General features: G+C 43.6%; 1 protein-coding gene across 2 annotated transcripts; it reads right to left on the reverse strand.

The window, feature by feature from the left end:
* Positions 1 to 8,253: 8,253 nt before the first annotated feature.
* Positions 8,254 to 25,275, reverse strand: ATP1B4 (ATPase Na+/K+ transporting family member beta 4). Of its 2 annotated transcripts, none has more exons than XM_068962981.1 (8): positions 25,213 to 25,275; positions 21,058 to 21,304; positions 16,959 to 17,087; positions 16,585 to 16,689; positions 13,307 to 13,503; positions 12,612 to 12,668; positions 9,145 to 9,240; positions 8,254 to 8,415 (listed from the first exon to the last, which is right to left on the reverse strand). In XM_068962981.1, the coding sequence occupies exons 1-8, from the start codon at positions 25,273 to 25,275 to the stop codon at positions 8,254 to 8,256; spliced, it is 1,056 nt and encodes a 351-aa protein (XP_068819082.1). The 2 variants fall into 2 exon arrangements, with proteins under 2 accessions (XP_068819082.1, XP_068819081.1); XM_068962980.1 differs by having other exon boundaries at positions 21,046 to 21,304.
* Between the last annotated feature and the right edge of the window lie 44,470 nt (positions 25,276 to 69,745).

A 69,745-nucleotide genomic window follows, 5' to 3' on the forward strand; every position in this document is an offset into this window, starting at 1 on the left:
AATGTGTTGAGCAGCTTATGATATATGAATCAGTAAAATGTATGATAACAATAGCAGAAAAACCCACAGGGGAGAAGTTAAACATATGATTCTATGGTAAGGTTTATATACAATATGTAAAGTGGTATGATATAACTTAAAGGTAGATTATGATTTTAAAGATATATACTCTAAACCAGTGGTTCTCAATCAGGGGTGATTTTGACCCCTGGAAGACATTTTGGAATGTCTGCAGACATTTTTGGTTTCTGCAACTGAAGAGGGTACTACTGATGTATACTGGGTAGAGGCCAGGGATGCTGCCAAACATTCCAAATGCACAGGATGGTCCCTTATATGAAGAATCACCTGGACCAAAAAGTCAACAATTTTGAGATTGAGAAAACCTGCTATAAACTCTAAAGCAACCATTGAAATAGAATCTTTCTTGCAGAAATTGACAGGCAGGTCAAAAAATTTACATGGAAATTAAAGGTATGCAGAAAAGCTAAAAAAATTTTTTTTAAAAAAAAGAAGAACGAAGTTGGAAGACTCACACTTTCTGAGTTCACAACTTGCTCCAAAGATTTTGGCAAATCTTGTATTTGATAAAGGTATATAACCCTAACAAATGGAGAGTAGAAAGACAACCAAACTAAAAATGAGCACAGGATCTAAATAGACATCTCTCCAAAGAAAATATACAAATGGCTGATGAGCAGAAGAAAAAAAAATGCTCTCTGTCCTTAGTCATCAGGGAAATGCAAAATACAAATCAAAACCATGATAAGGGGACTTCTCTGGTGGTTCAGTGGCTAAGACTTCGAGCTCCCAATGCAGGGGACCCGGGTTCGATTCCTGGTAAGGGAACTAGATCCCACATTCTGCAGCTAAGACCCAGAGCAGCTAAATAAATATATATTCTAAAAAAACATGATAAGATGCCACTGCACTCCCAGTGGGATGGCTATAATAAGAAAAAAATAATAAAAGTGTTGGAAAGGATATAAAGAAGTTGGAGCCCTCATACTTTGCTGGTGGGACTGTAAAATGGTGCAACTGCTTTGGAAAACAGTTGGACAGTTCCTCAAAAAGTTAAACATAAAATTACCATAGGACCCAGAAATTTCTCTTCCTCTATATACAGATGAATATATAGATAGATAAGTGATACGTCGATAGATATTCTCATCCCTATTAAAAGGCACTCTCCATTCCCCTTCCTTCCAGCCCTTGGCAACCACAGATGTATTGTGTCTTTATGGATTTGCCTATTCTGAATACATCGTATAAATGGAATCAAACGTGATCTTTTGCGTTTGGCTTTTTTAGCATAATGTTTTGAGATTCATCCATGCTGTGGCATGGATCAGTATTTCATTCCTTTTATGCCTGAATAATATTCCACTGTATAGATATGTTATATTTTGTTTATCCATTCATTAGTTGGTGGACATTGGCGTTATTTCCATTATATATTATTCCAACAATATTATGTAGTTTTCAGTGTGTAAGTCTTACACTTGTTTTGTTAATCTTTTCCTAAATATTTTATTCTTTTTTATTCTATTATAAATGGAATTGTTTTTTAATTTCATTTTTTAATTGTTCACCACTAGTACAGAGAAAGACCATCATTTTTTTTTGTGCTGATATTTTATCTTGCAATCTTAGTGAACTTATTCTCTAGCTGTCATAGTCTTTTAATAGATTCCTTGGATTTTCTATATACAAGATGATGTCATCAGTCAGAGGGTTGGAGGGGAGGGAAAGGATGTTACCCTCATCCTGTGTCTTACTTGTGAACAAATTTGTTCTGATGCAAGTCAAATACTTTTATGATTTAAGTTATTAATAACTATTTTATGAAGATTGTATCATTCTATTCTGAGAAGAAAATGTTTTATGGAAGCCAGGCTTTGAATGCAGATTTAAATTATGGAATTCTCTTTGGTAAAGACAAAGTAGAATAAATCAAGATGGTTTCTTTCTCTCTCTTTCCACCTTGCTTTTTTTCCAAGCCAAAGGTGTTGACAAAATGCCAGAGTAGAGTGAAAGGACTGTCTTTGGAGACCTTAATGTTAAAATTTTGAAAAGATTTTAGTCTAAAAGTACAAGAACAACCATAAGTAGATGTAGGATTTGACAGGACACTGACAAAATGCAGTGGACAGCTATTCCATCTTCCACTCGTTCACCTTTCTTTGGTAAAATCACTTCCGTTTTCCTCAGGAGGATCACCTCGCCCTGACTTTCATTCCAGGCAAGCTGAGTGGTATTGATATCATCTCAAGCTCCAGGGCTGGGCATGTGACTCAAGCCTGGCCAATTAGAAAAGTTTCTCCTTGTGGCCACAGAGGTAGGTTCAGGGATGGACACAGAATCCAATTCAAGCCAATGAGAGACTCAGAATTTTTATTTGAACTATCAGGGAAGAGAAGCTACCTTTTCAAAGGGAAAGCGAAAGTGATAAGTTGCTCAGTTGTGCCAGACTCTTTGCGACCCCATAGACTGTATAGCCCGCCAAGCTCCTCTGTCCATGGGATTCCCCAGGCAAGAATACTGGAGTGGGTAGCCATGCCCTTCTCCAGGAGATCTTCCCTACCCAGGGATCGAACCCAGGTCTCCCAAATTGTGGGCAGATTCTTCACCGTTTGAGCCAGCAGGGAAGCCTTTTGAAGGAAAATTAGCCTTTGAGGACATAGGCCTGATAGTGCTGGCAGCCATTGTACATATCTTGATTGTGGACCCTGAGAATGAAGCCAACGTGATGGAAAGCAGTATAGAAAGATGGAGAAAGACTGGTTCCTAATGACATAGAGTTCCAAGACTTGGCTATGCCTGAAACCAAAGTGACCAGGACCTGGACTTTTTAGTTATATGATTCAGTATATTTTTTTTTATCCTCAAGTCTATTTGAGATTGTTTTTATTCATTTGTTTTGTGACTTACAAGCAAAAGAGTTTTAAATGACATACCAAAGGATACCAGATTAGGAAAGTATGAAGGAGGAAGTTGGAAAAGGGAATGAATATTAAAGAACAGAGAAAAGAGTTTCTATCATGGGAAAGCCTGCTGCCTCTGACCCCAAAGCTGTGGAGCAGAGTATGCATGAAGACAAAATGCCCTGGTCACTGGAGTCAGTTCAGTAGATGGTTCTAGCACTCTACCAGGCTCCCAGGAGTCTGTGCTCAGAATCTCAAAATCTTGGTGGCTGTGCTAGATGTTTTGTGTTTGACGCTCCAAAAGTAGTCCCCCCTCCCCTTTCCACCCTGCTTTCTTCCTTGGGAGACTGACCTGTATGGACCACACCAGAGGGCTTACTTGCCCTCTAACTTTTGGTTGGGTTTGGGCAATGAGAATTACCAGCAGGAGATCAGAAGGAGGGAGGAAGATTAAGTCAAGGTATTTATTCTCCTGTTTCCCTACCTACTAGGTCACCTTGAGAGAGCTTAGTTCTCCAGCAAGGTCACCGCTTCTCTCGAGGTGGTCAGCTATACCCTACTCAGTCCTTCTGGGTTTTGGGAACCACTTCCTAACCCTGTCCCTTAGGGCCTAGGGAAGGTTAAGAGTTTGGCACCCCACTCCAGTACTCTTGCCTGGAAAATCCCATGGACGGAGGAGCCTGGTAGGCTGCAGTCCATGGGGTCGCGAAGAGTCGGACACGACTGAGCGACTTCACTTTGACTTTTCACTTTCATGCATTGGAGAAGGAAATGGCAACCCACTCCAGTATTCTTGCCTAGAGAATCCCAGGGATGGGGGAGCCTGGTGGGCTGCCGTCTATGGGGTCGCACAGAGTCGGACACGACTGAAGCGACGTAGCGGCAGCAGCAGCAGGCTGGTTTATTGTGCTATTCTTTGTTGTTCCCTACATTGACACATTTATAATAATCTCTTTGTAAATAAATCCTCTACCAATTATTCTATTTTGTCAACATGCTGTCTATTTCTTATTGGAATCCTAACTGATGCTATGGCTAATCAGGGGCCTGCAGAGAAGTATATCTTGAATACAGGGCTGTCAGACTGAGAGCCTACCACATCCTTCTTAAACCTTTTCGACCCCTCTATCAGCTTTTCTTCTTTCCTAGCCTACAACTAAAGAACTGTGTGAAGTAGGCAGGGCTGTTCTGCATTTCAACTCCATTTTCCTTGCCCTTTGCCTCCATCTATCCTAGCCCCCCTCACACCCCTCAGTACCTACACAGACACCCAAAATTATTTTCTGCCTGGATAAAATCACACTGTAAATCACACTTCTGCATGATTTGGTTAAACTGCTTTATCATGTTTGAAATTAGTAAGGAAAAAGGACTCTAACACAGAACCTAGATGGGGGAAATACACTGGGATCATAGATCTCCCCTCAGTCAAACCATATCTGCCTAGTAGACCTTAGCCCAGGGCAGCTTGCAAAGAAAGAAGGGGTTCCTACTGCAGCCTAGCCTCGGAGTCAAACAAGGGAATGGAAATATTTCTGTCTTTAGCTGTAATCACCACTAGAGATTTGCTCTGGGAGACAGTCTGTGGTCAGCTGTGCCCTGAAGTCACTTAACTTGCAGTTTCTCTTTGAATTTCTGTTCCTTTTCCCTGCCTCAAAGTTTCTCGTTGTGTTCTTCTCCTATGCAAACAAACAGAATAGTTAATACCAGAAACTCAACCTTGATGAAGAAAGGCAGTTTACTCTGACAAAATAGTCTTCCAAGAAACTGGAGCATGAGTGTTGCAAAAGGAAAAACGCTTAGAAATGGAACAACTTTTAGTTTCATTCTCCTGTGGCCGAATCACAAGAGTCGGGAAAAAAAGATGGGAGGGAGAAGAAAAAAAAGTCTTAAACTAATAGGCTGTCAGTTGTCAAGTTTTCCACCCACATGTGTGCCCAATATTCCTGTGGGGAAATCAGTGGTACAGTTTAGAAAGAGGAAATCGTACACTCCTTTTTTTATTTTAATTTATTGCTGTCAACATCTCCCCAAGACAATATTAATGTTTTCTACATGAAGATTCCCAGCAAACAGATGCCTAAGAAAGGTAACGTTAGAATAATAATTTCAAGGGCTAAGAAGTAAAAAAAATCCTAAGTCTAGCATGGACAAAAATCATGAAGGCATTTGGAAGTAGTATTTCTCATTGACAATCAAGTAAAACCGAGTACAGTGCAACAGATGGTATACAAGTCAAATCCTGATACAGCACCATTTAGGGGACTATTTAAATTAATCCACTGGAAGTTTCTTCAATTGTTAGAATCCAGTTTTAATAAATATAATATCCAGTTCTGTATAATAAAGCTATTTTTAAATGTCCTTGCTGACATCCCCAAGTATCCTACTTCTATTCAATATTGCCTTGAAACTGTGGAAATGATGGATTCCGTTGAATGAGAAATACTGTATGACAAAAGATTCATAATTCCTTGTCTGTTTAATAGTCAACATATTTAACAGGATCATGTATTATGTATAATATATAGCACCAGTTGAATTCCTGTGAAATGTTAACTATTCTAACTCAAATTTGACATATGTTTTAAAATGTTTGGGACATCTATCATTCATTGATTTTTTAAAAGATGGTACTTCCTGGTAAGCAGCAGCTCAGAGTAGAAAGAGCACTGGACCTGGAGTCAGATGCAATGCGGGTTGTTTTCACTAAACGCTCTCTAAGTTCCTTTCCAGATCTACTGTTCTATTATCTGTTACTACTAAATCTTGAGACTTTGATCATTTGAGCTGATTGTTAGGAGGTTTTCAAGTTGTTATCTTCAAGTTGGTTTCTTTTTAAAGGTTAGTTTTGAAAGTCGAATTTGGTAAGGAAAGGAGTTGAGGGGAGACAGTTTCGTTGTTTTTTGTATTTTCCACAAATCTGCTGTCGCATGTCTTTGAATCACTTGTTAATAGCAGTCAGCCCCCCCTTTACTGTCACTAAGAGTTGGAAAGGTGTGTGGGAAGGAGATTCCAAAGAGCAGCAGCAGTCCTTTCTGCCATAAAGCCGAGAGAGAGGCGCTACCTGAGAGACCAGATTGCTGTGATATGTTTACGTAAGTGGCTCAAATTCCCATGATTAAATACCGTGGACTTTCTTAAGAGAGTTCACTTAAACAAATGTTGTTTTTGTCCTCAGATTTCCTTCTTCCCCAACCCACTTATATTTACAGCGCCACATCAGTGTCTGACAAGTAGAAATCACAAGCCTAAAACGTCCAGAATTGATCTCAACATCTTCCTCTCCAATCCTGCTTCACTCATGTATTCCCAGTCTTAATCGACAGTATCACCATCCCAGTGGTTCTTGCCAAGCTCAGAACCTTAGTGTCATTCTTGATTCCTTCTCCCTCACTGCCCATTCCCCAGTCTTGTCCCTCTGCAATGCACCCTTCACAATGTGGCTGCCAAAGTGCTCTTTCTGCAAAGGAAGTATGATCACAAAGCTTCCCTGCATAAAATGCTTTTGTTTGTTGTTGTTTAGCCACTAAGTCGTGTCCGACTCTGTGACCCCATGGACTGTAGCCCGCCAGGCTCCTCTGTCCATGGAATTTTTCAGGCAAGAATACTGGAGTGAGTTGCCATTTCCTTCTCCAGGGGATCTTCACCACCCAGGGACTGAACCCATGTCCCCTACGTGTCTTCTGCTTAGCAGGTGGATTCTTTACCACTGAGCCACCTGGGAAGCCCCTAAAATGCTTTAATGACTCCTTTTCTCCTACTGGATAAAACCCGAAGGCCTCTTTCAGTACCTGTATGCCTTTCTAGCCCAGTCCACTGCCCCTCCCTGCCATTGCTCTGAGCCCTTTACATTCGAGTTACATGAGCTGCTCACAGTTACCCAAACATACCATGGTCTTTCATGATTGTGACTTTGCATGTGAAATTTCCTCTGCTACCTTCTCAGCTTGAGTTATTTTTCCTCATGTTCCCATAGCATTCCCACATAATAATCTTAAAACTCTTGTCACACTGTATTGTAGTTACTTCTTTGCTTGTTTGTCTTCACTACCAAACTGTCAGTTCCCTGTTTTGGGAGAAGGTAAACACTGTAGAGGAGCTTCTGACTCTGGATATTTCCAGGTGGCCTTTAAGCTTGCTTTGGACCCTGAGACACTATACTCTTCTCTGACACTCTCTTTTTCTCCTGGTCCCAGCCCTCCTCCTAGTAGAGACAAGCAGCGGAATGGTCATATGGCCAAAGATAAGACAAAGCAGCCTGGCTGATCCACAACCTGGATAAACATCTGCCTCATACCATTTTTTTAAGAAAAGGAAAAGCTGGCTAATGGGACTTGAATATAGGGTGGCCTGGCAGGAGATTTCTGTCTTACCGTGTATCAGTTGGGAGACCCTGACTTCACTCCCCAAAGGTGTAGCAGAGGGTGTGAGAGGGTGGTCAACACACACATCCCTGAGGTCTCAAAAGAGCATCACACTGCTGGCAAACAAATAGCCCAAGAAGAATTAGGTGGTGGAGATCATCCTTGTCTTTTCCTTTGCCTGAAGCAGAGACAACCTTTCTATGGGAACATTTGCCTTTGGATGACTACACCATAAAGCAAGGAATCCAGTAACAGTCACATCCACGTGGTAGGTGTTCTCCCCAGTAGCACTGGGCCTCACCTCCCCAAAGCAGTCATAGGGAAAGTCTATGTTCTGGTTTATCCCAGAACAACATCCAGTTATCAGTGACTTCTGTTCCAGTTGGAGATAACCTAGTTGGTGAAGCAGTATTTAGTTGCCCAGGAAAGCCTATTTCACAAGCACCCTTGGATACAGAGTTCCCTGGGCATGGTGGCCCCAGGTGTATTCTGGATTGGTCTGCTTGGTGATTCTCAGGGCAGGACCTTGCCAGGCAAGTTAACAAAAAGGGTTAGTTATCAGCCTGGTTGGGAGGAATCTCACCTCTAAAAACAACACATTTTTAGAAAACATGATGAATTTATAATCATTACAGAAATTGTCCTTCATGGCTACTATGAATTTTATCAGATACTATGTTTACACTACAATAAGACTTCTAGCAGCAAGTATGGATTTTAGTTTTAACTGGGGGAAAAGGAAACGAATATCATCTATTTGTTATCAGGAGAGACTACCTTTAAAAATCAAATAGTTCCCACAATGCCATTTTGTACATATGTCAAAGGCAAGGAAAAATGGTCTACTGTCTCAGGTGTCCATCTGGCTGTGTCCTGATTGAAGAAAAGAATTCAGGTGCTACCAGGGTAACATGAAATAAAACAGAAACAGAATTGGTGGGAGTGGCCCCCCCCCGAAGTTCTTAGGTTTCTATGTTTAGAGTAAAGATTACCCTACCCACAAAACGATCATTGATGACGTCATTTATGATGCCTTTGCCCTTCAGCTGGCACTGCACAGGCACCGCTTGGTTCTTCACTACATCTGTAAAGTGCATTGCCACCAGCGGGGAGGTGTAGTTAACCTGTAGGTGGAAGAACAATGAATTCCAAGTGGGGGGGAGGGGAGGGGGCGTGGGGAAGGACAGCAGGATGGATGTGATTGGCTGGTCAGTGCAGGATGGAATAACCTCCACAAAGGAGACTGTGCAAATTCCATGATGCCAAGTCACAGGTGGCTGAAGCAACTGAGATGCTCTCTCTGCCCTGGGACTGGGGGGAAATGACACGTTTCTCTTGTAAGTCAGTGTCAGTTGTCTGACTGTCCTCTGGGGAGAAGAAGTTCTAACTCAGCATGATATGGTTTTCTGGGTATCAGACCATGAATCAAACCAGAACTAGTATTTATTAAGTCTCCAAGCTGGCGTTGAAGCCTTCACTGCCCCAAGACTCCAAGCAGGAGAAAAAGGAACCCGATTATTTGGGCATCATTGAGTGCAATGCTAAGTGATTAGTCTGCTCCTGGCTCTGCCACTAATTAGCTGTGTGACCTTGGGCAAGTCACTTCCTCTCTCTGAACCCTCATTTTTCTATCTGTAAACTGAAGGAGTGAGGCCACACCATGTTTGAGATTCCTTCAGATTTGGCAAGGAGCGGTTGGGACAGGAATTGGTGGAGGGAACTCCTGGTCTGGGCCAGCAGCTGTTCACCCCGTTGCTATTACTACCTGCTGCTCCCTGATTCTCACTGATCCCAATCAGCCCTGCCTCTGAGCCCTTTTCTACAGCAAAGACTAAAGGGAAGTTCAGACTTACATGAGTCAGTTTGCCATAGTAGGGGTAGTAGCGGAGGTCAAAAGAAGCCGACTCTGGGTAGTAATTGATGGATCGGATGTCATTTTCGTCACCTCTCTGTAAGTAGAAGCAAGTATGTATCAGGTGCTGGGTCCCTGAGTTGGAGCCTGAGCTAAAGGGGCCTGAGGCCCAGATAGAAACACTGTGTGTGCATCTCAGGAAGATCAGGAAAGCAGAGTGAGGCATAGCTCAGGCCAGACTTATTGCCAGAGGAGTGTTTCCAGGTAAAGACTGGGCTTTGGCTTTGCAGTTCAAAGAATTCTGAATAGAAGGCCCAGACATGGGAGGCTGAAGGTTCTCAGTGTAGCTCTGTGCTGGCTCCTAGGAGACTCAGGCAGAAGGGCTCCAAGGGGCTCCAAAGGGCTTGCGGTACCTGGTGTTGCTCTGGCAAGAGGGCCTACCATGCCAGCCCCTCTGCAAAGAATCATACTGGACCTGGCACCCAGTCTTGGACTCTGGAGCCGAGGCAGGCGTAAATTAGAACATGCTCTGTAAATCCCACTCTGCAACACCATGCATGTGGTGTGTTCAATTCTGGTGGAGGTCAAACCAGGTGCACAGGGACACAGCCTGGACATGGCTCACCTAAACGTGTGTCTCTGACCACATTCTCTGAGGGGCTTCATTAGAGGGGGTGGGGTCAGGAGGATAAGCAAAGGGGGAATGACTAAATAAACAAGTTTACCCTCATTTAACTTCTATGTAGAGTACATCATGTGAAATGCTGCGCTGGATAAAGCACAAGCTGGAATCAAGATTGCCGGGAGAAATATCAATAACCTCAGATATTCAGATGACACCACCCTTATGGCAGAAAACGAACAAGAACTAAAGAGCCTCTTGATGAAAGTGAAAGAGGAGAGTGAACAAATTGTCTTGAAACTCAACATTCAGAAAACCAAGATCATGGCATCTGGTCTCATCACTTCATGGTAAATAGATGGGGAAACGATGGAAATAGTGAGAGATTTTATTTTCTTGGGCTCCAAAATCACTGCATATGGTGACTGCAGCCATGAAATTAAAAGATGCTTGCTCCTTGGAAGAAAAGCTATGACTGACCTAGACAGCATATTAAAAAGCAGAGACATTACTTTACTAACAAAGGTCAGTCTAGTCAAAGCTATGGTTTTTCTAGTAGTCATGTACAGATGTTGAGAGTTGGACCATAAAGAAACCTGAGCACTGAAGAACTGATGCTTTTGAATTGTGGTGTTAGAGGAGACTCTTAAGAGTCCCTTGGACTGCAAGGAGATCCAACCAGTCCATCCTAAAGGAACTCAGTCCTGAACATTCATTGGAAGGACTGATGCTGAAGCTGAAACTCCAATACTTTGGCCACCTGATGGGAAGAACTTACTCATTTGAAAAGACCCTGATGCTGGGAAAGATTGAGGGTAGGAGGAGAAGGGGATGACAGAGGATGAGATGGTTGGATGGCATCATCAACTCAATGGACATGAGTTTGAGTAAGCTCTGGGAGTTGGTGATGGACAGGGAGGCCTGGCGTGCTACACATGGGGTCACAAAGAATCAGACACGACTGAGCAAGTGAACTGAACTGACCCTCATCATAGTATGTCAGGCAGGGCTTTCTGCCCACGCGTTAGGTTTGCCCTAGGTAGCCGAGGTCTGGAGGTTAGTAAGAGACAAATAGTGAATCACTACTAGCAAATCACTCACTCGGGTCATGTGATTACTTCTATCAATATACTATAATGGCTTAGTATAAACTGAACTCTCCTTCATTTATTCTAGTAATTACTTCATCCTGCTTGACTTCCACAAGTGGGTGTGGATTTGACCGGTATTGATTATTATAGAATGTATAATGACTCAATTTTTCAAAAAAGACAGTTCTCGGCAAGGTTCGATGTAAGCTGAAAAATGAATGACTTCCACTAGGGAACTCTCAGTTCATTTCAGTCGCTCAGTCATGTCTGATTCTTTGTGACCCCATGGACTGCAGCACACCGGGCTTCCCTGTCAATCACCAACTCCCAGAGCTTGCTCAAACTCACAGCCATCAAATTGGTGATGCCATCTAACCATCTCATCCTCTGTTGTCCCCTTCTCCTCCCACCTTCAATCTTTCCCAGCATCAGGGTCTTTTCCAGTGAGTCAATTCTTCCCATCAGGTGGCCAAAGTATTGGAGTTTCAGCTTCAGCATCATTCCTTCCAATGAATATTCAGGACTGATTTCCTTTAGGATTGATTGGTTTGATCTCCTTAGGGAACTCTAAGCAGGACTCAATCCAGTTACTATGCTAGTTTAAGACTGAGTTCATCTTCATGGTTTATTTTTATATTCTATAAAGTAATGAAATTTATTTTTGGTGAATGATGTGTGGAATCAATTCCACCATTTGTAGTCACACCTCTCATGTGTGTATGTTTATACATGTTCACGTATATGTGAACAGAATGAATGTCTTTCCTACCTTGGTCACTGGGCAAGCATGGCCTGACCTTTCAAAGCGCATCTTCAGTGTCATCACCTCCCATGTGGAACTAACATTTCCTTCCTTTATGTCCCTACTGCATCTGTATTACTTGACTGCCTTGATTTCAGAGACAGATTCATATTTATCTTGGCACTCCCAACACCAAGCAGAGTACCTGGTACTTAATAAGTGATTCATAAATTCTTGTTGAATGTGAACTACTGCTGAATAAATGCCACCTTTTGTTGCTTTCTGATCTGCCACCATCAAGACTGGAGTTTTGAGCGGCATTTCTGGTGCTGAGAATGGGATTCCCTGGCTTCACTTATTTGTAAGACATCTGCCCAGGACTGGGGGTACAGTGGCTGTTAGCAAACAGGAGGCAGCTACTGCCAGTTTAAGAAGCAAACCCAAGATCTAGGGCTTTTTCCTACAAGGGAGCTAATTGGCACAGATGAGATAGGAGTTAATGGTCCCTTGAAGGACAGTTAATTAGCATATTAATGGAGTTCTGTTTATACTTCCTTTGTAGTCATTTGCTATTGCAGCACCCTGTGCCACTGGTCATTGCTGCAAAAAGTGAAATTCAGTTTTAAAACCAGGGACTAATGACTCTAATGAAAGCCGCTTGTTTAGTTCAAAGAAACAAGTAATTAGAGCTAAAAGCAAAAGTGTAAACAGAATCCCAATTAATGACTTGGCACATTGTTGTTCCCTGCTGTGGCCCTCAGCTGAGGTTCAGTCCTTGGCTTTCACAGGTATAAATCAGCACACACACACACACTACACACACAAATATGCATGAATGGAATGCTTTCTGGAAACAGGGAGGACTGAAGGTATAAATGGAGGCGTAGTTATGAAAAGATTAACCCTTTCCCTGACCCTTAGCCCACCGTCCAGGTTAAGCCCTTGGAAGAGATGACCCACCTTTTTGCACGAAACAGGTATGCTAACAGTACTTATTCAAAAGGGCACTTTACCTGAACTTTGCAGGAAACCTTCACAGGGTCTCCACGCTCAGGACGAAAGCCAACAATCTAGCAAAAGAAAAAAAATTAACAGATTTGACAGTAAAAAAGTAGGGCTTTTCTAAATCCCCCTAGAGTCATCACTTCTTTAGGCACAAACTTGATCTATTTGTCCTCTCAGAAGTGTTACAGAAAGCAGAAGATGCAAAATATCTTCAAAGCTACACAGCTCAGCTTACTCCTTGTTTTATTTGTGGCTGATATTCATACAATGGCAATTGCAGCAAGATTATCCTGAAGGTGTAAAGAATGTAATGGTGTCAAGAGGACAGCATGCCTGATAAGGTTCTGCCACCCCAAGGCATGGCGGGAGAGGAGGAAAATGCGTTTCTTGTGATATAAGAATTGCCCCCCACACCACCTTCCTGTCAGTCCCCTGTGCCAAACAGTTCAAGATCTCATTCCTGATACAGGCATCCAAGGGCAGGTTCAGGGGTGCTGGAGAAGAATCCAAATAGAAAATGTTCAGGGAGAAAAGGAATTATTACTTGGTAGGTTTATCCAGGTGTTTGTATTACTGATGCTCTTGGTAAAAATGGCCAAGCTTAACAGTGTATAAAGATAGAACCCAAGAGACATGGAGTGGCCAGGGCCTTCCTACCCAACTCATCCACTTTTCATCACCAGCGTATCATGGGCCAATATACCCGGTTCATCTTTAGAAGGATGCAAGGCTGTCCAGTAGAGTAGCCAAAAGTTGGGTCTTCCAGGCCAGAGCAGTTTTTCAGGAAGGAGCGCTTAAATTGGCAGGCCTTCTTGTCTTCATCCTCATCACCGTCTTGGATGAAGTATTGGCCCGGGGGACAGTCTACATTCATTTCCTCTTGAAGACTGTCATTGTAACCTAAAGCACGTAGGGGTGGCAAAGGGTCACGTTAGGTGCTGCAGAGAGGGCCAGGTTTTCAGTAGTTCTCCTCCCTGGCTTCCTTTCCCCAGCTTACTTGTGCTCCTCTGAAAGCCCACTCATTCTGTCTTAGACCCTGTGACCTGGCGTCAGGGGCCCCGGGCCCTTCTACAATATCTCTCCAAGAAGCCTTCTGGGCTAGTCCCCTAGCCCGCTTGGATTGCCTGTCCCCTTGCTTCTCATTCTCTTGGAACTTCTTCCATATCCATCTCTGGATTGTATTATGTTTGTTGCTTTATAACTCTTCTCTATTTTCCATTATTTCTTTTCTGACATGGTAAATTGTAAACGTGGAGGGCTGCCTCTTCTATTAATACTTCTGGGAGAGGAAGAGGTGCATAGTAGGTGGATTTGGGAAGGATTGAGTCATATCAAGGCATGGGGTATACATAGAAGCAAAACACGGGGGTTATGTCTCTTTAAGTTCAGTCTAGGAAACCTCTCTTTGAGGTTGATCAGAGGCAGCCAATGCAAGAAGGTGAAAACTGTGTTGTGGAACAGGAGGAAGCGGGAGGAAGAAGAGGAGGAAATAAACCAGCTCATTCTTTATAGAGGGAAGTTAGAGCTGAAAAATAGAAACTTAGGTTGAAAGACAGGAAACAATGACAAACGTAGGGTCTCCACTGAGAGGTTGAGGGGGTGAGGTCTTGTCTGCTGAGAACCGAGGCACTCAGAGTCAGTGTCCCTTTCCTTGCGTGGAATTTAGCATGTGCACAAGGTACACGTGGCTTCCCTGGTAGCTCAGCTGGTAAAGAATCCGCCTGCAATGCAGGAGACCTGGGTTCGATCCCTGGGTTGGGAAGATCCCCTGGAGGAGGGAAAGGCTACCCGTTCCAGTATTCTGGCCTGGAGAATTCCACAAACTGGGGTCCATGGGGTCACAAAGAGTCTGACACGACTGAGCGACTTTCCCTTTCAAGGTACAGGTATCAGGGAGAGGGCTGAAAAAGTCTGCCTGTGAGCTGACTGGGCTACTAGATGCCATAGAACTGGGCTTTAGAAATGACTACATTATTCCCAGTTTGGTTCTCAATGATGAAGTCCAGTTAGTCCTATTAGATCCAGCCTCCATGCATTTATGTTCCAAGTAGCTCAGTTTTTCAGAGGAGATTGTGCCACCAGAGGTAAAACTCCAGAAGTACTGCTGGACCCTTATCTAGACAGACTGTGACTTGGGCTTGATATTAGAAGCAACTAGGAATTTTAAATTTATTCTATTAAATTTTAAATCTTAGTTATGGCTAAGCTTTTATTTTTCCTTTGACAAATCTACATTCAATTCAAGGTTTTGTTTTAATCTCTCTCTTTTTAAAATCTTTTTTTGAAGAACAAGAACTATGTTCAAATAACTTTCTAAATAGAAACTCTAATCACGTGTTCTTTGTTTCTCTTGAGGGTGCTCCTTTAAAAATAATGTGACATGGGCATGACCCTTATTGCAAAATCTCTGTCCTCACAGGAATGAAATTGATACTCTGGGATGTCTATTTCAGAGATGTGTTCCTTTTAAACAGGGCATATTATCTACACTTAGTAACTAAAAAATCCAATGCTTTTCTAATGTTCCCCACCTCTGTCATCAGGTCAGAATTGATATTTCTGCATCTGCTGTCTTAGAGGAATTTCCTCAGCAGAGATTCTGATAGTACATTTGCAATAGCTCACAAGCATTTTGAAAGAAGAGACGATATTGTGCTGGCTATGATGCCCAAAATATTTTGGGGAGCCAAAAATGGGACTCCATGGATTCAAAAAGAACCATGCCCCTCTCATTTTACAGGTGAGGATTCTGAATCTCAGATTTAATCAAAATGACACTGATACAAAGCTGAGTTTCTAATTTCTGGTCATATGGCAGCAGCAAAGAATTGTAAAAAGCAGCACTTCTCAAGCTTTAAAGGGTGTAAACACCACCTGCAGATCCTCATTCAGCAGGTTTGGGTAGAGCCTGAGATTCTCCCTTTCCAGCAAACTCCCAAGTGATACTGATGTTGCTGGTCCCTGGCTCACACTTTGAGTAGCAAGGGTGTCGAGAACAGAAGCAAGGGTTTAAATTGAAACACTGGTTCAGCTACTGGAAAACTTTGATCAGATTTCTTCCCCTTTCTAAGCCTCAGTTCCCCCATTTGTAAAATGGGGACAATAGACTCTGCAATGCAGGGTTAAAGTTCAGTGACAACATTTATGCATTTAAACAAGGCTTCCTGTCACATAAGAAAATCCTCTTAGTTCAGTGCATGTTCTGTAGGCCACCCCTATCACTTGGCTTCAGCCAGGCCAGGACAACCAAACCAGTCTAACTGGCTTTTCCCCCACAAATAATAGGTGCAGTTGACCCATGGATTTACTTTGATAGCTGGAGAAATACAGGCTCTATGTTTAACCTTAACCAAGCTGCTACCTCAGTTTTCACCCTGTGTAAGGGCTTCTCAGAAAGCCATTCATTTGCCCCTGAGAACGTTATCTCATGATACTATAGAGACAGGCATCTTGAAAACACTGGCTATCAAAATCTTGGAGTGAGTGCCACCCAGAGGTTTGTCCTCCAACTCCCTTTTGGACTGCTATTTAAATAAAGAGCCTTAAATAAAGGCTCTTTAAGAGCCTTTAAGATGGATCGTCTCCAAGAAATGAATTCTCTCACCTTGAGAAAACACAAGAGATAAGAGTCTTCCAGTTCATTATTGAGCCATCTGGATATGTCCAGGACATAACTAGGTGCTCTAGGGTATTCCAGAAGAGAAAGCAAGTTCTCTGTCCTAATGAACTTATCACCTTACTGGCTTATATGCTTTCATATAAACATATAACTTACCATCTTTGGCTTTATATGCTTTAAGGCAACATACAATCACAAACCACAATAGTTTTGATTGTATCTACAGGTGCTGAGGGGGATGCAAGGTAAGGAAAAATCAGAATGGGCAGTGTTAGTTAAGACTGGGATTTCAGAGCCAAGTGATTTTTGAGTTCCCACCCGTCACCTTTCCGAAGATATTCTCACCATTCAGAGGCACTTACCCTGGAGAAAGCCATTTAGACTAATCACATAATGCTGCCAAGTGTCAGGTTCAGAAACGTTGAAGTTGAAGTTAAGGCTATGGGCGAAGGGTCTGATCATAACTCCTGGCAATGAAAACAAGTCTTGGATATATTAACCTGTTCTTGGGATAATTTTTTGTATCGATTCCCATGAAACCATTCCCCCCAACCCCCTCCCAGGCAATCAAAATGAAAAGGACCACAATCTGCCAAGTACCATTTTACTTTTACTCCTAATAATTGAATCCCTAAGTCATTACTGGGAAGAGCCAAAGTTAATTGAGGCCGAACATGCCGTGCAAGCAGATTTCTGTCCAGGGTGTTCGGACAGCTCAGGGTATTTGGGCACTCACCAGGAGGCTTCACCCTCTCAGTGAAGGTCGGCATGTAAGGACTGATGGTCAGAAATAGCGTGTACATGCAAAGGGTGATCACAGCAGCCAGGGAGGCATAGAAGAAGAAGTAAATGACTAAGATCAGGCCTGCAGAAAAATCAGAGAGGAGGGGGGTCAGTGCTGGCCAATAAGCCCTGCATTTGCCTTTGAACTCACGAGTCAGAACCAGCGCTAACACGTGACATGGCTTTTTTTGTAATTCCCCAGATTCAGTATGTCCTTGCTTATTCAGATTTCACCGATTTGAAATTGGTGAGAATTGCGTCAGAGCTCTGACTGCAGTTTTACCTTTACAGCATCTCCGATGGAAGGGCTTGCTGAGCAAATGATGACCATGAACGAGATTACAGGGGAACAGAGTTTGAAGTACTGCAGAGGGCAAATTGCTTGGGAGTCCTCTGGGCTATGGGCGATATCCTATGTACAAATCATTCTCTGCTATTCATTAAAGCAGGTGTCCTAAAGAGTTCTAGTCACTTGGTTCCAGTGATTATATATATTTGCAAGTGATGAAAACAGCGTTTCTTTTCACATAGCCCATATATTCAAACTTTTGCTTCATTTCCACTGGACTTGCCTTTAATGAAGGCAAAGCAAGGTTTCACTTTATGTACTTCAAATCTTATTCATGTTTGGCAAAAGTTTAAGTGACTCTGATTTCAAAAAGAACACTAACGCAGGATGGGGAAGGAAGGAGGGGGCAACTGTACTTATTGATAGCTGCCACCTGTGAGCTCTAACTGTGCACTTGGCAAGTTATCGAACCTTTGGGCACCCCCGATTCCTTGCAGATAAAACAGTGATAAGTTTAGCACTTCCCTCATATTCTGATCTGTGTCCCTAACAATATATGAAATTCAGCTTTTCCTTCCATCCTGTGCTGATGCTACTATTTCCTAGCTGTTGGATGTTAGACATGCTATTTACCTCTCTGGGCCTCAATTTCCTCATCTGTAAAATGAGGATAATAATAGTTCTGACTTCTTAACATTGAATGATGCATATAAATAGCATAGCACAGGGCCTGGCAGACACTCAGTGCTCTATATATGACACTCTTCATCACTGTTAATATTATTATTGCCATAGTTTCCAGAGGCACAGTTGTGTGAATTCTCCCTCTGTGGGCTGGATCAGGACCAGGTTTGCCCCAGGATTAGGCAGCACAGAATGAGTGAATAAGCATGCCCCTCTTTGGGGCTGTCTCAGAAAATAGCATCTAACTCTTCTCACAGCAGTGACATGATGTCAGAACTATGGATTTGAACCATATCATGAGCTGGAAACCGGAACAAACTACCTAACTCTGCTGTACCCCAAACCGAATCCAAATGTCAATTTTTAAATTGAACCATGAACCAAATAAAATTAACGGCCCCCAAAAGGAGTCAGGAAAAGGAGAAAAAAATTCCTTAGGAATTTAACTGGAGGTGAACCTTTATGTTTTCTAAGATGCACTAAAACGGAACTGGAATACGAACACCTCACTTCAGCTGGAGTCCCCGGATAAGAAACAGCAGCACCTTGTGTGCCTGTGGTATTTGGCTGGTGCCCACTGGCTGGCCTGATGGGATGTGCCCTCTGCCTCCTCCTCCATTCTCCATTGCTCTACCCCTGTCCTCATCCTGGCAACCCATCCACAGCCGGAACCATCCTGGGGGACCAGAAGGCTCAGTTTCATGGATGAAAGGAAAGCAATAGAAGACAGGTACATTCCCCTGGAGACATCTTCCTTCTTGCCCAGGATGTGTGGCTGGGAAGCTGTAGATGGGAGAATGGCACTAGCAATGTGTCCCCTCGGCTTTGCCCAGGAGTCTGTGCCCTGGAGCCTGTGATAGGCTGTCTCAGCTACACTGCACCACCCCCACCCCCAGCAAAACCAAGCACTGTACCCACCCGAACCCATTGATTCCTCCAACCTTTTCTGCTCCAAATATCCAAATTTTACTTGGGCTGCTCCTCTAGGTAATCCAGTGTTCGCCCCTGAATGCCCCACCCAAGCTTGGATAGACAATTATATCTTGAATAGACAAGATACCCGCAATCCCAACTCTTCAGTCGTTCCACTAAAATACCCCATCAGGTCCTGAGGGCCTTACCCATCAGGGCCTTGCTCAGTGCTAGAGTTCATGAAGACAGTGTGGTGTTCTGGCAAGAGAAGGAACTCCAGTGTTCATCCAACCTGGGTTTGAATCCCAGTCCTACCACTTATTAACTGTCACTTTAGGTAAGTTACTTACTCTCTCTAAGCCTCAGTTTCTGCATCTGTAAAATGGGGACAATAATATTACTACCTCATAGACTTCTGGTCAGTACCCAATAAAATAACATATAGCTCCTATGAATAGAAGTTGCCCAGCTATAAGAGGAAAAGCCCAGAATATAATAACAGGCTGGGTAAATATGTCTGTCCTGTTGGCGTCCAGGCTGGACAGGGTTAGTAAGTGCTTAATTGGCACCTAGTTCTCAAGCAAGAGGACAGCAAGGCATGTGGTGGCCTGGGCATTAACATCACTATTTGCCCTTTGTCCAGGGTTAGCCTTCTGAGACCCGCTTCCCAGAGGCCTGGATGTGCAGTGTCCCCACTGCCACATCTCCCCCGGACACGCGAACCTTCCTCCCTTGTCCCCACGTATTGGCTTGTGGATTCTTTTCCGCAGGCACAATTTGGGTCAGCTCATCTGGTTAAGTTCCAATGGATGTTTAAGGGTTAACACAGGGCTTCCTCTCCCAGAACCACACTTGCATTTCACAAGGCCTGTTTTTCCAGTCCTCTTTAGGCAAGCCAGAGACAGCTGTGCCCCTTTTGGAGCCCCAGTGAGTGTCCTGCATTTGTCTGCAGCTTCCAGAATGTCGGAATGTTCCTTGAAAGGTACATTTGTTCCAGTCGAGAGTTGAGAGTTCGAGGGATGGGCAGGGGTGGGGCTGGGAACTGAAGAGGGGTGAAGGGAGGTGGGTGTTGTTCGGAGCCCCACACCTGGTATTCCCAATTCCAGGAAGCGGGGCTGGCCGTTTCACCCTGACTGAGCTGAACTAGAAACATCAGCTACAAAGGAGAGAATTCTCAGTTAAAGGGGCCTTTAGAAGGCATGAACGTCAGCTTCAGCAATGTAGACTCTTGGCACTGGGAACTCTTATTTCACCCATAGACTTATCTGTTTTTTCTTCCATGGGTTAACTGAGTTCAGACCAGCAGCTGCTCTTTTCCTGGGATGTGCAGAGAGTGTGGCGAGTGTGAATTTTACCACAAGCTAAATCTCCTGAGAAGCATCAGCATTAAGAGTTCAAGAGGTGAGTAGGAGGGACCCTGGGAGAGGAGTGCTGGGGAAGCTGTGAAGTAATAAGTGGTGGCTGCATATGGACCGCAATTCTGTCGTGGATCAAGAAATACAGGAGCTTGGGCTTAAATCGCTAGAAATCATCCCTTTAACCCATTTCTCTCTTAACACCCTGGAGCCGTAGAGCACCCACAACCTGGGGCCAGTGGCAGCCCTAGCTATCCTTCTCTGATATTATGGGGTGAAATGATGAGACTGTACAAACACTTGGTCGGGTTAGCAGGGACCTGAGTCTCGTATCCTAGGAATAGTCTTCTGCGTAATACTTTCGATTTTACCATGTTCATATCTTATCAGAGTCTCAGGCTGCTCCTGTGAGAGAGAAAGGGAGATACTGCTTCCCTTGTTTAGCAGGTGAGGAAACTGAGGCTCAGAGAGGATAAATGATGAGCCCAAAGTTACAGATAGAAAATGACAGGGCTTGGGCTCCCATAAAATCTGTGCTTTTTCATCTCATTCTTACTGTCTTTCTGCACTACAAAATGCTGTTGAGCCCAGTGGATTTCAGCTACACAATCGTCTGTTCACCCACTTGGGAGTTTGTTCTGATGAGATCTGCCCATTATTTCCCTAGGCGTTGATCCGGTTACGTGAAGAGCTAAGAGAGGTTTGCAGACAAGCCCATCCAACGTGTGGTAAAGGAGTCCTGGACGCCAAGCTGAAAGCAAAGGACACCCAACTGGGGCATTGGGACCACTGGGACTTACTCCAACTCTGACCTGTTCGGGCCAGAGATGTCCTTTTCTCCGGATCCCACAGGTATTCATTCACAATCTGCAGTTTTCGCCACCAGGCACTGTCTGTTTCCTGACTGTGACTATCTTCTTCCTCCTTCTCCTCCTCTTCTTTCTCCTCCTCTTCTTCTTCCTCCTCCTCCAAATCAGGTACCACCATCACCCTAGCCTCCTCTTCTGCTTCTTCCTCTTCATCCGCTAAGTAGTTCTGGTTCACTTCATCCTGATCATCCTGAAACAGTGACAACACACAACCCCTTTTTTTGGAAAAGAAAATTTCCCATGGCACATCCCACCAGTCAAAATAAATGAAAAACAACTCAATATTTGGAGATGCTTCAGATGTCCACTTACCCAGAAACATACCTGTTGTTACAAGAGGCAGATTTCTTTCTCTCTGTTCTCTTGCAGGAAATATTCTTTCTATGACCCATTTTGACCCAATATTCTTTCCATAGAGGTGCAAGTGTTATTCTCAGCTGCAGGCATTTGGGCTGTTCCCCTAGGACTGTTCATGTCATTACTCTGTCCTGGGGCCATGGCTTCCCGTTAACTTTGGCCTGTCAGGGCAGACTGAGCTCAACACTGGAGGATGGAGGAGTTTTAGACACTTGTGTCTGTGATGCCACATTCTCAGTCCACGGCAGCTTTGTCCTAACACTCTGGATGCTTTCAGCTGCTCACCCTCACCATCCTAAGTTGTGGCTAAAAATAGCTTGGAATAGACATCAGGAGGAAAAGCCAGCTGCTGTACCCCTCCTCAAAACTTAGACTGTCTTCCTCACAGAAAAAAGAGATTAGGGGTGCAGTTTTTGCTCCTTCTCTGACTATTGCCCACGCTGGAACCTCTGCCTGCCAGAAGCAGGTTGGACAGACCACCTGAGGGCTCGGACAGCAACTGATATTTCCTTCGTCTTCCCCACCCCCAAGCCCGTACCCTTGGCAGAAATCTGGGCACGTAGGAAATGCTCAGCACATATTTGTTGATTGACTGATTGCAGCCATTACTTGAGATCTGAAACTGTAATCTTCTCCAAGTGGTTCTAAGAAAACTAAACAAAAAAGAGAAAAACCCAGACTTCACCAAATGGTATTTCAAATGCCTCCCAGCCACAGGCTGGCGAGTTGGATCTCTGCTCTTTGTGGGTCTGCCAAGGCTCATTGCAGCAGCAGAAAATGAGGCCACCCTCCCTTCTCTGTGCTGTCCAAATCTGAAGAGCGGCAGGGCCTGTGCACCTGTTGGGGGGATGTGTCCAATGATAGAGGCCAGGGGCTCCATGCCGCCCTCTCCCTGCCTGATTCCTCAAAGGCCATTTAGAGGACACTCAGCTGAAAGGGCTGACATTGGGGGCAGGGTGGGCCAGAGAGCTGGATTGTTCAGGATCCGTAAAAGTGATACAGACTGACAAGGCTCTACTCTCAGCATTCAGTCTGCCCAGTGCTGTCTAGCTCTTGATTACAAGCACTCTTGAATTGCTCTCGAATTTGTTCAAAGGTACAGTCTTATGTCACGCGTGTATCAGACCTGATGGGGACCTTGAAGATTCACTTGTCCATGTGAGGCCCAGAGAGGCAACAGGATGTAGCCAGAATCACGCAGCTAGTTCAACGATAGAACAGACTCCGAACCCATGTCTCGCAATATCCCTGACGATGTTTCTCCCCTACCACTCTGAGCGCAAGAGCTGAGAGGTGGTTGAGCAGACTGACAGAGCATAGCAATGTGTTAGATTCTGTGTTCCCAAGAGGCTGAAGGTGCTCACAACTGGAGATCTCTAACTCTGACAAGGACTCACGGGGTAAGGCTTAGGAAAATAAACCCCCATCACTCAATGTTGAACGGATTAATACATGTTCTTAAATCTCTTTCACTTGTGTGTGAACATAGGTACCCATTTGACCTCCAGAATTACATTCTGAGCACCCGGGGTGGGGGTGGGTGGGACGGGGCCATAGTTTCTAACTCTTTGATGGCCCTCCACAGCTTGGAGCCTGCAGCTAGGTAACCAGTGGGCACGGAACAAACATCAGTGATAACTGCCTGGCTGAAAACTCCGGAACCATGCCCTCGCCTAGGCGCTCATCCGGACTGTAGTGGGTAGTCAGTCATCCTGGCCTCCAGAGAATCTGATGTAACTGAAAATCTTGGAGAATTTGAAGTATAACATTTCAAGGTGAAGGAGTTTCTATTCCCTTTATATTTTCGGGAAAATCTCCTTTCCTCTCCTAGTCGCCTGTTTTGCCTGCCCTCCACCCCTGCTCCACAGAGGAGGCAGCTGGCTTTGGCCTCTGCCTGATCTTATTTGTAGATATGAGCTCTCACGATAATCCCATTAAAGATGGCTTGTCATTAAAGCTTTACCCTCCCGGGAAGAATTAACCTTCTCAGAGCTAATTTCCCCACAGTTCTCACACTGCCTGGGCTTCAGGAACTGCAAATATCTTTCCCCCTTGCCCCAGCTTCCAGGTATAGAACCTCACACTGTACAAGAGGGGCACTTTGGGGGGAGCTCAGTGTTTCATGGAACCCAGTAGGGAATCCTTTTATAATGAGAGGGCCTGTTTTTGTCTGTTTCCTAAAGTGGCACTGACCTCCTGTGATAGTGTGTGTGAGTGTGCAGAGATGGAAGAGTGGGTGTGTGCTGGGGCCGTGGTGTTGCCCTAAAAGGAAAGAGTCTGAAGGGCAGAACATGGCTCCATTTTGAGCATTCTAAATATACAAACATATAAACAAATACATAAACAAACAGTATGACCCGGAAGATAAATTTGTGCCCTGCCTTGAGTGACACCCTGTAAACATTCGAATGGTTGATTAATTTTGAAAGAGACATTAGCACACAATTATTCACTGCATCAAATCCTCTCTTTGTAAACGTGATCAAGTGTTCCCGATAAAGCAAAATCCCCTGATGCATTTAAAATCCAAAACGAGGGACAGATAATTAAACTTGTACACAACACTTTAGCAGCATTATAGAGAAAAGAATCCAAATAAGGAATGATTTTCTGTGCCTTACAGACTGTGACTGCTCTGAGAACTGGAAGGGACTTTGGGGAATGTCAAAAGAGAGATTCTACAAACCGTGGCTAGAAAGTTACGAGAAGCCCTCCACAGGTTGGTATGGGGTTAGAATTTGTGTCTTCCTCTGCTGGCTGTTGAGAGTCTCCAGTTAGCTCCTTGGTTGGGGAGTGGCAATTCACCAAGAAAAATGGATTAAGCTTTGTTTCTTCCTGAGGCTCAGATCACAGCCCTCTCTGGGGGAGATTTCAGAATATACTTCCCAGCAAAAAAAAACACTGCATGTGGCATATACTCATGATTTCTAGCAAAGTAAATGCAAGGAAACTTTGGGTTCAAAGACAATTTTAATGCACCCTGGAGATAAATGGTGACATTGAAGGTGGGGTGTGTGAGTGTTGGGCAGGGTGGGGTGGCAGGCAGGAAGGCCATGGGTGCTGGAGGGTTAGGGAGTTGCATGCTGCAAATATGAAAGAGCATAGGATGAGAAGTGAGGAAACCTGCATTCTCACTTCGGCTTCTCCAGTAAATGGCCAGTACCTCCCGTGCCCTGAGCCACAGCAGTCTCCTTTACGTGATGAGGGATTCTAGAGAAACGATGTCTAGGACTGCTCCCAGGTTCTATCTAGTATTCCAGGGTTTTAGCTATAGCTTGGAATTTCAGCTTTAGAAAAAGAGTAGCTGGGTTCCTCAGAAGCTCCCACCCAAAGGGACTGAGACAACTGGGTAGGCAAATGCCTTTCATTTCCTCTTTCCCTTCCCTTCTCTCTTGGCTCCATTTCTTGCTATTGGAGTGAAACCTCTACTCCCAGACTCCAAAAGGTCTGTTCAAATTCTAGACTCCCACGAAAACATTGTAGAAGACACCCTCATTCTCTGGCATCTCCCCTGGCCCTTATCTTTGTTGCACAGGAGGAGGGCTTCCTCCTTCAGTCTAGCCATTCAGGGTGCAATGGGGTCCCAGGAGTCACTGCTCATGCTTGAAACCCTGGGCTTCCTTAAACTTCACTGTTCCTGCCCATCCTAAAGAGAAGCAGCCGGTGAGTCATGACCTATACACCCCCCACCCAGCCCATTCTGAAGGGACAGCAAAAAATATTCTGCTTCCCAGGACTCACAAGTCTGTAGCGATAACCGTAAGGCAAGGCCGGGGCCCTTCTGGACCGGAGCTGCCTTCTCATGGCTGTGCAGTGGGCAGAGGCGCGGCAGAGGCAGACGAGTGGGGGAGAGCTCCGGAGCTGCTGCTGGTACAGGAGACACTGGTTGCTGGGGCTACTTGGCGCCTAGTAAAAGTGAACCCTCCTGGCATGAGCCCTTCCCCAAAATAATCTAACATGCCCCTCTCTCATTGGTTGGCCCCTTCTCTGAATCAAAGGAAAGCCCTTATGGAAAAGCAAGCTCATCATTACAGGGAGGGGGAGATATTCTGGGTCACAAGGATGAGCGACTCACCCCCCCCTCCCCCGCAGCTTCACGTCTTCCCTCTCCCTGCCCTTCTCTAGCGCCTGAGCTACTATGGGCCCAATGGCAGTCTTCAGTTGTGTCCTTCTCAGTTGAGAGCTGGATATCAGTGCATGCAGTGGGTGGGGCCTGGGTGGGAGTTGGGGGTGAGGGGAGTTGGCCAAGAATAACTTTCTTTTTTCATAAGGCTGATCTCATGCAAAAGGATCTAAGGTGTCAGGAAAGATTCCCTTTGCTCTCCCCACCTCCCCCGCCCCACACTAAGCCACCTATAATATTCCTTATTTGTGTCAATCAACGAGCCCCTTAAATATGGATTATGCATTTTAGAGGCCAGGCTCCTGCTTGGCCCCTCCCCCCCACCAAAGAGGGCCTTGGATATAAAGAAACCTTTTTTCTCTCCCACATGTCAGAATGGCCCCATCAGCACTGCCCCTCACACACACACCCCTCGGAATCCTGGCCAAATTTCTGTAGTGGTTGAGATCTATATTTATCCCTTAGCATCAGGGCAGGGAACAAGCCAGAACTTTGCAGTGTCGGTTTCCCAGACATATATAACTCCTGAAGCCAATGTGGGATCCACCAAAAGAAAAATTAGTAGAAACAGCCAAGAACATTGTATAGCAGTTTTTGTCTGTTTGGTTCACCCCATTGGAGCCTGGGTAGTTAAAAGGCCTAGGAGGAATATATGATCCTTCACAAATCCCCTCCCCCTCCCATCACACGCAGGTGACTGAGAATGTTGCAGGCATTGAGATTCTGGGCATATTGATAACCAGGAAAATTAGCCCAACCACTTAGAAACTTCGATTTATTCATAATGCCAAACCTAGGCTGTTCTGATGAAGACAGCTTCAATAGTGGCTAATTTAAAATAAAGACTCCATTTACTAGAACGTTACTACTCAGGATTCTTCTTTAACAGAGTCTCCTCTGATACCCTCACTTGATGAGAAAGAGAACACTGACAAAGAAAAGAGAAACTTATTCCTCTTTTGGGATTTCAATGAAAGCAAAATATATTCCAGGGGTTACCCTGGACATTGCACTTTACCTCTTATGCTTTCTCCACTTGAACTTTGTATGTGATTCCTGATGTTAAGTATATGAGAAACTTGAAGCTCTTGGAAGCCTTAAAAACCAAACAAAGGATAGATACATTGGTCTTGTCTTACTAAGGCAGAAAAAAAGTGTACAGTTATGTTAGCAAGATTTAAAAAATCAGGAGTAGGGAGTAGCATTATTCACGGTAGCCAAGGTACGGAAAAAGCCTGAGTGCCCTGTCAACAGATGAATGGACGAGGAAGGTGATGTATATACCTATATGATGGAATATTTCTCAGCCATGAGAAAGAAGGAAATTCTGCCATTAATAACAGCATGGATGGACCTTGAGGGCATTGTGCCAAGTGAAATAAGTTAGACTGAGAAAGACAAATACTGTATGATCTCACTTATATGTGGAATCAAAAAATGCCAAATTCATAGAAATCGACAGTAGAATGATAGTTACCTGAGGCTAGGGAGACATGGGGGAATTGGGGAGATGTTGGTCAAAGGGTATAAACTTCTAGTTTTGAAATGAATAAGCTCTGGAAATCTAATGTGTGGCCTGGTAATTGCGGTTAATAGTACTGAGTTATATACTTGAAAGCTGCTAAGAGAGTAGATCTTCCGTGTTCTCATCATAAAAAAGAAATAGTAATTATGTGATGTGCTAGAGGTATTAGCTTGCCCTATGGTGGTAATCATTTTGCAATATATATGTGTATCATGGATAAAATCACATTGTACACCTTAAACTTACATAATGTTGTATGTCAGTTATATCTGAATAAAGCTGAGAGGAAAAAAAACCACAGTAGGAGACAAAAAGGGGTTTGGATTAATGTGAACTCAGGTAACAAAATGTTCCATTCTCTAGAATCTCTCATTCCCTAGCATTCTGGGTGATTTTGGATTTGCCATATACTTAAGATACTTGCAATGTACTTAGCCCAGGCTGCCTTCTGGAATGCCAGCTGTTGGGTGGGGTACAATAACAAAATCCCATAGGATCTCAAAGACAGAAATCTGTCTGAGCTCACACTCAGAAGACTAAAGGAGAAACCATTCCTGCCAATTTTGGGGAAAAAAGCAATCTGCTTAACAGGATAGCAGACTGGAGCCAGAAGTGCCCAGTAGAGCTGCAGATGAAGCAGTGGCTACAGAGGCGAGCGAGGAGGGGGAAGGGAGAGGCTTTGAATTTGATACCGAGTTCAGAGGCAAATGGTTCAAGTCAGTCCTTGTGCACAGATGTCAGCAGCTGCTTCTGTAAGCCCTTTTTCCTGCTTGCCTGCCTCAGTCAAACCACATGGTTGCTGACGGGGAACAGAAACAGTCTTATGGACCTGGTCCTCCTGTTCCCAGGAAGGAAGAGAAGGTAGCGCTTTTGAGAGCTTGTTTCCTTTTGCCACGGGAGAGGCTAGTTTCTGGCATCTGTTCTTGTGAGCTATTTACACAGTTGGGTGGGGTTGGGGGGTGGGGTGTGTCCCTGCCTGGCGTTTGGCTAAGTCCTCGGGGAGACTCTAGAAGGTCATGTGCAGTGGTATTATGAGTACTGCCTAGAACCCCAGTCTCTCCCATGACCTTGAGGACTCTGAAGTCACGGGTGAGGGAACTCCAGGCTGGCCGAGGAGCTGAGGCTGCCATGAATGCTGCCCAGCATAGGGTGTCAACTTCAAAATTCGTGGAGGAGGGGGAACTCATTCGAGACTGCAAAGATCAGGGAAGGCTTCCCAGAATAGGCGGGGTTTGGGCTGAACCTTGAAGGGCAGTCCTTCAAGCTGGAAAGGCTTTGATGATGCCAGTATGGTCCCGGGTGCCCAAAGTTCCCCCTCCCGAACAACTAGCCTCTGAGTAGTGGCCAGCAGGCGTGGCCAGCGGGCTCACTGGCTAAGGCCAAAGGGTTTCTTTGACCTGAATGGTCCAGATAATGGCCCCGGATCCTTATTTCGCTGGGTTCCAGGAAGAACCCTTAGCGCATCACATTCCTGAGCAGTTTCCATCTGTCGAGTACAGTTATACAGTGAGAGATGCTTTCATTTCGAGGGACTGAGGGCCCTAAGTTGGTGACTGTATCAGCCTAGAGCCCTGGGGGAAAAATGAAGGCTTGGGAAATAGTGAGGTCCTTGTGGAGTTTCAAGCCTATTTCCAGTGGCTAAAAGGCACTAATGAGTATAATGCAGGCAAGAGATGTTGGTTCAAACAAACAACTAATTGGAATTAAGAGAAGAAGTGTGCAGAGGCCCCTAATGAATGGATATGCTAATTGGTCTTCTTTGCTAGCCCCTTGGGCTTTGGCTGTGACATAGACTAGCCTATTAGACGCCTGCTCTGTAATAGCTGCTGAATGCTGGGGCCCTTTATTGCCATGGTAACATTGATGTCGAGAGTCTAGCTGAGCCCCGGATCTCTTAATTTACTACTCAGGCGGCTACAATTCTTTGGGTTTTATTATTCTTCATGCCCCGGGTGCCAGAGTGGCAGTGAATCATGCTTATTCATCCTCTGCACCGCCCACGGTGTCTTTGAATAAGTCAGGGTGTCTCTTACTGTGGGTGATGAGCAGATTATTAAGTTCGAGCCTATTTCTGCCTTAGCTGCACTAGTGCCTCTCAGAAACCAATGTACCTCTCTAACCACTTGCTTCCTTGCTGTGTCACATGGCTTTTGGCAAGCTGAGTGATGGCACTGCAGTGGGCCCACGGCAGCCCAGCCTCCCAGGAGCTCTGTGCTTGCTTGCCGGGTGGGGTGGGGTGGGGGTGGGGGAAGCAGAGCAATACAGGTGGGACAGCAGCAGCTGGGAGAGTGATCCTTGCAGACCCACGCCATCCAAAGGGGGCAGTCAGAGGGGGAGGAGGGTCACTGCAGAGAAGATCCTGTCTGGGCACTGTGGTGCTGGGAGGTTTCAATCTCTCTAGGGTCGGGGGACAAGCCTGTCTAGAAAAGGAGATCCCTTATTCTGAGTGACTCCAGAGGAAGGGAGCAGCCCCCTAAAGCCAGGAGTTACTAGGAGGATGGATTTCGCTTTATTTTATAACAGATCATCGTGGGAAGAACAATGCTGGTCATAGGCACCAGCTGCCTCTGAAACTTTTGCATAACTTTATCTGCAGCATTGTTGTTGTTTAGTCCCTCAGTCGCGTCTGACTCTGTAACCCTCCAGGCTCCTCTGCCCATGGGATTCTCCAGGCAAGAATACTGGAGTGGGTTGCCTTTTCCTTCTCCAGGGGATCTTCCTGACCCAGGAATTGAATCCAGGTCTCCTGCCTTGCAGGCAGGCAGATTCTTTACCTCTCAGCCACAACGGAAGTCCCAACTTGTCACTGGAGCTGCCCAAACTTTGGTCTCTGAGTAAGAGCTGTTCTGATTATTGCGGCCAGGGGGTGAAGTACTACTAGTACTAGGTACTAGGTTTGCTAGATGACCTCTTAGGACTCCTCCAACTATGGAATCTTTTGTGTCTATATATGACGTTGTTTAATTTGTCAGGACATATGCTAAACTTGGATGATACTTTATATGTATGTGTGCTTGCTTTAACAGCACATGTGCTAAAATTGGGATGATCTTCTATATGTGTTTGTCTGTGTCTATCTCCAGCCAGAGATGAAACCTTGCAACAGGTGCAGAAATATTTTCCTGACACCCCTGTCACTAAGAAACGGGCAACCTGAAGCTAAAGATAAAGCATTCAAATAACCCCCTCCCCAGTTACAAATGACTCTTACTAGCAGGAGAGAGTCTTGGTTTCTGTGGTTTTGTTTGTTTTCTTTTTTTCATTTCACTGCAGCATTTGACTGGGCATCCTCATGGGAGAATTGGCAGACTAGAGAAAACTGCAGGCTACACAAATTTGGAGCACCTTTACAAGGTTTTTCTTTAATTGTTGTTGTTGTTCCTGTTTATTGGGAATGGAGGGTGTAGGGTGAGAGCGAGAGGTTTTCTTGACCTAACTAGAATCTAAGAGGTAGCATTTTCCCCTGTGACAGGCTGGACAGAGCACTGTAAACCTAAAGGCAGTCAATCAAGTGTGCAAAGCACAGAAAGAGGCTGTTAAGCAACACCGGTCTTTTTCCACCAAAGCCTGCAAGCCTGTTGATTATCAAGCAGCAGCCTTTCCCCACACAAAGGACAATGATATTAATCCAACCTGAACCCACTCTGGATTCAGCAAGCACCAGTCAGAAATCACAGTGGCTCTCAGCTGCCTCTTAAATCAAAATCAAATTCATAAGCAAGAGCTTAAGGTCCCTCCATCAACATCCCTTTTCGGTTACTCACTTGCTGCAAGACCACAGGAATGCCGATTGATCTCGCTGTTCTCCATCTTGAAAGATAGTAAGTCCAATGTCCCTGCTTCCTCATGCTTAGGGATGCTGTGGGCCTAGAACTCTTCAGAGGAAAATGGAAAGAGAATTCTGAAGTCGGTGGGATTCTTGCTCATTAGGGAGTAGAACTGAGTGTTTAAAAGCATATGCTTTTTAAATTGGTACTGGATTTGAATCCAGTTCCCACTTTTTTTTCTACTATGTTTTGATTTATTAATTGAAGGATAATTGCTTTACAAAACAGTTCCTACTTTTAATAGCTGTGTAACCTTGGGGAAGTTGCCTCACTTCTCTGAGCCTCATTTTTCTCATCTGTAAAGTACCTCATTGGCATAGGATCAAAAGATGTAATTTACATACAATGCTTGGCTTAGTTCACCCCACTATTATTGTTATTGATAATGATAATACAAATCAAACAGACAAAAATACCTTGTCCATTTTCAAGGACTCTTCCTCACAAGGCCAGTGACCTGAGTACGGGGAGCAAGCTCCTTTGGGTTGTAGGCAGTGCCCTCATCTGGTTTACCAATGTCTCCCAAGCTAGGGATTTGGAGCCAGGCAAGAGGGAGAGGGTCTTTGGAGGTGGAGTGAGAAGTGAAAGGTGAAGGTTGACATGCTAAGCCTGAGGTATTTTGGAGGCAGATCAGGCCTTGGAGGACCCTCATTCACATCAGTCACACCATGGAAGACAGTGGTTCAAACTTCAGTGAACTCAAGAATCACCATAAGAGCTCGTGAAAGATGCTTATTCCTGATTACTCCGCAGATTACTTATTAATTGCAAAGGAAACATGTACCTTTTCAAAGAGGAATTTCTAGAAGACACCACCTTAAACGAGGGATCAAATTTAGCATCACCAATAACAGGGCAATGGCATATGAACCTCCCGATGTGACACGCTGGGAAGTAAACAACATTACTCCTGTAGTATTCTTCCCAGAGATGTTTAATACGAATCTAATCATGAGGAAACAATCAGACAAATCCAGACAGTAAACAAGACAGCCAACCTGGACTCTTTAAAAATATCAGTATCATTAAGGAAAAAAGCCAAATGTACTGTTCTAGAATCTAGATTAGTAGAAACTGAAAAGACAGTAAAAGGAACTCCATGATTCTTGATTGAATTACAAATAGCTAGGATGTTTGGGAGATAATTTGAGAAATTTTGATATGAGTCAATATTGAATAATGCTATTTTGTCAATGTTACATTTATTGGATGTGATAATGGTATTATTATTTTGCAAGGGAATGAGAGAATGCTCTTGTTCATAACAGATACGTGCTTAAATTAGATGCAATTTTAGATGCAAAACTTTAGATGCAGAGTGGCATGATACTTGCAAGTAAATTTCAAATGTTGTAGCCAAATACATACAAATACATACATGTTTTTATGTGTGTATATGTGTCTATATAGAGAGAGCATATGTGCAAATCTAAAATGTTACTGTCCTGGTTAATTTCCAGGAAGGATATGCTGCTATTCATCATAGTTTACTTTCAGATTTTTCCAAATAAAAAGTTGGGGACAAAACATAAACCCTTTCCTACAATTCCATCCTTCCCAGATATGCCTTGTCATATCCCCAACGTCCCTTGAACCCAAGTTCTTAGATGCCTAGTATCCTCTACCCCATAACACCAGGAGATAGTTGAAGTTAAGGAGACATGAAATCAGGGAAAGCATCACGAAGGCAGCTACACCTGAGCTTGGCCTTCAGGATTGGAGCAGGATTTTGCTAAACAAAGAGAGCAGAAGAACTTTCCAGAAGGAGATGATTACTTGAATGAAGTTTGAAGAATATAGAACAGAGGTCCTCAACTTCAGTGGACCCAGAGTTATATGAAGAGCTTTTACCTATGCAGACTCTCTGATCCCAACTCCAAAATTCTCATTCTGTAAGAGTGAAATAGAGCCCATAAATTTGAAGTTCTAAAACACTAAGATGGGTCTCCTGCAGGGGTCTGAGAACCATGATGTGGGAAAGACTGGCACAGGCAGCTGCCTATTCCACACGCACACACAGAACTGGCCCTGTCTCTCTTGTGTTCAGTCGAATCTCTCATAGGTGGATTGTCACCAAGGGTGATGTAAACCTTCAGAGGAAGTCCTCTTTACTAGACCTGTCAGTCATGGTGCCTGCCGTGTCCACTACTGTGCTCACTGCCTACTGGTCAGGAAAGCAAACCCAGCTAGTTGTAGCCTGGGGTGACCTTGACTGTAGCAGGAATGGGCCCCCACAATTTGGTGACAGATAAGCATGTATGTGCATGCTAAGTGGCTTCAGTCGTGTCCAACTCTTTGAGACTCTGTATTGTAGCCCGCTGGGCTCCTCTGTTCATGGGATTCTCCAGGCAAGAATACTGGAGTGGGTAGCCATGACCTCCTCCAAGGGATCTTCCCGATCCAGGGATCGAACTCACACCTCTTATGTCTCCTGCATTGCAGGCAGGTTCTTTACTATTAGTGCCACCTGGGTAGCCAGACACTGCTGCTGCTGCTAAGTCAATTCAGTCGTGTCCAACTCTGTGAGACCCCATAGACGGCAGCCCACCAGGCTCCTCCATCCATGGGATTTTTCCAGGCAAGAGTACTGGAGTGGGGTGCCATTGCCTTCTCCAAGCCAGGCACTGTTCTGTTCAATAGGATTGACAGTAACAAGCTAAGGCATCAGACCAGCAACCTGTGACACTGTTCCTATAGACTACGGAGGGAGAATTTCCCAGTCCCTGGCAAGAAGAGACTAGAACAGACTTCCAGAGGGAATCAGGGACGTTGTATAATAACATGATGCTGATGACTGAGCCACTTTGGAATCTAGTAGTTCTCTATGCTGTGTGTATCGTCACCATAATCTTTTCTCAAGGTCTCCTAAGTAGACCTCTGTTATCTAAGATAAAAGAAGTAAATTAATGTGCCTTCTCTGAGGTTTCCAGTTCTTGGAGAATTGCTAATGCCCACGCTAGCAAGAAGGAAACTGTCTCTACGGCATGTGGCTGTTCACCTGAGGAGACTGCAGGACTGAAATAAACAAATTGTTTCCTTGTCTCTGGCCTCTTTCAACAGACCTACAACTCAAGAAGAGAAACCCTGAGCCCATGTGCTGGAGACTCTCCTTATCTTACAGATGCCTGCATCCCAAATGCCTCCCTTTCTTGTCCCCAGTTGTCCATGCTTGGTTCAGGATGGTGGCAACTCCAAGTTGTGTAGCCCTTTTCTGAACTGTTTGCTTCCCACCAACCCTGGCTCTAACCCAAGCAAAGCCCAGCTTGGTAAATCCACGCCCAGAAGTCAAGGAAGTGAAACAATCTTCCTCTGTTCAGATAAGAGCAACAGCTGCTAGAGGGGGTCAGGCAGGGGATAGCTGAAGGCTGTGGGGAGGTTTTGTCTACTACTCTGCCAGGGGGCCATTTGGCCAGGAGGACCGGTTATCTGGCTGGACTCTTAGGCCCAAAGACACCTATATGTAGATTTTGCATGCAGGGAATTCATGCAAAAGAAGAATTCATGGTCCAGTCAGACTTAAGGACTCCCAGTCCCCAGCTCTGTGCAGTGCACCAATCCTTACATCACCCTTCTACCCTGTCTCTGTGGAAGGAAGCATGACATGTCTAGGCATGGCTCTTTCTTCTGGTAGGATGACAGAAGCTGTCAAAAGGAAGAATCCTCATCCTACCCTTCATCCTACTCTTCTACCTCCTGGAAACTAGGATACCAGCCTCTGAACTCACTAAATATGCAAGGTATAGAAAGGGATGCTAGCCCCAGATCTGCTATGAGTGCACAGCAGAATCTTGAACTACTTAGTCACTTAAACTTTTTGGACCTATTTCCTCAAAGGGCTCTTGTGAGGATGGCATATGATCATTCTGGTGCAAAAGCTAGACAAATCATAGGGTCTTCTGGTAGACCATTCCTCTGAGGACATGATCAGGGGAATGACCTCACTGCTCCCCAGCCTGTGATTTCCCCTCTCCCCAACCCTGTGCTGGCAGCTGTAGCTCTAACTTTAGTGAATACAGAGAATGATGGCCTGACATGCCAACATTGTTGAAGATCAAAAGAGTTTGTAGATAATAAGAGCAAAAGACCTATGTGAACAAAAGGGATATTTGGGACTCCTGAGATTAGGAATGTCTATTGAAACCACTTTAATACAATTATTTCAGGGGTTCAAAACATATGGAAAATGGGATCTTGGGGTGCCACCATTGTATACCCTCTGAACTACTACTTAGATGGCCCAGCAAGGATATAGGAGCCCCAGGACCTTGTGATGTAAAGTTTGGCAAGTATCCTCCAAAGCGCTAAACCTAGCTGGTTATTTATTTAATTTTATTAAAATGTGAATGTTAATTTACTTTCTTTTTAAAAAGTTATTTATTTATTTATTTTTGGCTGTGCTGGGTCTTTGTTGCTGGGAGGGCTTTCTCTAGTTGCAGCCAGTGGGGACCACTCTCTAGTTGCAATGCATGAGCTTCTCATCATGGTGGCTTCTCTTGTTGCAGACCACAGGCCCTAGGGTTTGTGGGCTTTAGTAGTTACAGCACTCGGGCTCAATAGTTGTGGCTTGCAGGCTCAGTTGCTCTGAGGCATGTGGGATCTTTCTGGACGAGGGATCAAACCCATGTCCCCTACATTGCAAGGTTTCTTAACCACTGGGTCACGAGGGAAGCCCTAGTTGGTTATTTATGAAGTATCTAAGTTGTTTCAGTTGTTGTGTCCTCTGGGAATTTTTGTTCATTGAGGTGAATATGCCTGACAAAAGCCTGACTATCATAAGAACCATAACCGTGGGCAGATAGTATGATTAAGAAGACGGGATGATAGATGAAGGACTCCCATTCACCTGGGAGACAGAGGGAAAGACAATTATAATCAGATACTTTAAACCTCTTTGCTTCACCGAACAATCCAATCATCCAATTTGAAAAGTAAAGTCAGATTTAACACAAAGGTATGGGGGAGGGGAGGGCAGGGAGAAATGACACCATATGATGTAGCAACTAGCCCATGTATAGCTCAGGAAGCAGCAGCATCCTGGGAAAAGAGTATGGGTTCTGGAGTCAAATAGGTATGGGTACCATTCCCATTTTTAATACTTCACCTGTGTGACCATCAGGACCTGTGATGGTTCTAAGATTTTATCTTACTTGCAAGCTACCAACTTAACCTGCTACATCTTTTCATGAATGCTGGCAGAAGACATGAGACTCCTGGGTCAGCCAGAGTAGTGGCCAGAGTATAAGCATTTTCTGGTGTCAGTTCCCTTTGCCCTCAAAGTCTCAGAGGAGCTACTCAAAAAGGGCCAGGTGACACTTGCACATACTGTGGGTTGTGCTACAGGAGAGCAACAGTGATCTTAATGAGTCTGAATCTTTTAGGGTGAGCAGTAGGTTTGCTTTCCACTAGCCCAGAGGGAGACACTGGATCTTCCAAAGCCGTTTACTGTACAAATATCCTGAGAAAAATAGTCCAGTACAGGGTCAGTCACTGCCTCTGTTCATAGGATGTGCAGAAACAGGAGAGATCCATGAGCAATTGTCTCACAATAATGATCGTCAACAAATTATTGAACCTCTTTGAATCTCTTTTTTTCATCTATAAAATGTAAAACTGTCATATTGCCTATCTCGAGGAGTCATGAAGATTAAATGAGTTCATACATGTTAAAGCACCAGAAGCCTAGAAGATGCTCAACAAATGTTCAGTTCAGTTCAGTTCAGTCGCTCAGTCGTGCCCAACTCTGCGACCCCATGAATCGCAGCACGCCAGGCCTCCCTGTCCATCACCAACTCCCGGAGTTCTCTCAGACTCACGTCCATCGAGTCAGTGATGCCATCCAGCCATCTCATCCTCTGTCGTCCCCTTCTCCTCCTGCCCCCAATCCCTCCCAGCATCAGAGTCTTTTCCAATGAGTCAACTCTTCGCATGAGGTGGCCAAAGTACTGGAGTTTCAGCTTCAGCATCATTCCTTCCAAAGAAATCCCAGGGCTGATCTTCAGAATGGACTGCTTGGATCTCCTTGCAGTCCAAGGGACTCTCAAGAGTCTTCTCCAACACCACAGTTCAAACGCATCAATTCTTCAGCACTCAGCTTTCTTTATAGTCCAACTCTCACATCCATACATGACCACTGGAAAAACCATAGCCTTGACTAGACGGACCTTTGTTGGCAAAGTAATGTCTCTGCTTTTCAACATGCTATCTAGGTTGGTCATAACTTTCCTTCCAAGGAGTAAGTGTCTTTTAATTTCATGGCTGCAGTCACCATCTGCAGTGATTTTGGAGCCCCCCAAAATAAAGTCTGACACTGTTTCCACTGTTTCCCCATCTATTTCCCATGAACTAATGGGACCAGATGCCATGATCTTCGTTTTCTGAATGTTGAGTTTTAAGCCAACTTTTTCACTCTCTTCTTCCACTTTCATCAAGAGGCTTTTTAGTTCCTCTTCACTTTCTGCCATAAGGGTGGTGTCATCTGCATATCTGAGGTTATTGATATTTCTCCCGGAAATCTTGATTCCAGCTTGTGATTCTTCCAGTCCAGCATTTCTCATGATGTACTCTGCATATAAGTTAAATAAGCAGGGTGACAGTATACAGCCTTGACGTACTCCTTTTCCTATTTGGAACCAGTCTGTTGTTCCATGTCCAGTTCTAACTGTTGCTTCCTGACCTGCATACAGATTTCTCAAGAGGCAGGTCAGGTGGTCTGGTATTCCCATCTCTCTCAGAATTTTCCAGTTTATTGTGATCCACACAGTCAAAGGCTTTGGCATATTCAATAAAGCAGAAATAGATGTTTCTCTGGAAGTCTCTTGCTTTTTCCATGATTCAGTGGATGTTGGCAATTTGATCTCTGGTTCCTCTGCCTTTTCTAAAACCAGCTTGAATGTTACGAAGTTCACGGTTCACGTGTTGCTGAAGCCTGGCTTGCAGAATTTTGAGCATTACTTTACTAGCTTGTGAGATAGGTGCAATTGTGGGGTAGTTTGAGCATTCTTTGGCATTGCCTTTCTTTGGGATTGGAATGAAAACTGACCTTTTCCAGTCCTGTGGCTACTGCCGAGTTTTCCAAATTTGCTGGCATATTGAGTGCAGCACTTTCACAGCATCATCTTTCAGGATTTGAAAAAGCTCAACTGGAATTCCATCACCTCCACTAGCTTTGTTCCTAATGATGCTTTCTAAGGCCCACCTGACTTCACATTCCAGGATGTCTGGCTTTAGGTGAGTGATCACATCATCATGATTATCTGGGTCGTGAAGATCTTTTTTGTACAGTTCTTCTGTGTATTCTTACCACCTCTTCTTAATATCTTCTGCTTCTGTTAGGTCCATACCATTTCTGTCCTTTATCAAGCCCATCTTTGCATGAAATGTTCCCTTGGCATCTCTAATTTTCTTGAAGAGATCTCTAGTCTTTCCCATTCTGTTGTTTGCCTCTATTTCTTTGCATTGATCACTGAGGAAGGCTTTCTTGTCTCTTCTTGCTATTCTTTGGAACTCTGCATTCAAATGGGTATATCTTTCCTTTTCTCCTTTGCTTTTCACTTCTCGTCTTTTCACAGCTATTTGTAAGGCCTCCCCAGACAGCCATTTTGCTTTTTTACATTTCTTTTCCATGGGGATGGTCTTGATCCCTGTCTCCTGTACAATGTCACGAACGTCTGTCCATAATTCATCAGGCACTCTATCTATCAGATCTAGGCCCTTAAATCTATTTCTCATTTCCACTGTATAATCATAAGGGATTTGATTTAGGTCATACCTGAATGGTCTAGTGGTTTTCCCTACTTTCTTCAATTTAAGTCTGAATTTGGCAATAAGGAGTTCATGATCTGAGCCACAGTCAGCTCCTGGTCTTGTTTTTGTTGACTGTATAGAGCTTCTCCATCTTTGGCTGCAAAGAATATAATCAATCTGATTTCGGTGTTGACCATCTGGTGATGTCCATGTGTAGAGTCTTCTCTTGTGTTGTTGGAAGAGGGTGTTTGCTATGACCAGTGCATTTTCTTGGCAAAACTCTATTAGTCTTTTCTCTGCTTCATTCTGTACTCCAAGGCCAAATTTGCCTGTTACTCCAGGTGTTTCTTGACTTCCTACTTTTGCATTCCAGTCCACTATAATGAAAAAGATATCTTTTTTTGGGTGTTAGTTCTAAAAGGTCTTGTAGGTCTTCATAGAACCGTTCAACTTCACCTTCTTCAGCGTTACTGGTTGGGGCATAGACTTGGATAACTGTGATATTGAATGGTTTGCCTTGGAAACGAACAAAGACCATTCTGTCGTTTTTGAGATTGCATCCACTACTGCATTTCGGACTCTCTTGTTGATCATGATGGCTACTCCATTTCTTCTAAGGGATTCCTGCCCGCAGTAGTAGATATAATGGTCATCTGAGTTAAATTCACCCATTCCAGTCCATTTTAGTTCACTGATTCCTAGAATGTCAACATTCACTCTTGCCATCTCCTGTTTGACCACTTCCAATTTGCCTTGATTCATGGACCTAACATTCCAGGTTCCTATGCAATATTGCTCTTTACAGCATCGGACCTTGCTTCTATCACCAGTCACATCCACAACTGGGTATTGTTTTTGCTTTGGCTCCATCCCTTCATTCTTTCTGGAGTTATTTCTCCATTGATCTCCAGTAGCATATTGGGCACCTACTGACCTGGGGAGTTCCTCCTTCAGTATCCTATCATTTTGCCTTTTCATACTGTTCATAGGGTTCTCAAGGCAAGAATACTGAAGTGGTTTGCCATTCCCTTCTCCAGTGGACCACATTCTGTCAGACCTCTCCACCATGACCCTCCTGTCTTGGGTCGCCCTGCAGGCATGGCTTGGTTTCACTGAGTTAGACAAGGCTGTGGTCCATGTGATTGTTAACTAGTTTTCTGTGAGTATGGTTTCAGTGTGTCTGCTCTCTGATGCCCTCCCGCAACACCTACCATCTTGGGTTTCTCTTACCTCGGGCGTAGGTATCTCTTCATGGCTGCTCCAGCAAAGCACAGCTGCTGCTCCTTACCTTGGACGAGGGGTATCTCCTCACTGTCGCCCCTCTCACTTTCTCACCACTGTTACTAGAAGGCCCTACTATTCCACTCTTCCTCTTTCCTTTTTGAAGTCATTTCATGGCTCCCAACAAAGACTTCAGTTCATTTCTCCCCACCTTTTCTCACTCATTTGCTAGTTTCCATCTACATCCTGTCAGGATTTAAGTCCCACTTAACTGATTAATTATGTAACAGATATTTATAGGACACTGACTATGTGTCAGTTGCTGTGTTGGGTGCTGGTGATAAAACAGAGAATGAGAAAGGCATGGTCAATAGCCTCATGGAGCATGCCCTTTTGTTGGGGAGATAGACATTCAACAAATAAATTAGAAATGATTGGTCACCACGAAAGCATGGCATATGGGGGAGAGGATTATCCCCATTTTTCTCATTTGACCTGCCCTGACTCACTGAGAGAGCCTGTCCACATAGGATCCTATCTCTTACCGCTTTTCCTTGATGGACTCAACTTCACTCCTGGGCCCTAAGTAGGTGAAAGGTCAATCTAAACTTGTGGACCAGCTAGGATGTAGAACAGTGTCCAAAAAGTGGAGTCCTATTACTTTCGAAGACAGGCAGCAACACTGGTGACAGAAAAGAGGGTCAGAGAAATAAGGCTTCTGTAATGTGCTGAGGACTTGAACACATCCCAGTTGACATTAGCAGACAGTCTTTTTATAAAACTTTTTCTTTTGTATTGGGGTGTAGCCAATTAACAACTTTGTGATAGTTTCAGGTACACACCAGACCAGCTCAGCCATATATATATACCTGTATCCACTCTGCCCCAAACTCCCCTCCCATCCAGGCTAGCAGACGTTCTTTAAGAGAAAACACAGCTGCCAAAGCTGTTGCTTTGTTGTTGTTGGCTGCACTGTGAGGTGTGTGGGATCTTATTTCCCCAATTAGGGATACAACCCAGGCCCAGCAGTGAAAGCACCGAGTTCTAACCACTGGACCACCAGGGAATTCCCCAAAGGTGTTTTTGAAAGCAAATCCGTTGGCCTTCACTTTTAAGGACTCTACATAGTGCCCTCATTTCCCACAATTAATTAGCAACACAGCCCTCCCTCCCCTTCTTCAGAGGTCAGCCTGACCTCTGGCATATAAAGATATGATCATGCACTCCAAACCAGTGAGTTATTTTCTCTTCCTTCTCCTAGCTGAATATTGTTTCTCTCCAATAGGATTGTAAGAACCTTGAAGGCAAGGCCTGTACCTTCTCTTGTAACGCATGTCCACTGCTTCCCTTCCCAGCAAAGCCTGTATCTGTTCAGTGACACAATCTGTTTTCCAAAAAAAAAAAAAATCGAGCTAAAAAAAGGAATGATGCTGTGGAATGGTATGGTGTTTACAAGCATATTCGAGGTTATTTTATTTATAAAAATTCCCAGACTTCTCTGGTTAGTCACTCTTATGGTATCAACAAAAACATTTTTCCCCTGAGTATTTTGTTAGCCCAAACAGATTGGTCTCCCTAGTTTCACAGATAGAAAGTCAGGTGTTAATTTGAACCAATCCTGTGCTAGTACAGTACTGCTAAGAATAGAAGCAAGGAAACATTATCCCTAACTCTCTCTTTAATCATTAGCTCGGCCTCTTTCTTAGTCTAATCCCCTTGATCAAGAGTCAAGGACCTTTCCAAGCAGTATGCCAAGACTTCTGCCACTGTTCCTCCCCAGGCCAAGGGGCAAGAAGTGATTAACCTCAGGGGAGGGCATGAGGGGGAAGATGGTTACCTCTCAGCTATTGTAACTTGGAGGTCAAGGGGAGAAGCCAACTCTCTGGAGAGAATGAGATTGGAATGAACTGATGGGAAGAAGAAGCCATGACAGTTGCAAAGATGAGCCCAGGCACTAAATCGGACTGTTTTCTTATCAAGAGTGAACCTAGAGACCTTGGAAAGTCAATAATTCCTTGGTTCTAGAGAGAAAGATGTTGTAATAGGGGAAAGCATAGACTTTTCACTTTGATGGCCCACAATGCTTAATTAAGTCTACAGTTAATATATTGACATACCTTCTAAAACATGAGAAACTTAGAGCACTATAACTGTAATCACTTCTCCACAGACATGTCTTCCTTTCAAAAGGTGTGAAATATAATATGCATACAGATTTTAAAATAGACTTTGCTTTTTAGAGCATTTTTAGGTTGATAGCAAAAATGAACAGAGTACAGAGAGTTTCCATATACCCCTTGCTCCCAACAACCTCCCCCACTATCAACATCCCATACCAGAGTGATACATTTGTTACAATCAATGAGCCTCCACTGACACATCACCATGATCCAAAGTCCTTCCTTTACATTGGGATTCCCTCTTGGTGTTGTACATACTATGCATTTTGACAAGTGTATAATGGCATGCATCCACCACTATAGTATAAAACTGCCTTAAATGTCCTCTGTCCTCCATCTATTCATCCATCCCCCTCCACTAACCCTTAGTGACCACTGACCTTTTCACTGTTTCCATAATTTTACCTTTTCCAGAATGTTATATAACTGGAATTGTACAGTAGGTAGCCTTTTTAGATTGGCCTCACTCACTAAAGTATATACATTTAAGTTCTGCCACATCTTTTCATGCCTTGATAGCTCATTTCTTGGTAGTACCTGTTACATACAGATTTGATGCATAAAATATTATCGTGCAGTGTAATGAAAAAAATGTAAAAAGCTAATGCCATAGGAAAACCACTACCCAGGTCAAGAAATAAAAGATTGACAACAGTCAAGAAATAACCATCTTCCCATGTGGACTTCCAAAAGTCTGGACTCTGCAAAATACAAATAACATGAAAAGAAACATTGGGAGGTTTTAAGTTAAATGAATCTGGAGAGACAAAGCAACAAAATGCAATATGTAAACTTTGGTTGTTGGTCCCCCACCTCCACCACCCCAAAAAGACCCATAAAAGACATTTTTGGAGGTATTTGAATATGGAGTATTTATTAGATGATATGTAGAATTATGTTCATGTATTCAAGAATATAATTGTATTGTGGTTATATAGGAAAATGTCCTTATTTAGTGGAGATGCATACTGAAGTAATTAGGGATTTTTCCTGATGTCTGAAACTTATTTGATATGGCTCAGCAATGGCACCCTACTCCAGTACTCTTGCCTGGAAAATCCCATGGATGGAGGAGTCTGGTAGGCTGCAGTCCATGGGGTCGCTGAGGGTCGGACATGACTGAGCGGCTTCCCTTTCACTTTTCACTTTCATGCATTGGAGAAGGAAATGGCATCCCACTCCAGTGTTCTTGCCTGGAGAATCACAGGGACGGGGAAGCCTGGTGGGCTGCCGTTTATGGGGTCGCACAGAGTCGGACACGACTGAAATGACTTAGCAGCAGCAAAAACTATACATGGATATATATGGAAGTTCCACTCTGGTAGGACAATGTGAAGAGCTCTGTGGACCAGCTCTCCAGTGAAACTGGTGAAAATTATGAAAAAATTCTCTGGAAATGATCCTAAGGACATACAGAAAGTGAAGAAACATCTACTTAAGAAAGAGTCTACTAAAATTTGATGAGAACATGAGGAGTATGTGGTATTGGAACCAAGACCCATTCTCTTCCTCCCCCTTTCCTAGCTCTGCAAGAAGGAAACTCCTCTCCTGATTGCTGCAAGCAAGAACACAGGGCTCCAGCTTTCCCTAGCTCCCAGTTGGAAGGTTGTCTTCTTAGGAGGTGCAGGATGTGAGCTTTTCTCATCTTGCCCTTAGCTGCCCGTTGCTGAGGTAAGATCCAGTGAGCGTGGCCAGCAAGCACAGGCTTCGTTCTTTACCCGGCACCCACTTGTGGTATGCAGGGTCTACTTTGGGCATGGCCCTACTGAGAATACTGGGGCCCCATTACTTTTGCTCTGGCTTGTAAGGTGGTGGTTCTGGACTGAGAGAAGTGACCCTAGAAAACTCGGAGCAATAGCCCTCCACTCCACTGAATACCAAGTTCCTAGAAGCAGAAGAGAGGAAGGAACAGAAAAATTATTTGAACAAATAATGGCTAAAAACTTCACAAATTTATTGAAAAATATTTGTCTACACATCCAAGAGGGGCTTCCCTGATGGTGCTAGTGGTAAAGAACCTTCCTGTCAGTGCAAGAGATGTAAAAGACGCATGTTCGATCCCCGGTAGAGTAGATCCCCTGGAGGAGGGCATGGCAACCCACTTCAGTATTCTTGCCTGGAGAATCCCATGGACAGGGGAGCCTGGCGGGCTATAGTCCATAAGGTCATAAAGAGTCAGACGTGACTGAAGCGACTTAGCACAGCACAGCACACATCCAAGAAGCTCCACAAATTCTAAGGATATACAAAACAAGACAAAAACAGGAAATGCGAGGAAATACAAAACAAGGAATTTATAAAGAACACTTAAAACTCATTATTACCAAGAGAAATAACCCAGTTGAAAATTGGGCAAAGGATTTGAATAAACATTTCTGCAAAGCAGAAATGTAAATAGTCTGTAAGCACATAAAGAGGATGCTTGACATCATGACTGATCAGAGAAATGCAAATTGAAAGGGCAATGAGATGCCATTCACATCCACTAAGATGACTATAATAAAAGGTCAGATAACACAAGTGTTGTCAAAGATTTGATAAAATTATAACCCTCATACACTCCCGATGGGAATGTAAAATGGTGCAGCCACTTCAGAAAGCAGTCTGGCAGTTCGTCTAATTGTTAAACATAGAGTTATCACATGACCCACCAATTCAACTCCTAGGTACGTACCCAAGAGAAATGAACATACATGTTCTCGCAAAAACTTGTACACAACTGTTTATAATATAGCAGCGTTATTCATAATAGGTAAAAGGTAGAAATGACCCAAATGCCTATCAACCAGTAAATGGATAAACAACATGTGACATATCTATACAATGAAATATTATTTGGCCATAAATAGGAATGAACTGGGCTTCCTTGGTGGCTCAGACAGTAAAGAATCCACCTGCAATGCGGGAGACCTGGGTTCGATCCCTGGATTGGGAAGATCCCCTGGAGAAGAGAATGGCAACCTACTCCAATATTCTTGCCTAGAGAATCCCATGGACAGAGGAGCCTGGTGGGCCACAGTCCGTGGGATTGCAGAGTCAGACACCATTGAGCAACTAAGCACAGCACAGCACAGGAATGAATTGCTATTATAGATTGAATTATTCACCGCCCCCCCCCCAATTATATGTTGAAACCCTAGTCCCCAATGTGACTGAATTTGGACATAGAGCCTTTAAAGAGATGCTGAAGGTTAAATGAGTCTTCATCCCATAGCACTGGCATCCTTGTAAGAAGAGGAAGAGACACCAGCAACCTCTCTTTCCAAGTCAGAGTGGAAAGAGTAGAAAGGCCACGTGAGAACACAGTCAGAATGTAGCCGCCTGCAACCCAAGGAGGAGTCTCACCAGACACCAACCCTGATAGCACCTCGATCTTGGACTTCTAGTCTCTAGAACTGTGAGAAAATAAATTTGTTGTTTAAACCTCCCAGGTTGTAGTATTCTGTTATGACATACCAAGCAGACTTAACACAAGTACTGACACATGCTACAACATGAGTGAACTTTTAAGTGAACCTTTCTACATGAAAGTTTTTAAACTTTTTTAAACTTTCTATATGAAAGAAGCCAATCACAAAAAATCACATGATTCCATTTATATGAAAGGCCTGTCATAGGCCAATCTACAGAGACAGAAAGTATATGCTTGCTTGCTGAGAGGAGAGGGGGATGGAGAATTCATAGTTAAAGTATGAAGTGTACATCTGGGGTGATGAAAATGTTCTAAAATTGAATATGCTGATGGTTGCATATATCTCTGATTATACTAAAGATCATTGAATTGTACACTTAAAATGGGTGAATTATATGAGATATGAATTACATTTCAATAAAGTTGTTAAAAATACAAGTATACATGGAGAGATATAAAGCAAAATGCTAAAATGTTAGCAATTGTTGCATCTAATTAGAGGGTAGGTGAGTATTAATTGTATTATTCTTTCAACTTTTCCTCTATCTGCAAAATTTTCCATAATAAAAAATTGGGAAAAAATATAAGCAGCCCTCCCATGTGCTCTTTCCTGATCACTCCCATTTTTCCGCTTCTAAGAAATAACCAATATCCTGACTTTTGTTAACCATGTCCTTGCTTTTCTTTATAGTTCTACTGCCTATGTATGAGTTCCTAGACGATGTAGATTAGGTTTTCCTGTTTTTCTACTTTATACAGTATGTAATATTTGTCATACAGTATGTAATATTTGTTCTTAGCTTGTTTCCATCAACAGCATGTTTGTAAGGTACATTCATATTGTTGCATGTAGCTGTAGCTCATTAATTTTCACTGCTGAATGTTTTCCATTGTTTGGAAATATCACAATTTTTTCTTTTCTATTGCTGGTCAACATCTTGGGTTATTCAAGTGTGAGGGCTGTTAAAACAGTGCTGCTAAGAACTTTCTTGTACATATCTTTTGACGAACATATTTACAAACTTCTGTTGGGTGTATACATAGAAGTGGAATTGCTGGTCCACAGAAAATGCATTAGCTTTAAATCCACTAGATAATGCCAAACTTTTTTGAAATGGTTAAATCAAATTATATCTCCACTAGCAGTGTGTCAGAATTCCTGTTGTTCCACATCCCTACCAATGGTTGGTATTGTAAGGATTAAAAAACAACATCAGCCATTTCTGGTAGATGTGGTGGTATCTCATAATGGTTTTATTTTGCATTTCTCTGATGAAGTTAAGGACATTTTCATGTATTTATTGGCCATTTGATTTTCTACTCTTGTGAAGTAACTGTTTATTACTTTTTACCCATTAAAAAAATTTTCTTATCATATTCCAGCAGCTTGGTATATGTCCCAAGTCCTAGAACTTTATTTGCTACATGTATAATACAAATATCTCTGCTATTGTATGGATTAATTTTTAATTCTCTTAATGGTAACTTTTAATGAAATGTTTAATTTTAATGTAGTCAAAGTGTTAATTTTTTCTTTTATGGTTAATAGTTTTGCGTGCTGTTTAAGATTCTTCACCGTCCCAAAGTTGTGAACACAATCATTTACATCACAAAAGCATAATTTGCCCTTCAAATTTAGACATATCATCTACTTGTACTGATCTTGGGGTATTCATTGAAGTAAGGATCCAATTTCTTTTTTTTTTCTATATGGGTATCCTATTGTCCCAGCACCATTTTGAAAAGAACCATCTGTGTCTCTTGGCTGTTCTTTCAAGAAGAATTTTCCATCCAGCTGCAAGGAGTACAGTCAGCTGTCAGCCTCCAGGTGAAGCACCTTTGAGATCGCTAAAGCATTTAAGCAGAAGCCAAGCTCTTCCCACGCAGCCCCTAGCTAGTGCCTGAGCATGGGAGGCATACTAAGGCCTGGTCCTTTGAGGGTTTTCTTTAATGAGCTCTTCACTTTCACAATCTGAGGTTCTCCTTTCCCAAACCTGCTTTCCTGTCCTTTCAGATGTTACCCTCCAATAAACCTCTTGTACTCCAATTCAGTGTCTCCTTACCAGAGGACCTAAACTAACATATCTGCTACCAGGGGTGATCCAAGAAATCAGGCAGTAATGGAATTTGGGAGATGGGATCACTCACAACCAGGCTGTCAATGCAGACCCCGCACCCAGTAGTATGTGAAGGATGGATTGTTCCAGGCACCAGATGGTGGCGCTCTTGCTAAAACTTTTGCAGGTAGTGTCTTGGGGAAATAGTCTATGAAAGGGAATAATGCCTTGTCAGTGCAATGATTCAGGCTTTTGGGAAATGAGTTGGGGAGAAGAGGGAATCATACAAAGACAATGAAATTTGCCAGCTCTCATTTAGTTGCATTGATACCCACAGAAGGATAAGAAAAAGGTGAGGGTTGTTAACAAATACAGTGAAATCCAGAACATCTCTTTGGCAGCTTACACCAAAGCTCTTGTCTTCTGCAGTGGAAGAACAGAAAAAAGTCTCAAGGCCACAAACTCACTATTGTAAAGAGTTGAGGAGCTTCGAAGATGACTGAACATCCAACGGAGGCAAGTGAGGGCCTTGGTTGAGAAAACTTGGGACACGGGCTGGTGAGTGAGCCTGAACATTTTGACGTCTGTCTGAGTCTGTTTGGGCTGCTCTAACAAAATACCACAGATTGGGGGACTTAGAAACAACAGAAATTTATTGTTTTCAGCTCTGGAGGCTGGAAGTCTGAGATCCGGGTGCCAACATGGTCAGGTGAGGGCCCTTTTCCCGAGTTGAAGAGTTCTCTCTGTGTCCTCACATGTGGCAGGGGCTAGCAAGCTCCTTGGAGTCTGTTTTATAAGAGCACTAAGCCCATTCTAAAGGAGACCAGTCCTGGCTGTTCACTGGAAGGAATGATGCTAAAGCTGAAACTCCAGTACTTTGGCCACCTCATGCGAAGAGTTGACTCATTGGAAAAGACCCTGATGCTGGGAGGGATTGGGGGCAGGAGGAGAAGGGGAGACAGAGGAGGAGATGGCTGGATGGCATCACCGACTAGATGCGCATGAGTTTGAGTGAAATCCGGGAGTTGGTGATGGACAGGGAGGCCTGGTGTGCTGCGATTCACGGGGTCACAAAGAGTCAGACCCGACTGAGTGACTGAGCTGAACTGAACTGAAGCTCATTCATGAAGGCTCTGACCTTGTGACCTAATCACCCCCCAAAGGCCCCACCTTCTAATACCATCACATTGGGCATTAAGATTTCAACATATGAATTTAGCGGGGGGACACAAATATTCAGATCATAGCAGCTCTCTAGGCTTGCATTGCCAGATTTAGGAAATGAAAATATAACAAAAATTCAAATATCATCTGGGACACACTTATACCAAAACCTTATTCATGTATCTGAAATTCTCGCTTAACTGGGCATCCAGTCAATTATCTGACACCCCTACCCCGGCCCCCTCTGCACCCTCAGAACCTGTACAATGGCCCATTCCTCATTAAGAAATAGCACTCCAGCCCACCCCATCCCCCATGTGGGAAGACACAGCAAAGGTATCTGTCTCTGAAGGCAGCAGGAGACCCCCCCTCAGGATCTGCCCCCATCTCTTCTCCTGCCAGCCCCAAGTAGCAGCATAGCCCGTGTAAGAACAACGCGGGCCCACTGCAGAGGACAGGCCCTAGAGCCCAAGGTTTGGTTTAGTCGCTAAGTCGTGTCCAACTTTTGCGGCCCCATGGACTGTAGCCTGGCGCACTCCTCTGCCCAGGGGGATTCTCCAGGCAAGAATACTGGAGTGTGTGGCCATGTCCTTCTCTAAGAAGCCCAAGTGAGCCACACAAATTAGCTAGAATGTGTCAGCAGGAGTCAGAAGGGTATTCATGGGACTTGATTGTGAGGGTGCTCAATCAAGCGGGCCATGTCATAAGACTGGAAAAGGGAGAGTTTATAGATTTGGGGGTACTCTTAGAGAGTTGGACACAACTGACACTTTCACAATTTCTTGGTATACAAGTTTTAATTGTTATAACAAAAATTCAAATATCATTTTGAATTCAAAAATTCAAATTCGTTTTCTGTGTCCACTTGACTGGGCTAAGGGGTGCTCAGAGAGCTGATAAAACATGATTTCTGTGTGTCCCATGGGAGTGTTTTTGGAACAGATGAGCATTTAATTCAGTAGACTGATAAAGAGATCCACCCTCACCAGCGTGGACAAGTATCATCTAATCTGTTGAGGGCCCAAACAACAAAAAGGCAAAGGAAGGGCGAATTTCCTTTCTCTCTTCTTGAGCTAGAATGTTCATTTTTCCTGGCCTCTGACATCAGAGTTCCTGGTTCTCGGGCCTTTGGACTCAGAAGAAATTATATCACCAACTTACCCAGTCTCCGGCTTATGACAGCAGATCATGGGACTTCTTGGCCTCCATTACCATGTAAGCCAATTCCTATAAATCTCATCTTACATATATCTATATATATCTGATTGATTATATTTCTCTGGAGAGCTCTTACTTTTTAAAATATTTATTTATTTGGCTGCACTGGGTCTTAGTTGCAGCAGGCACTGCATGCAAGGTCTGTAGTTGCAGCATGTGGGATCTAGTTTCCTGATCAGGGATCAAACATGGGCCTCCTGTGTTGACAGCACAGAGTTAGCCACTGGACCACCAGGGAAGTCCTTGAAGAGCCCTTATTAACACAGATTTTGGTACTTGGGGTGGAATGCTGCTATAACAAATGTGAAAGCAGGTTTGGAACTGAGTAATGGATAGAGGAGTCTTCCCTGGCGGCTCAGTTGGTAAAGAATTCACTTGCAGTGCAGGAAACCTGGGTTCATGGGGTCACAAAGAATCGGATACAACATAGTGACTAAACAACCACCTCCAATGGGTAGAGGCTGGAAGAATTTGGAGGTGCATGCTAGAAAAAGTCTACATTGCCATGAATGGGCCATGAAAGGTGGTTTGGGTAAGGGCTCAGAAGAAGGTAAGAGTATAGAGAGAGCTTCAGTCTTCTTACAGAATACCTAAGTGGTCCTAAACAGAATGGTCACAGTATGTCCCAGCATGGACACTAAAGGTCATTCTGATGAAGTCTCAATGGAGATGAGGAAACTGGGGGAAAGGCCATTCTTTTTATAAAGTGGCAGAGAGCTTTGTCGACTTGCGTTCAGTCCTAGAGTTTTGTAGAAGACAGAATTTGTGAACGGTAAAGTTGGATATTTGGTTGAAGCTATTTCTAAGCAAAGTGTTGAAGGAGCAGCTTGTCTTCTCTTGACTTCTCATAGTAAAATGAGAGAAGAGAGAAATGGCTTAAAATTGTTCATCAAAAGAAAAACAAATTAAAAGTTTGGAAAATTCTCAGCCTATCCGTGTGGCAAAAAAATTGAGAAGGCACGTTGGAATGAGACCATGATAGCGTGACCAAGCAATAAAGGGATTAGTAGAGGCATCAGCCAGGAAGACGCAGAAGGCAATGGCAGCCCACTCCAGTACTCTTGCCTGGAAAATTCCATGGACGGAGGAGCCTGGTGGGCTGCAGTCCATGGGGTCGCTAAGAGTCGGACACAACTGAGCGACTTCACTTTCACTTTTCACTTTCATGCATTGGAGAAGGAAATGGCACCCCACTCCAGGGTTCTTGTCTGGAGAATCCAGGGACGGAGGAGCCTGGTGGGCTGCCATCTATGGGGTCGCACAGAGCTGGACACGACTGAAGTGACTTAGCAGCAGCAGCAACAGCCAGGAAGAGGGCCCTCACCAGGACACGACTATGCTGGCCCCTAAATCTTAGACTTCCCAGCCTCCAGAACTGTGAATGATACATTTGTATTGTTTATAAGCTACCCAGGCTGTAGTATTTTATTACAGCCACCTGAACGGATTGAGGCAATACTCCAGCCAGGACTGTAGGGAATGACACACAGATGCCGCTAGGGTGACTCCTAGAAGCCTGGGGAATGTGACCCTGGGGAATCTCACATTAAGTGAGGTTGAAATGCCCAAGTTGCTATGGGAGACAGTGGGGGAAGGGATTAAAAGACCTAAGGCCATAGGCACGTTGGAATGCATATATTATGTGAGCCCAAAAGACCCACTGGAGATTATGTTTCATGGAGGGGCTCACGGAACACACTATTCAGCAAGGTCATGAGGAAAGTTCTAGCAAGATGGGCAGCAGCATTACCAGGAAGCTGAGTGCTCATTCATATACAGACCTGCAGTGAATGAGCAGGAGTCTGAGAAAACCATGATCCCTTGCCAAGTTCCTGGACCTGATTCAATTTTCAAGACCTGGAATCCATGGGCTGAAAAAGTGGCCCAGTCCCCAGAAAAAAGGATCCTAAATCACCATGGAAATTATAGACCATAATACTAGCCCCAGTTTTTCCCCAAAGGGACCTAATGCCATTTATTTGGGTGACTGTCCACTGGGGAAAGAGGAGACATTTAGAGCACTACTGGACATTGATACCCAGACACCCGAATTGTCATCACGACTCCCTTATTAGAGAGTGGGTTATAGGGAGACTGGATAATAAATAGAGCCTTTGCAAAAAGACATCTTACAAGAGGTTCACTAGGTCTTTAGACTTACCAGATGCTCATTTCCCTGGTCACTGAGTCTTTGCTGGGATTGGCAGGGTGTCTTGTGGGGTAAGAGCTACAACAGTGGAAAGACTAGGTTGGTGGTTCTAAAACTTTAGGTGGCAGTCAAGATTATAATAAAAATCAATACTCCATCCCCTACCTCAAGATGGGACATGGCAGAGATTGGTACTACCCTAAGGATCTCAGAGATGAAGGGATGGTGTTCCCAATTTTATACATACACCAGTACAGACCCTGCAGAAATGAATAGAACTTGAAAGATAAGTGGAGGTGACTGTAAGTTAAGCAAGTAGTAGCCAATCACAGCTTCTGTGCTGGCCATGGTATCTTTACCAGAGCTGACTAATTTGGCTTTTAGGTATTACATGATATATAGCCATCGATTTAGCAAATATGTTCTTTGCTAGTCCAAACAAGAAAGAGGATCAGAAAGAGTTCACAGTAAGTGGAACATATAATAATATTTATTTACTGTTTTGGCCAGGGATATGTTACTTCTTCTCCCTGTGTCATAAAATAGTTCAGAGAGATCTGGCCTCTCTTAGCAGCCACAAAACATCACATTTATCCATTACATTAATGACATCATTATGCTGATTGAGCAAGGTGAGCAAGAAATGACTACTACTCCACAAGCCTTGGTACTGGTACAGACATGTGCTCCAGATTGTAGGAGATAAAACCTGTAAAGATTTAATGAAGTTTTTTTTTTTTTTTTTTAAGGATCTAGTGGTTAGGAGCATGCAGGAACATCCCTGCCAAAGTAAAAGACAAATTATGGCACCTTGTAATCCCTCCTACAAAGAAGAAAAACCCAGTACCAGGAAGAACTATTTGGGTTTTAGAGCGAATCATTCCATACCTAGGAACACTAGTCCAGTCATATACCTGGAGTCAGGGAAGTCTACCACCTTTGAATAAGTCATGGAACAGGAAAGGACTCTTTTCAACAGATCCAGGAAGTGAAAACAGTTCTGCTGCTTAAACCATATGATCCAGCAGACCCTATGGAGTGGGAAGAATAAGGGTGAGAAAATATGTATTGTAGAGTTTATGCCAAGTCCCTGTGGGCTGGTGTTACAAAACAGGGACAAGATGAGATATGAATGGAGCTTAGGTAATCCATTTGGACAACTCCTGGTAGTCCCTTGCCTTGCTCCATTTTAATTGTGAATGGACAAGTGCAGCAACCCCAAACTGAGGTGTGTATGGTTGCCAGGGACTCAGGTTTCACAGTAATGAGGGTTTCACTGACATCACCAAGTAAGCCAACAGGACTAGCAGACGTGATATCTGAGGGTGAGAAGAACTTAGATGGATAGTGAAGGAAGGAGCCAATACACATAAAGCAGCTGCAGAACTTTTTATCCAAACCCCTGCAAAAAAATATACCTGCTACCTAGAGTACACAATTTGTTTACAGCTAGTTTAAGTCTAGGTTAATCAAAATATTGTGTTCAGAAATTTCCTGAGTTAGTTCTGTCTCCACTCCCAACCCCTAAAGTGGTTGTGTTATTTATCTGAAATACTGTTAAGTTAGTTTATTTGGGGCTTTTGTTCCACCCCATACTTGTGGAATTTATTTATTTATGACCTTTGTATATTGATTTTGTATCCAGCAACCTTGCTAAACCTGTACTTACTCTCATGCAATTATTGCTTAGTATTTTCACTGTAATACTTTTTAAAATACCACAAGTTATACATTATTGTTTTGCCTTAATTTTTTGGATTTACTCACATCATCACCAATTTTTTCTCAATATTTCTTTTTGTGATTTAGACCTTCTTTTTGATATCATTATTTTTCTTGAAGTACAGCCTTTACTAAACTCTCTGTTTATATGAAAATGCCTTTGTTTCACCATCATGCACAAAAGATCATTTTTCCTGGGTATTAATTCAGAATTGACAGATTTTAGCCCACCCTTTGAAGGTATCATTGCACTATTTTCTGATTTTCATTGCTGCTATTGAGAAGTTTGCTGACAGTCTGCCTTTCCTTTGTGGGGGAATCTGTATTTTCTCTCTGGCTATTTTTTTAAAACTAAAAATTTTGTTGATATAATTTTAGATTTACATACAGTTGTAAATAATAATACAAAGACATATCTTGTATACTTTGCCAAGTTTCTCAATATGCTGTGCTGTGCTAAGTCACTCAGTTGTGTCTGACTCTGTGATGCTATGGACTGTAGCCCGCTAGGCTCCTCTGTTCATGAGGATTCTCCAGGCAAGAATACTGGAGTGCGTTGTCATGCCCTCCTCCAGGGAATCTTCCCAACCCAGGAATCAAACCCAAGTCTCCCACATTGCAGGCAGATTCTTTACCATCTGAGCCATCAGGGAAGTACCAGTTTCTCAATAGCAACATGCAAAAACAATAGTGTGATATCACAACCAGGATATTAATATCCACTGAACTTATTCAGATTGCCTCAGTTTTACTCACATTCATTTTTGTGTATATGTCTGTATGTGAGTGTATTTTAAGTTCTATGCAATTTTATCACCTGTACAAGTTTGTGTATCCACCACCAGAGTCAAGACAATAAACAGTTCCAATACCACAAGAATCCTTCATCTTGCCCTATTATAACTACACCCACCTCCCTCTGACCCCCTTCCCTTGTCTCTAATCTTTAGAAAACACCAATCTGTTCCTTATTTTTATAATGCTGTCATTTTGGCAAAAAAATCAAGCTGGGAACTACACTGGATTTCAAACCATGAAGAACATGGCCAAGGACAAATAGATTTGTAAACTCAGGTTTTCTGAAACTTCTGGTTTCTCTTACCTCTCTTATTGTGCCTTCTCAACCTTCTAGGTCTCAAATTACCCTTAAATATTGCTGTTATTCAGACTTGTGGACACAGCTGGGGAGAGAGTAGGGATGAATTGAGATAGTGGCTTTGAGACATACATGACCATGTGTGAAATAGATAGCTAGTGAGGAGGTGCTGTATAACACAGGGAGCTCAGCTCAGTGCTCTGGGATGACCTAGAGGGGTGGGGTGGGGGGATGGGATTGAGGCTCTACATACTATCATGTATATACTGATAGCTGATCCACATTGTTATACAGCAGAAACCAACACAACATTGTAAAGCAACTCTCCTCCAATTAAAAATAAATTTTAAAAAATATTGCTGTTCTTCACAGTTCTTTCCTAAAAACGTCTGTTCTTCATATCATACAAATTCTTCCTGAGTGAACTCACCCATTCCAGTATTTTAAACTATTCTGATACCTTCCACATTTTAATCTCTATATCAGATTGACCCAGCCTTCAAATTTATATATTCAGTTTCCTATTGGATATCTCTAACTAGATAACCTACAGATATTTCAAACTCCAAATGTTCAAAATTGAATTTGAATGGTGTCAGCAATAATGATGTGGTACGGACCACAGAAAACACTCTTTTCCACAGAAGCAGTGAGAACACTGGTGATGATGGTCACAGTCAACTTCTTTAGACCTCTGGGAATTAACAAATGCTTGCAGGAACCAGACAGTGTTTATTGAAGAAAAACAGGTAAGTTGTGGTAAGAACAGCAAACCTAGTGGCATTGCTTTATGATCATCCCCTTCTCTCCAGCTCTGTAGTAGCCTTTAACAATGACAGCCCACAATCATGTGGAAAACTGAGAGTCTGGCAGCCACTGGGGGAGGCAAAATGAGGTGAGAGCTCCTTCAAAGCCCTATGCCCATATAACTGTCATCATTTGACCTGTCTGATATTTCTCTGGAAGACCTCACTCACAAGACTTGTCCTTATTTGACCTGACTCAGAGCTCACCCAGTGTGAACAGCCTTTTCCCTGAGGGGGTTTGTTGAAATAATAAGTGGCATTTATTTAACATCATTGGTACTAGGTGCAGTGGATAATAGTTGGGACACAATAGGCTAACCATAAAACTTAAAAGGAGAAGCAGGGAAAAGAAAGCTCCATAGGGATCTTGACAAGCTCTGACAAATTTCTAGGAATCTAGAAGGCTACATACATGTGTTGCGCTATGTGCATGCTCAGGAAAAACCTGAGGAGACCCAAAGCTCTCACCTCTGGATAATTTTGAGGTTCTACATAATCATGAAATAGAGCTAAGACAGAGTTTCAAATGATTTGGCTCAGTGTTGAAAGCTCCAAAGTAAACACAGAGCCCCTCAATAAATACTTGGAGAAATTGATTCCAGGCATTTAAGGAAATCTCTGCCTAATCATAGGCTTCCCTGGTGGCTTAGAGGTTAAAGCATCTGCCTCCAATGTGGGAGACCCGGGTTTGATCCCTGGGTCGGGAAGACCCCCTGGAGAAGGAAATGGCAACCCACTCCAGTATTCTTGCCTGGAGAATCCCATGGATGGAGGAGCCTGGTAGGCTACAGTCCACGGGGTCGCAAAGAGTCGGAGACGACTGAGCAACTTCACTTTCACTTTCACTTTTCTACCTAATCATTAGCTGATCAGTAAGCTAATCAAGCAAAAACTTCAGTGGTCACACATGAGAAAGAACACAAACTTTGCAGAATTACTTCAGAAAAGTCATTAACCAAACAAATAGTCACAATAACAAAGACAAACAGAAAAACAAAACATAAAACACCTTGAACATTAAAAAAAATCTAATTTCAGGAGTTGCCAGATTGTATTTTTCAAAGAAAACAGTTTGAGACATTCAAAGAAACATGAAAGATTGGTTCATACACAGTGGGGAAAAGAAGTCAATAAGAACTATTCCTGAGAAAGCCCAGACACTGGAATTACTAGACAAAGACTTTAAATAAGATGTTTTAAATATGCTGAAATAAAGGAATGCAAGTCTCCTGAACTAAAAGCAAAATATGAAAATGATCTTTCACCAAATAGCAATCAACAATGAAGAGATAGAAATTATAAAATTAATGGAATAGAAAGTATGGAATTGTAAAGTACAATGACTGAAATGAGAAAACTCACTAGAGGGACTTGACAACAGAATTGAGCAGGCAGGAGAAAGGATTAATGAGTTGAGGATTGGTCAATTAAGATTTTTGAATTTGAGGAGCAGAAAGAAGGAATAAAAAGAAAAATAAACAGAGCCTCAGAAACCTCTTGGACACAGTGAAACATAGGCACAATGGGTGACTCAGAGAAGAGAGAAAAAATGGGGCAAAATGTATACTTGAAGAAATAAGGTTAGAAAGCTTCCCAAATTTCATTAAAAAAAGAAAACATGAATCTACACATCTGAGAAACTAAACAAATCCAAGTAGGATAAATGTAAAAAGATCCACTCCTAGACACATTATAATCAAATCGTCAAAAGACAAACAAAAAGAGATCATCTTGAAAGCAGCAAGAGAGAAGTGACTCATTTGATACACAAGTTACTCGATAGATTGGCAGCTAATTTCTCTTTGGAAACAATGGAGGCCAGAGGCAGTCAGATTACACTTTAAAAGTGCTGTAAGAAAAGACTGTCAGTTAAAGAATTCCATATCCAGCAACACTTTTCTTCAGAAATGAAGGAGAAATTAAGACATCCTCAGATAAACAAAGACTAAGAGAGTTTATTGCTGGCAGATGCCCTACAAGAAATACTAAGGTGATATTTTCAGGCTTAAATGAAAGAACACTAGGTAACAACTTGAATGCACATGAAAAAAAGCCAACTGTTAAATTTAATTACATAGGTAAGTATGAGACAATATAAATGTTTTTTTCTTTATAACTCCTTGTTTTGATCACCACCTCTTCACTGGTGAAGGATGGATTCCCCATTCTAGGTTTATGGGGATGGCTAGGACTGGAGATGGATGCTGCTGCTGCTAAATCGCTTCAGTTGTGTCTGACTCTGTGCGACCCCATAGACTGCATCCCACCAGGCTCCCCCGTCCCTGGGATTCTCCAGGTAAGAGTACTGGAGTGGGGTGCCATTACCTTCTCCGACGAGATGGATAGCAGTTTATTAGTCACATATACTCACAGCCCAGGAGAGGGAAGATACCGCATGCCATGCAAGGCCACGATGGGGTTGTACTTGGAACAGGGTGAACAAACATGATCTGAAGGAGTCAGAGTTTATAGTATCAAGGGTATGAGGTGACTCTTAGTTTCCACAGAAGGACGTGATTGGCTTGTTTGAATAATTCCAGGGGCTGGCAGACAACTAAGGCATGCTACTCTGGGTTGAGTAAGAACTGTGCCTAATCCCCATGGTAAGGGAGAATTTTTTGGCTAGGGGGCTTTATCATCCATATGAGCATAGTGAGGAGGGGAACTTGGAGTTAGGCTATTTGAGGCCCTCTTGATTTTACCAGCTGGCAAGGGAGCACTTATTAAGATTTGTATCACACCTGACCTCTTGAAGGTCTTGATATCAATTTAAATCTCGGTCACAGACTAAGAGTTTCAGGGAGTAGAAGTACTTCCCTAGGAAGTGAAGGAGGGCCACATGGTGAGGTGAACATTGAAAAATATTAACTTCAGAGGTGATCCGTTTTTGGCCAGTAAAGTCACATGAGGGATCTGTGTGGCATTGGTGAAGAGAGTACGTGTCCCCAGGGGGCATGAATTTAAACTAATCAGAGCCTGTGGCAATAGTGACACCCAGTGGGGGTCCATCTGCCACTCTGTACCTTAAATAAGAGTTCTCTGTGGAGCTCAGTTTGCCGTTCAATTAAATCAACTTCCTGGGCCTACAGTAGAGGTGAAAATTCCAGTGAATACCTTCTTTAAGAGCCAGCATTGTGTATTCTGAAAAATGAAATGAGTCCCTTTGTCATGATCAGTAATGTCTACAACTCCAAAGGGAATAAGAAGTATCCTGGTAAGGCCTTGTATTGTGGCCTTAGTATATGTCAAAACATGGGTGACCTTGATTTATATTTTGGGTATCTATGAGTCAAGAGACTTTCAGAGTTCTTTACCCCAAAGGGGGCACTTCTTGGGCAATGACCCAAGAATTTGTAAAAATATATAGATGAGACTACTTTTTGGCCAGGGCATCCAATGTTAAAATGACTACCTGAAGCGTGGCCCATTGTGCTGACTGACTCTCGTGTACTATCCTTTTCAGAGACATTCTGGTTAAGGGATGAAAAAACAGCAACATTCTACTGAACTCCATCAAGTATGATGGTGCAATACCACCCATAAAGTGTATGAACTCCCATTATTGGTCACTTAGTTGATCCTAAGGGAGTCCCATGGTAGCCAAGGGTCTGGGAGAGGTGTGACTTCCTTCAGCATCATGACATCTGGCAAAAGACTGAGGAGGCATATGACTGGCTACACCTCCTGTAGCTGAAATCTACTAGAGGGACCAGGTTTGGCTCCATCCTGGGTCAAGGAGGCCTCATTAGCTGTGACGTGCTTGTGGGGTGCTGCTTTCAAGACCCAAGGCATAATGAGCAGCGAGGCATAGAAGGTCATAGGCTCAGGGACTGTGAGAAACTCAAATTTCAGGAGATCTCAATATGTGGCCTTCAATTGCTGTCCTGATGGTATATAGTGCAGGCCTGTGACGGGCAGCTTCTTGCATCAGAAACCTAGGGACAACCTATGGTCATTTGTAGGTGGCCTAGAGATTCCAGGAGGCATGAAAGGAGTTTGCTTAAGCTATAGTGAAGGAGTCTGTGAGGGCACTAACAGGAGTGCTTGTTGATCTCAATTTGACAGATTCTAAAGCTTTTTGTTGGAGAAGGCCCCATTTAAAATGGGTCAGTTTGCAAGTAACAGCATTAATGAGGTAAAGTAAAATTTGTAAGTGAAGAATATGGTGCTTCCAGAACCAAAAGAAGAAGAAAAGAAATACTCAAAGATGTGGGACTTCCCCTGTGGTCCAGTGGTTAACAATCTGCCTTCCAATGCAGGGGACTCGGGTTCGATCTCTGGTTGGGGAACTAAAATCCCACATGACCCAGGTCAACGAAGTCCTCCTGCTGCAGCGAAGGCCCAGTGCAGCCAAAGTTGAAAAAAAATGTTTTTAATGTTGGACTTGTATTAGCATTATGGGCACTTAAAGGGTCAATAGCTGTTTCCTGACAGTGTCAGAGATGAAGCAGCTGTCAGTCTACCAAAGAATTTTCAGGATTGTGACAGAGGTAGTGAGGCTTTGCACTGTGTGTGGAGGAATGGTCTGTCCCCTTTTTGTGAGCTCCTTGTGAGTATTTGTATATACTTAATAAATGTGGTAAATGAACCTCCTTGAAGTAGGATATCATCGAGGTAATGTCATACCTGTATTTCCAGAGAAAGGTGGATGCATTTGGGGTCTTGGGTGTGACGGCAAGGCCACTGAGGTACCCCATGAGTAGCCTGGGAAAGGTGTTTTGTGACCTTTCAGAGGCGAAGCCAAACAGCAGTTGAGAAGGTATTGGGATAGATACTGGACAGAATATGCAAATCTATAATACTTATAGCAAAATAGTTGCTGAGTAGCTAGAGTCGGTAATTCCAATAATACTGAATATTGGATGCGGGAGCCATATGGATAGGTCCACAGCATTGAGGCTGCAGACACATACTATGAGGCACCATTCATTCTTTCCAGGTTGAGGAATAGGCCAAAATAGGATGTCAAAAGAAGAAGCAGTGGAGATAATCACTCCTTCACTAATTAGGTCTTATCTATAATAAGTTTTAATCCTTGAAGGCCCTATTTTAGGTTACATTAGGTCATATCAACTATTTTAACTGGGGAATCCATGGCACCTCACTTAGTCAAAGAAATTTGTAAGTGTCAAAACTTTATTTAATTTTGATTAATTACTCATTGGGTCAGAGTGTCCATGCCCACAACAGGATATTTTAGGATAATGGGTGCTGTGACCATGGGGAATTTAGGCAAAATAATAATTCTGATGGTTAAGGTAAGGCATACCTATTTGTCCTATATTTTACAGTTAGTAATTCCCTTAAGATTATAGGGGGTACCTTGTTTAAATTTAATGGGTCCCCAAGTGAAGTGAAGTGAAGTGACTCAGTCATGTCCGACTCTTTGTGACCCCATAGACTGTAGCCTACTAGGCTCCTCCATCCATGGGATTTTCCAGGCAAGAGTACTGGAGTGGGGTGCCATTTCCTTTTCCAGAGGATCTTCCCAACCCAAGGATCGAACCCAGGTTTCCCACATTGTAGGCAGATGCTTTACCGTCTGAGCCACCAGGGAAGCCTAATGGGTCCCCAGGTATAACGATAATTTGAGCTCCAGTATTGACTAAGTCCCTGAAAGTTTGCCAGTTGGCGCATTTCAACTGCAAATGTTGAAGTTAATTCAGAACCTATGTTGTAGAGGTGTGAAAGTGCCCTTTCGTCTTTCTGCTGTATAAACTATTTTAGTCAGTGTTGTGTTTCCTGTTGTATCAAATTGGGGACCTGTGTTTCAGTTCAATTTTTTTTCCTGCAGTCCTGAGAATCGAGCTCCTGTTTCAGTGGAGGCATAAGCAGAAGAGTGGTGTAGCAGCAGATCACTGGGGCCACAAGTCTGCTACAGCCCTACTCTTTCCCCCACGGGGACTGCCCTTTTCCTCCTCTCTTCTTTTTCTTAAAATTTCCTCATAACAACTTAGATTTCTAGCCATGTAGAACTGCTGCTTTCAGTTTCTGTCTCCACCCAGTCACCTGTGATGTGGATCTTCTTGGTTGTTACAGGGAAAGGTTCAGCGCCCCTGGGGCCCACTTCATAGGCAGCTGCCTCCTCCTCCAGGGAATGCCAATCTTCCCTGAGTTGAGGTCCACATCCAGTAAGATCATTTTGTCTATGGCCTGAATGGGATTCATCAAGCCCTGTGACTGCAAGATTAGGACTTTTGGCATGCTGGCAAGCAGCAGTGTTAGGCAAAGCCCAGGCACACTGGCTAGGGGTTATAGATTGGGATAGCAACTAAGTATGAAATATTCCTTCCCATTTTTAAAATCATGGATGTCTGGGCCATGGGCCACCATGAATGTGCACCTCAATACCTTTGGGAGTCAGGAGAGCATACAGGACAGTAGCCAGGGAAGCAGCAGTACAGGAGTGAACCAAGGATGCTGTCCTTGCCTGAATAACAATGACTATTAGGCAACGAATAATCAAGTAATTCTCCTCAGGATGATAGTATCTTTCCTTTCCATGAACCTTATGAAGAAGTGTCCCCAGGCCCGTCCCGGCAGTGCACAATCATGAACAAGGTGGGTGATGGCTGTCCGAATGCCTAGTGACAGTCACCAGGCTAGACACTGACCAGAGAGCTATAGCTCCACCTTTGGTAACTGTGATCAAGTGCCAACTGGTCAAGATGCTGTGTGTGCTGTCTTGACAGGCAGGTGCCTCAGAAACCACCTGCCAAATATGGATGAAAACCAATAGCATACGATGATGGGATATGCTCAAACAGTGACTATTCTTTTTTGTAATGTAATTTTCTTTCTTTCTTTATTTTATTTATTTTTCATATAAATTTTTTAATTTTAATTGGAGGCTAATTACTTTACAATATTGTATTGGTTTTGCCACACATCAACATGAATCCGCCATGGGTGTACACATGTTCCCCATCCTGAACCCCCCCTCCCTCCTCCCTCCCCATACCATCCCTCTGGGTCATCCCAGTGCACCAGCCCCGAGCATCCTGTATCATGCATCGAACCTGGACTGGCGATTCGTTTCACATATGATAATATACATGTTTCAATGCCATTCTCCCAAATCATCCCACCCTCGCCCTCTCCCACAGAGTCCAAAAGACTGTTCTATACATCTGTGTCTCTTTTGCTGTCTCGCATACAGGCTTATCGTTGCCATCTTTCTAAATTCCATATATATGCGTTAGTATACTGTATTGGTGTTTTTCTTTCTGGCTCACTTCACTCTGTATAATAGGGTCCAGTTTCATCCACCTCATTAGAACCGATTCAAATGTATTCTTTTTAATGGCTGAGTAATACTCCATTGTGTATATGTACCACAGCTTTCTTATCCATTCATCTGCTGATGGACATCTAGGTTGCTTCCATGTCCTGGCTATTATAAACAGTGCTGTGATGAACACTGGGGTACACGTGTCTCTGTCAATTCTGGTTTCCTCGGTGTGTATGCCCAGCAGTGGGATTACTGGGTCATAAGGCAGCTCTATTTCCAGTTTTTTAAGGAATCTTCACACTGTTCTCCATAGTGACAGCAACCATTCTTATCTTGAGGATTAGAGCATTCAGAGTGGAAAGAGACAAACAAAGACAACACATTGCCTTGCAAGCCAAAGTACAAGTCCACTGGACAGAAATGCCAAGTTTAGACAGCATTTGCCACATGATGGAACCATTTCATTAGCCATGAATAGTTAATTAAACCTGAGGGTGTCCTTGATCATGGTTGGTCCATCTTGTTCATGACACTGATTGTGCTGATTACCTCCTCTTCAACCCCCTGTTGAGGGAGGGATGCTGCCCTAGGGTTATGGGGATGACCAAACATACAACACCCAACACTGGACAGATGAAATAGACAGCAGTTCATTAGTCACATATATTTACAGCCTGAGGGAGGAGGACACTTCCTGTAACAGAGCCACAAGCAGTTTGTGCTTGGGAATAGAGTGAACAACCAGGGTGTGAGAGGAGACTTTGTAGTATCTAGAGGATGAGGACTTCCCTGGAAGTCTAGTGGTTAGGACTCTGTGCTTCCATTGCAGGTGGCATGGGTTAAATCCCTGGTCTGGGAATTAAGATCCTGAAAGCTGCAAGGAACACCAAAATAAAAAGAGGATAGAGTAACCCCTGGTGCCTGTGGGAGGCTGGGATTGGCTTGTTTATAGTTCTTTGGGCTGGCAGGCAACTGGAGCTCACCACTCAGGGAGAAGCAGGAACTGTGCATGGTCTCCATGATAGAGGGCCATTTGCTAGAGGTCCTCATCTGTGGAAGCAGAATGGGAAGGGGAGTTTGCAGTGAGGTCATTCGAGGCACTCTCAGTTTTACCACATATCAAGGCCATGCGTGCGTGCTGCGTGCTTGTCACTCAGTCGTGTCTAACTCTTTGTGACCCCCAGGACAGTAGCACACCAGCCTCCTCTGCCCATGGGATTTCCCAGGCAAGAATACTGGGATGGGTTGCCATTCCCTTCTCCAGGGGATCTTCCCTACCCAGGGATCAAACCCGGGTTCCCTGCATTAGCAGGCAGATTCTTTACCACTGCGCCACTGGGGAAGCCCATCAAGGCAATACATAATATTAATTTTAGGCCATATACCACATTCCTTTTGTCCTTCTTTCTGTTTTAAAAAACAACTGTGTAAAGCAATCATGATAAATCTGTATTGATGACATACAACGTATAAAGATGTAATTATGTGACAATAACAGCATAAAGGAGCAGGGAAAGAATGGAGCAAAGTTCTTAAATAATGTTGAAATTAATTTGGTATTAATTTTGGTTGGTTTTTATAAATTAATATACTAATTGCAACCCCCAGGGAAGCCACTAAAAATAACTGAAAATATAGTAAAAGAAACAAGGTAATAAAAATGGTAGAGTAGAAAATAAATCACTTAACCCAAAAGAAGGCAGTAATGGAGAAATTGATGAATAAAAAAGATGTGAAATATAGAAAACAAATAGCAAAATAGCAGACATAAATCCTACCTTTTGCTAATTACATTAAATTCAAATAGATTAAACACTACAATCAAAAGGCAGAAATTGGAAGAATGGATAAAAAAGCATGATCCGATTATATGCAGTCTACAAGAGACATGCTTTGGATTCAAAGATACAATTAAGTTAGTTAAAATTAAAAGGATGAAAAAAGACATATCATGAAAACAGTAACCAAGACAGAGTTGATATACTAATATAAAAAAATAAACTTTAAGACAAAAATTGTTACAAGAGACAAGGAAGGACATTTTATAATGATAATACGGTCACTAATTCAGGGAGCTATAACAATTGTAAATATATACATACCAAAAAACAGACCCCCACCAAAATACATGAAGCAAAACCTGAGAGAATTACAGGGAGAAATAGACAATGCAACAGTTATAGTTGAGGACATTACTACCGATGTTAGAGAAATTTTTTAAAGGCATATTATGAACAAATGTATGCCAACAAATTAGATAACATAGAGGAAATGGACAGATTTCTAGAAAGACACAAGTTAGCAAAATTGATTCAAGAAGAAATAGTCTGAATAGACCAATACAAGTAAGATGATTCAATCAGCAATCAAAAATTCCCACATACACTCACAGACACAAAAAGCCCAGACCAGACAGCTTCCCTCTCAAATTCTACCAAGCCTTTAAGGAAGAATTAATACCAGTCCTCTACTCAAGCCAAAAACCTAGAAATCTTCATTGACTCTTCAGTTTTAATCACCCCACCCCCGCCAGGTATCCCAAGTGCTGAGCACATTGTTGTTGTTGTTGCTCAGTCGCTAAGTCGTGTCCAACTCTTAGCAGATAGTAGGCATGTGTTTATTTATTCAATGAATATTGCGTTCTTACCATAGTCCAGGTATCGTTTTAGGCGTTAGACCTACAGTAGCAAACAAAACAAGTCCCTGACCTCATGGGATTTATATCCTAGAGAATGAATGAGTAAATCTTTTAATACTTAAATCAGGCACCACTTCTCCCCTCCCTTCTTGGTTCTCTTTCAGAATCCAGCATAAATCTCCTTTATCATTCCTTTTGGTTTCCTGTGCTTAAATTATATATATATATATATATGTGTGTGTGTGTGTGTGTGTGTGTGTGTGTGTGTGTGTGTGTATCATATATGATATATATATATATATATATTGGGGGCTTCTCTTGTGGCTCAGCTGGTAAAGAATCCGCCTGCAATGCAGGAGACCTGGGTTTGATCCCTGGATTGGGAAGATCCCCTGGAGAAGGGAAAGGCTACCCACTCCAGTATTCTGGCCTGGAGAATTCCATGGACTGTATAGTCCATGGGGTCACAAAGAGTCGGACACAACTGAGCGACTTTCACTTACTTGCTGCTGCTGCTAAGTCACTTCAGTCGTGTCCAACTCTGTGTGACCCCATAAACGGCAGTCCACCAGGCTCCCCCGTCCCTGGGATTCTCCAGGCAAGAACGCTACTTTCACTTACTTACTTATATATGTATTTACAAACCTCTCTCTGCCCACTCATTGAAGGAATTCCCTGGCAGTTCAATTGACTCTTGCTTTCACTGCCAGGGCGTGGATTCAATCCTTGGTCCAGGAACTAAGATCCCTACAAACTGTGTGGGGAACAAACAAAACAAAAAACAACCAAACCAAAAAAAAAAACAAACCAAACAAAACAAAAAACTGCAAACTCCTTGAAGGAAGGATCTTATTTATTTTTTGAATCTAAATTATTTCTAGGACATGGTACATAGCAGAGGCTTCCCTGGTGGCTCAGATGGTAAAGAATCTGCCTCAATCCAAGTGCTTAAAATAGTCAAGATGTTTTCTAACTGAATACAATGTCTACCTTCTCTGGTTCAATTCTGCCTCTAGACCCTCTCGCACGTATCCACAGCTTGATGGGGCCAGGAACACTGGCCTCTGCTTTCCTGGTTTTCAGATTCATTTCATACATAGGACCCTGGGGTGGTGCCTTGGGGAAGCCTGGGGGTCCTTGCAACTTCCGGTGAAGAGCCTGCTCAGCATTACTTTGAGTTTAGAGAGGGTTGTTACAGCCTTCACTTTGATTCCTTTTCATTCTAAAAAGCTACCATTTACACTGTAAACCAGGGCCTTAATAATTCCAAGCACTTCCCCTGTGCTGGGTCAGGTCCCTGTGGTGATTCTGGGGTACACCCTGGAGGGGTTAAGTGCAAGCTTTTCAAACTGGGGAAAAAAAACAGCAGCAAGAAAGTGTGATTAGTCCCTTCAACCTGGCTCTACTACCAGGAAAACCTCTCAAACCACAGGTCCTGGTGAGGACGGCCCAGCACAGTCAGCTTGGGTGGAAGGCACACCATGGCATTTGAGTGGCAGCACATGGCAGTCAGGGGCTTCCCTGGTGGTTAGGTTGGTAAAGAACCCACCTACCAATGCAGGAGATGCAAGAGACAAGGGTTGGATTCTCTGGGTCTGGAAGATCCTCTGGAGAAGGAAACAGCAACCCGCTCCAGTATTCTTGCCTGGAGAATTCTATGGACAGATGAGCCTGGCAGGCTACAGTCCATGGGGTGGCAAAGAGTCGGACACAACCGATCGCACATGCACGCAGACACACACACATCACCTAGGTATCTGCTGCATTTCCTACCTGTTACAGAGTATAATACTGACTACAGGGACTTGCCTGACGGTCCAGTGGTTAAGACTCTGGGCTTCCAATGCAAAGGGCATGGGTTCAATCCCTGGCTGGGGAACTAAGATCACAAAGGCTGTATCATGTAGCCAAAAACATGTTAGAAAAATCATTAAAAAAATACTGATTACAGAATTTCTGCAAGTCAGTATCACGGCCTCTGTGCTTCTGATGAGAAAATAGGCAAAGAAGGGTTAATTAGACCAAGGAGAGACCATTTTCATTTCGCTTAAGCCTTGAGAGCACCTGTGGGAGGAGTGGAGGGACTCACGCTTGCATGTCTGAGTGTGCTGGAGGAAGCTGTCAGGGAAGGCCTTGAAGCTGGTGCGGGGAACACTAAGAATGATGGATCTGAGAGGCTTTGGGGATGGAGAATAATGATAGGATTGGGTTAAAGGAGGTGACAGGGAAGACCCTCGGGGGCAGGCAGGAGGCTGACAGTAAAGGTCTTCTGAGTGGGGAGGAGCTGACAATCTGAAAGAAGTGACCCCACATAGAGCCATAGAAGGCCTGCTGCTGTTTGCTGCATTTCCTTACTAGTTGAGCCAGTGTCCTAGCTGGGCGCCCCCTGGGCTGGACTAATAATGTACGTGCCCCACTACAATGCCAACACATCAAACAAGCCACCATTAGAACAGGATCATTTTCCTCCAGGCAGCTGCTTGCTGCAATCATTCTGCTGATTAAATTTCATTCTGGAAAGTACTGCACAGACATTAATCAGGTGTCACAGCCACTCCATCCTATAGAGCCAAAGCCTCTCTGACCTTTAAAAATACACCAAACAGTTGCTAGAACACAGGCCCGCCCACAGAAATCTATGCTGTTCTCGTCCCCATTCCAACCCATCTTCCTCTCCCCTGGAGACAGAAAAGGGAAACAGAGACCTTTCTTCCATTTAAGCCCAGGGGAGTCTGGTCAGCCTTCCATCTTGGGGTGTCAGCAACCCCCTCCATATGTGGGTTTGAAGGTCTGGAAGGGATTCCCCATCTCAAAATAGCTTCCCCACTGGCCCACTCCACAACCTGACATTTTCACCCTCATAAGCACTCCTCCTGGAGAGGGCAATGGCACCCCACTCCAGTACTCTTGCCTGGAAAATCCCATGGATGGAGGAGCCTGGTGGGCTGCAGTCCATGGGGTTGCTGGACACGACTGAGCGACTTCACTTTCACTTTTCACTTTCATGCATTGGAGAAGGAAATGGCAACCCACTCCAGTGTTCTTGCCTGGAGAATCCCAGGGACGGGGGAGCTTGGTGGGCTGCCGTCTATGGGGTCGCACGGAGTCGGACACGACTGAAGCGTCTTAGCAGCAGCAGCAGCAGCAGCAAGCACTCCTCCCAGTTAAAACACTGTAGTCTCCAGAAATCCCCCATCTAAACAAAATCAAATCAAATTGGTTTATCTGGAAGAGAGAATCCATAAATAATAACAGCACCTCATAATCACAGAACACTCTTCCTTGCTTTCAGTGGCCTTTTCCCTACACTACCTCATTTCATCTCTACATCAACACTGAGAAGATGTTAGTACTAGCCCCATCTTGCAGATGTCAAAATGGAGGCTCAGAGAGATTAATTGATTTGATCAAAAGCCAAGGGCTAGGAAATGGTCTCTTGATGCCAACCGTTAAGCGCTCTCTGTCATGCTAACACAAATGAACACTGGCAACTGAGAGTTCTGAAAAGAAATGTGTTCTGATGGGGGTGCAGGCTGAGGTCGCCTCCAAGGAGGGTGACTCTTTCTAGGGCCTGCAAGCCACCAGAAGGTTAGTGGAAACAATGAGCACCTGGGTGTAGTGGGGAGACATGGGGAGGGGAGAAGGGTAGAAAGCAGTCTGGTCTCCCTCAATTCAGATGTTACTATTACTGTTCTCCTATTTCTTCCCCCGAGGCCAGTCGGTGGCAAAGAAAGTACCTTGTATCTCACTGGATCTTCCTGCCAGAAGTGGTAGAGAGATGCTGGATAGAAGTGGATGAGGGAAGGTCACATATCTGTGTGTCCCCCTGTGTTGGGCCACAGTGCCCACTCTGGTCCAGGGCATTAGTATGAAGATAGAGCATTATGACACTGTCAGTAATGCAAGACAGTGCCCTGTCCTTAAAGCATAATGTCATTTAAAATGCAGTGTGTAGTAGACTGCAGCTTAATTGGAAAGGATGCCTTAGACCATTCGGGACGCTACAGAACATTTGGCATGGCCATTAAAGACTGTTCTCCAGAGCCCAGGAAACTAATTGCAAATGCTTAGGTAATGCACAGTTGATGGAAAGAAGATTCCCCCTAAAGTTGATTCCATGGTATGTACACAGGGATGTTTATTGCATTATTGCTTGTAACTA

This window comes from Capricornis sumatraensis, chromosome X (genome assembly GCF_032405125.1).
Source record: "Capricornis sumatraensis isolate serow.1 chromosome X, serow.2, whole genome shotgun sequence".
NCBI classification, from domain to species: domain Eukaryota; kingdom Metazoa; phylum Chordata; class Mammalia; order Artiodactyla; family Bovidae; genus Capricornis; species Capricornis sumatraensis.

Excerpts from the sequence above, each read along its gene's own strand:
- ATP1B4 (XM_068962980.1), bottom strand. The coding sequence starts at position 25,275 with ATGAGAAGGCAGCTCCGGTCCAGAAGGGCCCCGGCCTTGCCTTACGGT. Across the intron at positions 12,669-13,306 it reads TCCTTCTAAAGATGAACCGG|ATTGTTGGCTTTCGTCCTGA; the intron begins GTATATTGGCCC and ends TTCTTTTGCTAG. Across the intron at positions 9,241-12,611 it reads AGGTTTCCTGCAAAGTTCAG|AGAGGTGACGAAAATGACAT; the intron begins GTAAAGTGCCCT and ends TTCTACTTACAG.